The sequence below is a fragment of the Ascidiella aspersa genome, chromosome 3 (genome assembly GCF_963924565.1).
Source record: "Ascidiella aspersa chromosome 3, kaAscAspe10.2, whole genome shotgun sequence".
Lineage (NCBI taxonomy): Eukaryota > Metazoa > Chordata > Ascidiacea > Phlebobranchia > Ascidiidae > Ascidiella > Ascidiella aspersa.
This window is the reverse complement of record NC_139449.1, coordinates 30,302,842-30,357,129: the sequence shown is the minus strand read 5'-3', so window position 1 is coordinate 30,357,129 and position 54,288 is coordinate 30,302,842. Positions and strand designations below refer to the sequence as shown.

The window sequence follows — 54,288 nt, the reverse complement described above, 5'->3', positions numbered from 1 at the left end:
ATAGTAGCTTTATCCATATTTCCTGGTTAATTACTCTTTTTCAAAACAGTTTTTCCTGGTAATATTTCCTTAATACTTGAATTGGATACGATCTCAAGAAAGGCCTTTATCTAAAATCTTCTGAATATCCGACAAATTCTGTTGTTTACAAACTATATTTGTTTTACAAAAGATCATTCAAAGTCACACTAAACTGACCCAATACCTGCAATAATAAACAGACATCTAAATCGCGTTTATCTAACAAACCAGTTCGATTTCGAAACGTAGTTTTCTCTATAGATGAAAGTTGGTATGTCAACTGCCGCCAGGAAGCAAAAAAGCCGCCGCTGCATCTTGGGACAGCAGAATGCGGACGACGCCCCGATTAAATCCCCTAATCCCGATCGTAAACCTGGCAGTCGGCCATTGTCCGTCGCGCTGTTTTTACGCGCCAACCGCCACGTAAAAATGTCACACAACGACAATAAACAACAAGGCTGGCTGCAGCACCTTGCTAGTTGCTGAGTACGCTGTACGTCTTGTGCTTCGCCCAGGCAATCAATCAAGACCAATCGGCGCGTGTGTGGGCGTGTGATTATCGTGTTGTCTTTTCTGGTGTTTTTGCTAATTGATCGAGTGAATTGCAAGTGGTTCGATTGTTTACCCTTTGTTATATCGGCCACGTTTAAATGAGCAGTTTCTAATTGCAAACGTTTTGCAATACGAACGTTGCGGATGTTACTCAAAAACATTTTTTTGGGGAAGAAGATAATTTTCTCGAAAATTTAGATACCGCAAAATTTAAACTACAAAAACGAAAAATTTTACTCGTGGCACGAGAGAATTTTTTTTTATTTGAAACCATGGATCTTGTAGATACAGCGCAATTTTTTAAATTGAATAAATGTGTCAACATACTAAAAAACGACTTATACCACTTATATTGCTCTGAAAAAACTGTATAGATGGTTAGTTATGAGAATAAGAAAACGAGAGATAAGACAACACCCGTTAGCAAGACAACGCGAAAAGGAAGTTTCAAATTCGTTATTTGTTAAATTTTGTTTTCATTTCCTTATTGGCTAGTTTTATTACATTTTCTTTTTCACAACTCTAAGCTTCATGTTTGATCTATCGCATATGTCCTGGACCCTTAACCAACATGCGCGCAACAAGAAGACGATTCGTCCAGTCCGAACAAAAAAGATTAGGATAAATATACAAACGAAGATGCCCCGAAAAATAAACACACTCAGTGCCGTGAAATCGTATCGCACGTCGCCCGTCAGCCAAGATGCGCATCTTTGCACACCGGTGTTACTCGCAAGCCCTGTGTATACCTACAAGAGATGGTCCGCGATAAACAGTCACCTCTAAAGCTGAAAGTAAATGTCGTGCGCATTGGGGATTTTTGTTTGTTTGCAGATTGTGTCTTAACACGTCTCAAAAGTCGAATTGCCTTGCCCGGCGCGCTGCCGCAACGAATCCCGACAAAAGTCTATCACGCAATAAGGCAGTGTTTCTTAACCTTTTTTCGAGGCGATGCAAATACTAGGCGTAAATATAACTGCGAAGCTTTGGCGACCCAATGTCATCTCCCGATATTTTTATAAAGTATAGTAAAACATGAGACAAATAACATAGGCGAATTCGAATTTTATTAATTCAGGTCATTTATTTCGTATTTCTCCCAAAGTTCTCCCAAAATTTGAGTGAATTGTGCTCTGGACCGATTCCAATGAATCCAACTATATAAATACTGCAGTCATCGACCAACCAAATTAAACGACGAGCTAATTTTTTTTCATTATTATATAGCATACAATATCTGTCATTTCTAGGCTTGGCGGTCATCCATCCGAGTTCTCTAACCAATCTCGAGGCATTGTTTAACTCTCGAAATCGGACGAAATCAGTGCACTCAGCCCGGTATGGCCAGAGTCGCGACCAATAAGTTGAGAAACAATGCAATAAGTTATCGAAAATGTCGCAGATTTGATTAATGAGTCTACGTGTTGTGGAATTGGCAACACAGCCCTAACAATCAATACCAGTGGTTCCCAAACTTTTTTTGGCTCGCGGCACACTAAAAAAATCTTAACTAATTCACGGCACACTTTAAACAGAACAACAATAAAATAATTTTACAATCGCCTTAACACACGACAAACTCAATGTAAATGTCTCAAAATTATTCATTTGTATTGAATAGTGCAAATTTAGGTTTAAAACACTTGCGTGCTTGCTCATTGGTTATACAAATACTCCCTTTTCCAAAATTACAAAAAGTTTCGCGGCACACTTGAAAATCTCTTGAGGCACACAGTTTGGGGATCACTGATCTATACCGTGATTTTAGTCGACATTTTTATTCTCTGGTTTTCAGTCAATACTGTTACTTATAGTTAGCTGCAGCCGTACAACTACGCCTATGTCTATAGCTTGCCAGACAATTATTGGTAAATAACGTGCGTTGCCATTTGTAGTTCCGGTAGGTTGACCTTTTAGATATATGACAATATGCATAGATTTAAAAGTTAAAACGTTATAAACTTTTCGAGAAATGTTAACTTACGCGAACTTAATAGCTTCGCACGAGTTAACATTTAAGGCTGTAATATGCAGATCTAGGAAACGTATACCTTTGTTTTAATTGATTCCAGTCAATTTTGAGTCAATTATATTGGTAATTCGCTTTATATGAACGCTGAAACTGCTTGAAACACATGTTTCCTGATACGAAAACGTTTATTTTTTACCTAAATTGTTATTATTTTTGTCCTATTGATTGATGTAAAACCAATCACCTGTTAAACAACAATTAAGACTGTTCTGCACAAAAAAAGTAAAAAAAACGCTATTTTCTTATACCGTACTTTGACAGAAAACCTCTATATTTGTTTGTGCCAATTGGCCTAACTTAAACCTCGAGGGGTGACCGGCGAGCAACTTGTTATCCAATTTAGCTTCGTGCTAATTTCAAGAAACGTTTGGCACGCCCGCCGCTATCATAGGGGCGTTAGCCACTGGAATACCGGCTCTAACTAGTTTAAGTTAAGGTCATTGGGATGGAGTGCGCTGATAAGATCACCAAAGTCGGACCTGGCGTATATTTTACATCTTTTGAAATCTTGGCACCACGAAGTTGGATATCAATTTCATTAACTCGCCGAAATATAATCGCGTTTAGTTGCAGCTGCTGAATCGGGTCCACGTCAAATGTCAGTTATTTTGTTGCATTTATGGCGTTAAAATCTGTACTTCCTCCTTTGGTATTTTATATATTTAGAGCTACAAAAACCAAACCAAGTCTTAAGTGTTTTTTGACGACCAACTTTTACCTCATTTATCATCAGAAACACATGGAACGTGATATGCTGGGAAATACTTTATTTCTGCCAAAAACACGGGTAATTGGCCTTTCAAATTGAAAATTGAATGGTTGGAAAAATAGTTAAGGCACGCGATTGTTTTGTGTTTAATTATCACTACCATAAATCTACCGAAAATAATCGCTTTTAGGTATTCAGGAATATTTTTGAAATGTATATGCGGGACAAATTGTGATACACATTTCGGAAACCTTTAAAGATAAAGTTTAGATGGGCTCCAAGGCATAGCCTACTTGGCAATGTTTGATTTATAATTAGGCTAAATAACAATAAACACTTACACAAGTTAACAAAACGTCAAGGATGCTAACAAAAAAAAAAAAAAGAGTGTGATCCAGGACTACTACAAACATTATATCCATACGTTGTTCGGTCGGTTTTATGATGGTAACAAAGGTCGCACCGGGTTCTTAGAAAAAGGTTATCATCATCAGAAAAGTTGTGAGGTGATCTGATATAGCATGAAGGCAAGAGCCGCTTAATCACTTACATCGTGGATCGGGTTCAGGTGAAAACGTTCGCGTCATTTCGTTTCAAGGGTCGAATTACCCTGAAGACGGTCATTTCAATTACTGGTGGCGATAAATGCATTGTCGTGTCAAATTGCGTTCATGAACGGAAAGAAACGTGTCGTTTGATGGCGTCATTTATATTACAGTAAATTTTGAAAAAAATTAAAGTCTTGCGGTCAAACCACGAAGACGAACGTTCGGTACTTCAGGCCTTAACACATTGAATAACAATAAAAGGTTAATAGTTAGATGTTTTTGAATTAAAAATTTTTGAAATACAAATCTTTTTTTAAACTTCTAAGTAAACATAATTGTTTGTAATGGAGTGAAATACCCCTTTAAAATATTTCATTTACATTGTTATAATTTAAATAAAAAATTTCGGGTATTCTTGTGCAATTAAATTTGGTGTAATAACTATTGCTAAAAAATATAGAACCATTTGTACTACTTCAAAAAATAAACAAATAAAAAGTTCGGTACCGGTATTGATATGTCGATTTTAATAAAAAGTGTTACCAACGACCTAAAATTTATTAGGATTTTTTCAATAAAAATAATCCAAATGAAAACTCGTCCACGCTCAATCCACATATGAGAAGTTTATTTGCCATTTGTACAGTGACCGGGAAAAAGCGGAGAAGTTTGTCGAGAAAGAAAAACGCAAATTTCCAACGTATAGCACGTGGACATTTATCCCGCCTTTCAACGAAAAAGGAAAAAAAATTACACACACTCGATCACAATCGGTTAGAACTGCACTTGGGGCGGATAATAGGGGCAATTGCTTTGACAATTTCGACGTCACAGAATAATGCGGAATGACGTCACTCAATGGGAGAGACGTCGTTCGAACGAACGGAAACGGAAAAGTAAAACGAAGGAACGCAAATTACGACAAAAAACGAAAAAATTATAACACAAGATCGACTTTTTCGACACAGTTAGTTAAGGATAGGCGATCAAGTTATAAAATACGGGAAAAGAACGATTGGGCACGATTCTTAATGGCGATACAAGAAATTATAAGGTCTATGAGTATGTATAGGAACATAGGAAATAGAATTAGCGAAAGAAAAACAAAAAAACAAAGACACAACGATCCAAATCGCATACTGAATATCAGTTAATTTGGGCTTTTGGACGGTAGCACTCATACTAAAGTGAGCATACTTGAGATGTCTATGGAACAGTAACTGATGAGAAAAGGGGCCGAAATGTTCGGTACAACATGTTCGCAAGGCCAATAAAGGGTGGAGATACGACGTTGGTTCGTGTGTCTCCATAGATTCGAGGTCTTTGGCGAAGAAATAACAGAATCTTGCATTTCAATGATATAAACAAAAGTAGAAAAAATTGTCTCGAATGAGTTGTGAGCGGATGACTACATTGGACGGTTATCGTGAGATTGCTAAGCAAATATTTTAAAATATCCGCGGCACCTGAAAGTTGGAAATAACTTGATGATGGTTTACTATACTTGTCAGTGATTTCTAACAGAAGCAAGTTGCTAGCTTTTAACCCAAACAGTGGAATGTTGCGTTTAAACGCCAGCGGCAGTTTTTTCACACAATGTTTCAGTGGGAAATTAGGTCGAGCGCCAGAGGAAAAAGTGAAGAAATATAGAGTCCTCTAATCCAGAGCTTACTAAACTAGGGTTGCGTATTTACTTCAACAAATGCCAAAGCGGACAACGAGTTTGTCCTGTTTATCACTGGCAAACTTAGAGGGTCGCGGAAAATTTCAAATTAAAGAGGTCACAGACCAAAATGTTTGGATACGAAAACCGATAAACATCGTGGTCCGAAAATCGCATGCCACACTCAGTCATGTAAAGGTCTGATGCATACTGGCGAAAATCACTTGATATCGGGGTTTGGTTGGCGAGCTGCTAAAAGAAAATCACTTGCGCATCCCAGAAGGTAGGACAGGCGCGGGATATTAAAGATCAATTATTATACGAAATAGGCCTTTTTTGGCGTTTATAGATATCCTTAGGTCAGCTTCATTGGATTGCTTCGCGATACAAGCGGAAATAAATAGGGTGGGCCATAGGTCTATAGCAGGGGTTCTTAAACTGGCGTCCATGGATCCCTTCGAGTCCATGAACTAGTTTTAGGGGGTCCATGAATACCTAATTGAAATATTAGCGTATATATATAAAAGTAGCCTTTTTTTCAAAGAAAACAGTTTAATAATTAAAAATATAACAGTTTTGCACACTGTATTCAGACTTCATTCTACAATTACATTTTTCAGGGCGAAATCAACAGATTTATGAAGTCTATTTGTATTGTGTTGACGTCATTTTGTGAAATTTCCTTGCCTACCGTGGTCCACGCGAAGCAAAAAAAAATTAGGGGTCGGCGATAAAAAAAGTTTAACAACCCCTGGTCTATAGTGTGTAGAATTGGCGAGGCGGTTACCTGCGATGTCGTTATTGCACTGCGTTCAATCGCATAACGTGGAAACAACAAGGGACGAACGAATCATTGGAGTCCTAATATAGGTCAGTGGTCCTTCACCTGTGGGTCATTTAACTCAAAAAGAGTAATTTGCGATTTTAAGGAAAACTATTTTTGCCCAACACTTAAAACTCTATTTAAAAGCACTGAACAGTGCTGTGTACCCATTAATTGTTTGGAGGTCATTACTTTGCATTTAAAAATAGGTTATTATAGTCCATCGAAATGGTGTTACAGATGGAACTTCCCAACGTTCATAAAAAAAACAAATAACAGAAAGAAGGCTGCTCCGCTTATATTAATAGATGACAATTTATTTAGAGGGCAATATTGAAAATAGCATGCTATTTATATATTTCATTGCGTAACAGCAGGGCGGAATATCAGCTTGAAACTGTATTTTAATATACATCAAAATGGAAATTATAAGGGTATGATGCACGTCAGAACTGTATAAAAAGCTTATTGAAATACTATAAAACGGCTTATTGAAATAAGTTCTCTTTACAAGTTACGACCTTAGAAATGTAAAGGACCACTGAACTAAGGTCTATAAACGCTCACAAAAAAAACAAAAAACGAACTTTTATCGGTTCGACTGGAACGAATTAAGGCCTTATATAATGGGAAGAACAAAAAAATTATCAAACGAAAAGTAGCACACAATATGGTAAAAACTACAGCGGTCTCCCCTCCTACAAAGGGGGCATATATTATGACGTAGGTGGTCTCGTGTGACGTAGTAAGGGCACCTGCGCTGGAATGCTGAAGTCGGCTCTGATTGGCTGCCGCAGGGGTCAAGGGGCATGCGCTAGCGGGGACCGTTGAACTGACGGTTGTGGGTGTTCTTGAATTGCTGGATTTTCCTGTAACGACAATTATCTGTTTAAACTTCTTAAAAAGGTTTCTTCCATTTTCCCCTGTGTTTGTCGCCTTGGTTTGCAAGGTTATTCGAATTCCTTGCGATTAAATGGAATATTACAGTTTAATTGAATTACAAAAAATACTTGAACAAAAAAATGTTACATTTACATTACAACATCCTGTCAAATGACAGTGACTGCATTCGACCTTTTATCGGACCATTGGTTGGGAACAACTGCACTAAATCATCCAACTTTTATCCAGAACCTAAAACCCGCCGATCAACTTAAATTCTAACCAAGCCGAAAAACACATAACCTAGTACCCCTAACCAGCCCAATGCTAGACCTAAACACATGACATTTCCGGAAGTCTTATACTAGAAATGTCAAATGATTATTGTTTTTCGAATTTTAACTTGTCGTACTTACCTCTCATCGCGTTGTTCCTTCTGCATGAAATAAACCTTCTGCGTCTCGCACAACTGCTGGTGGTAAGCCATCATCTCATGCGGGCTCAGGTTAGGCGAGCCGATCTTGATCTGCAAGTCCTTCGTCTGATCCTTAAGCAACTGGATCGAGTCGTACAGGCCTTCGTCCTCCTCCTAGCGGACAAACCAGAAAAAGAAAAACGTTAGGTGACGCGATGACAGAATTATGTTGAATCGCCTCTGGCCGAACTTGTGGACTTGGTGTTATTTTTATATGTTTAGATGCAAACTTATAAACAGTTTACCGATACTTAAGAACCTTATAAATATTATATTGTATACTACTTTAAAATGTCAGAGTATGTTGCATGCAAACGAACACGTATTGAAATTAAGATATGTCAGTCGAACATACCTTTTTATCAAGTTACAAAAATGTGAAAACTATTTTCCAGGCTGGTATCCCGCATACTTTTTATGGCTCGTTACCACCCATTTATGGTTTTAACTCCTGTAATTTTCTGTTGATGCTTTAGAAAAATGCGTTACGAGACCCAGGGGAAGGGCAAAACTTAAGAACGCTGCCCTACATGCTATCTTATCTAAAACCAAAGAGTTATACAATATACCAAAGCTACATAACATATACCTTTGCGCTCCTGACATCCAAGTGCACCAGAAGGGCGGCGAGTGGTATTTCTTCACTGTATTGGTTCTTCAAAGGAACGGATCGAAGACCTGGGTAGAGAGAAAATTGCGTTAACACAATAAATATATGATATGAATGATTTACGCTATATATGCTGCGCAATGTTTTATCATTAGAGATCGCCAATGTAACGAAAATTCTGTTATCGTCTGGTGATTTTTTTTCTGGCATTTATTACTTGCCGCGAATGCGTTCGACAGCAATGCCGACAATAAAGCAAGGGCCAAATGTAATACGTTGCAAATATTACAAAACACCAGGTTAAAATTAGATTTATTTTTTTTTCACTAAAAAGATGTGTCCTAAAACCTAAAAGACTTTCTTAAAATTTGGGGTTACTTTTGCTTAATGTATGAGGTTCAAACTTACAAACCCTATATGTTTGCAAGTGCAATAATACGCCACCACTCAAAACCCTTTGAAATCGCTAGTTTTAAATTGTATTAGTGAAGAAACATAGCATTAACAGTGGGGAATAAAAGCACAGAAAACATAGCGTAAAAGAAACACCCCCTACCCTACCTGGTTTGACGCAGTTGACCGGAATGGTGGCTTGCGCGATCTCGCTCGGTTCGCCAAACATGTCCTGGTCGTAAACGCTGAAGCGAAGGAAGGCTGTGTGCGGGCAATGCACGTCGAAGTCGAACGAACTGTTCGAACTGTTGTTGTTCTCCCACACAGGGTTCAGGCCGTTGTCGTCTGCGAGCAAAAAAGTAAAAAAAATAAGAATAGCGGACAATTCGGGGGTATGGTATAGGAAAAACTCTCTTTGGTGGCGACATTAGGTTAAGGGTAGGGAATGTTTGGTCAAAGCGGTTAGGAAAATGTTAGAAGCAAATTGTTTGTTCTGCTTGGTATTGTCTCCAATTTTTAATCTCTATTTCACAGCTGCATCGAATGACTATAATCAAATAGTCGTACACCTAACTGAAGTCAAGAATGCTATCCATATTTAATTTATTGCTTGTAAAATAAATCACATTGGTTCGGGGTGTAAACGCAACCAGTTGCAAAACAGTGTAATGCGTACAATATTGATGGAAACCGTCGTTTTACCAGACGAAGTATAAAGCAATGTTATCAGGTTTGCGTTCTTAATACCCAACTGTCAGAGAAACAAGTTTTACAAGTTTTCTATCAAAACATGTAGTTAATCAACTAAACTGCGACTTTCCTATAGGGCCATGAACATTATAAAACCGAAAATAAAACACTGACGCAGAGCAAATAAATTTTACCTAAAAGTTACCTTTCTTTGCGGTCTTGACCTTGTCATCGTCGTACTCGCATCCGATGATTTCGACCTCAATAAACGGGCAAGTGAGACCTCGGCCTGTCTTGGGAAGGTGCCGAGCCCCTAGCACCTGTGGGTTGGAAAGTATACAACGGTCAGGTCGAGATACGGTTAATGCATATAGACTCTGTGTTTTTTAACCTTTTTTTGAGCCACGGAACACTTAACCCAGCGGTTCTCAACCAGTGGGCCATGGCTCACTGGTGGGCCATAAGAACATTGAGGTGAGCCACAGACCAATTTAAAAAGCTAGATTTAGTTTCATTTGTGTCATTATATTCAATTTTACAGGAATAATGGCTTGGGGAGGAATTAAAAAGGAATGTAATTTTATTGTTCAGCCGCAAGTATCTTACTAATGCACGGTGGAATAAATAATCTGTTTTAAAATATGTTCTGCTGTGTTTTGTGCTAAACCTATTTTAAAGTTTTTTCTTTCATAAAAATTCTATTGGGCCACTGAATTTTTTTCCAACGTAAATGGGCCACGAAAGAAAACTTCTGTATGGGATTTGATGTGTATTTTATTTCTCATTCATGTTTTTAGCAAACATTTCATACAGTCACCTGGATGTTCATGATGAGTGGGTCGGTGTCGTGCTTGGTGAGCTTGTTGTAGGGATGGTAGATGCTGCCCTCTCTCATACACTGCGGCTGCAGCACGTAACCGCACCTGTTGTACATCTCGAAGCGAGACTCGTTCAGCTGCATCGGGCGATCTAAAAATCGTATTCGTTAGTTTTTTGAGGCACAAATAGATAACTGTTTGGTTTAACCCAGTGCTTCCCAACCAGTGGGTCGCAATAAATTTATAAAGCATTTTAAATGGTACAGTTTTTTTATTAGATCGAGAAATTATTGCATTATGATTAGGTAACATTTATGTAACAAATACGTAACAATTAGATGTGTTTTGTCGCATTAACTATTTCAGTACGTTCGCCAGTAGTAAAGATGCAGGCTTATGTAACTGATAATCTTATTTACAATTAGTTGCATTTTAAATTTTTGCTGAACAATTTGGTCATATCTCATTGTGGGTCGCACAATAAAACTTGAATTAAAAGTGGGAAGCACTGGTTTAACTGACCCTTGTGCTTTTCGTTAATACGATAAAGACAAAGCGACTGTGCTATTTTAGCTAAATTTGAAAGCGTATATATATATTATATAATTTTAATGAATTTTCCAAATGACATCATAAAACTGTAGAAACATGCATGCTGGTTTTTGAAACATTTATGAACTGACCGAATAGTACATAATTGTCTGGTTGGAGGTCGAGAATTTAAGGGGCGCCGGTAACCTTTGGGAAATGACTTAGCTTTTAATAATTACGTGCAATGAAACTACTAGAAACGACTCGCCTGGGTATAACTAGAACCTATATACGAACTTAGAATGACTATTATTTTAGAATGACTATTTTTTATTCAACCATTGTAAATGTACAAAAGTAATCTTTTGTTTGGTGAAAATTTGCGCATTTATTGTCAAGTCTGTCTCTGGGCAGCTCACACACAGCAGACAACACATACACGTACAGATATGGTTTGGCAACGCATTTCCCGAGAATCTTGTACAGATTAAGTAAACTGACGAACAGACACGTACCACCGGTCTGAAAGTTGATGGACACAAGCTGGCTGCCGCAGTTCCAGAATGGCATCGGATTGTAGTTTGAAGAATCGACGCGAGATCCCTGGAAGCGCATGAATATGTTTATTAGTCGTCAAAGCAATAATAAAATACGGTGGGTAGAGTCAATAACAATTGACAGGGAATCGCACGCTTACCAAATAACTGGATTTTAATACCAAATTTCGCACAGTTAGTGTATCACTTAAAGAAAAACATTTAGCGTGCCACTCAAAGCGATCTATTTATTCGGATATCCATTTCAAATTTAATTTCATCGTATATTGATTTATAATCGTATATATTTACATACATTTTTTTTCAAGTTCGAAACCAAAATGTCGTCAAACTATTCGAATATTACCACCGGATAGTCTTTGAAGCATAATGGTTGTTGGTTACAGTAATACGTAATAAGAATATCAAAGCCCATACAGAAGTAGGTATAATTTTGGACGTTTCGAATAACTCTTTATTCATCAAAATGAACGTTCAAAATGATACCTAACTTCTGTTTGGGCTTTGAAGTTTTTTTACGTTTCGCCGAAAAAGGTGCACGTTTTCGTTTATTGAAAATAGTCGAAACGTTATTTATTACAAATAACACAGCTAAACTACTTAAGCTTCAAATACATTTTCTTTATTAACTGAGAAGGCCTGTGAAACGTATTTTCCTGTTATAGCCTGTCATGTTATAGCCTGTTTCACCTTGGGATAGATCCTGGAGAAGCGCTTGTTGTTATAGGTGAGAAACATCTTGGCCTTATCTCGGCAAGCGAAACGCTCCGCCTTTTGCTCGTTGAACGACGACATGTTGAAGATGTGACTCTCTGGAAGAATATTAAGAACGCGCGTTAAGTCATCATTGCTTATCACGTAGGGCGATTAGTTTTTGGCTTGTCAAAAAAGTCAAAATTTACACGTTAAATTATTTTTTTGAAGTCAAAATCGATTAAAAAGGCACATAAATCGTTGACAAAATTTTAAAAGTCACAATTTTTTTGAAATTGTCGTTCAGTTAGTTATGAATTAAAAATGTAATCAGCGTCTTGATTTTCTTCGGTATTTTCATATAGTATAAGCGTTGCATAAAACCGAAAAAAAAACTCATTGTGTTCAACAGGTAGTCAGTAAAAAATAGAAAAAAGCGTGCTTGACGACGCCAAGACATTAATGCAGCAGTTCAAACAGCAATATGTTGCCTAAACCAATGTATCTCTATAGGTAAAAACACCTTTCTTTTTTTTCAAAAAAATTTTCAGTAAAAATCTTGTTTTTTCAAAAAAAAATTTTTCAATTTATTTTTCACTCGGTCGGTGTTTTAGTAAATAACGAAGTATTGCCAAAAAGTTGTCTTGTTTTGCGATGTTTGGAAACAATATAAAGTACATCAAAATTATGACGAAAACAGACTTAATCCCTGTATTCTGGTAGTCGAACGAACGTTAGGATTGAGATAATTTTCGGTAAAACTTGTTTTGTAAGAGAATGCCACTTTGCTGTAGATCAAAGGTCGGGAACCTTTTGAGCTAAGGGAGACATAAAAGCTGAATACTGTGAGTGCCATATAATATTGTTCAGCATCTAGTTTAGATTGGTACAAATAGTGATTTGAATATTTTATTTCTACATATTAGCCGCGAAAAAATGCATTGGAAAATATTGCAAAACTTCAATTATGGTCTGCCATGATACGAATAGGGCCTTTTAAACAATAAGAGATTCCGGCAAACGGACGAACAGGCACGTAAAGACAAAAACGCGGAAAAAAAGCTACAAAAAAGTTTTTTCAACTAAGTAAAAAACAAAGTTTGAAAGGGGTCATGGTAGGCTACCGTGCAGTTTTATTCAAATCATGCTAGAATGACAGTTTAGATATATCTGGGAACAAGATTCCTTCATCAAAAGAATCATTATGGCGTCACCAAAAAAGCCATGGCGTTCCCAAAAGAGCCAGGTATCCGACCACTGCTGTAGTTTGTTAAAGCAATGTCCACTGTCACACAATAGGCACGGCGTACAAATATCGTCCACTTTATTAAACGCAAAATAAAAAAAGTTAATAGGTTTGAAGGTCCAGATAAAACACCAGCTTTCCAAATTGGCATTTTAACAATTTTCAAAATGGTTGGGAAAGACTCGCACCAGGAGAACAATATTTCAAGTTTATACAAGAAAGAGACTCACTGTGACAGTGTTCCTCAGAGAAGGCGACGGGTCGACAATAGACCACCAGATCGGAGAGTTCCACAGCTATCCGCTTCTGACCTTTAGCGTTCTCTTTGGCTTTGGCAAGGTCTCGCGACCTTTGGGCCTGCGAGCAATAAAATGGGGATTGATTAATAGAAAAGGCGAGATATCCGAGTGCGATCCGTGTAACAACAGTTTCAAGTAAATGCAAAGTTACATCACGTTTGATTAGATCAAAACCTGGGTTTGTACATATGTGTGTATTTTTCCTTAGTTTAAGACGGCTGAGCAAGTTTTGTCCGCTTAAAAATCTACTAGCTAGAAGAACGCATTTTAATTATCACGGTTGCTGCTGCATATTTGATTTTTCAATTAAAATGATATCCGATATCGTGGGCCAGATTTTATTTAAATAAGAAACTTCATTTTAAAATATACACGGGTTAATATATTCGGGTTAAAGAAAAGCATAATTACACTTTCGTAAAATGCAATGCGTGATGCAGTTACTACTGCACTATAGGACCAGGACAACTTTATGCAGTTTTGTAAAAAAAGGCTTCCACGTTATCAGATCTACCAAATACAAATAATTATTTGCCTTACTTTAAATTCATCTACCCCTAAAATATAACCACCAAATATGAAGTATAAACGTAGCCTAAGTTTACATTGGGTGGCGCAAACAGTCCATAAAAGAAGAAAATGTAAGTACGGCGGATAAATAGAGACTTCCATACAACAGGTCAAACCACGCTCAATCAACGCATTTCAAAAAAATCAAAGCGCAATCAAGCGTAACGCGATGACGTCACCTCGTTGTCGAGCTTGGCTTTAGATCCCTGCAGTTGTTGGAGCCAGTCAACCAGCTCTTCGCGCGACTCGCAGCCCAAGTGAACGACGTCACCACTGGCCATGCGGATGCGGAAGGTGTGCTGGTGCTCTTTGTCCTGTTCCGCCAGTTCTGTGCGAGAAGTGTTCATGTCATTGCAACGCCATTGCTAGGCCGACCCATGATTTGCATTAGACAGGCTATTAAAACTGACACATTGCCCTTGAAATCTGTATATTGAGGGATAGCTGTTCGACTAAGGCAGTGGTTCTCAAACTGGGTGCCGCGGCACTCTACGGTGCCATTTTTAACATTCAAGGGTGCCGAGAAATATCTCAAATTCGTTAGGATTCCAATTTTTGCTCTCTTTGTGGGCTTCTTGATACAAATTTTTGTAAACGATAAAAGTGCCAAACATTAAAAAAAAAATTTCTATCTTGTTGCACAGTTAATGTGCTGTTTTAATTTAGTTTTAATTTAGAACGTTACAGTTAAGCACTAGTTATAATCTTGTACGGTGCCGCAAGCGAAAAAAGGTTGCGAAACACTGAACTTAACTTTGCCGAGCTTTAAAAGTCCGACGTGGCAAATTTTGCGGAATATTCCATTATCCTACTACATAATCTAAAAGTGATAAATTCTTTAACCGGGCAACTAAAAATACTTGAACTAGTGAGTTTGCTGATTTAAGTAATAGGACTTCAATGGTCATAATTGGCGCGGTCAGGGTAACGAATACTTCGAGCTCCATGAATGGCCAAATAAAGTGCTGGTTCTTTGTCAAAGTTAATTAACAAACTAAGAAATTTATGCTTACTAATACACGTTTTTTTTCAAGAAAAGTTTAATGTCAAAAAGGTCGAGTAGATCGACATTATCTCATTTAAGACGTTTCGATAAGAGCTTGTATCATCTCAAGTTAACGCAAGTTGCTCGTATCGAAAACGTCCTAATCGAGATGACGTCGATCTACTTGACGTTTTTGGCTTTGCAATTCATTATTATCAAGCTAGAGCAGGGGTTCTTAACCAGGGGTACGTGTAACCCCTGGTGGTACGAAGCACCAAAGCAGGGGGTACGACATGCAGATGAAATTATGAGCTTTTCAGGCATATTTGTAAAGAATGCGTAAATTACGAAAAGCAACAACAAAAACGCCGTTAGTAAACTGACTGATTATTTGTGCGTTGTAAATATTGTTGAACTTACAAGACAGTTTTTAATGCATGCATTCAACACGTAAGTTATAAATACAATGAGTTTTATTCGTATTATTACAATTGTATTTACTCCTGTCGGCCATTGTATCAAAGGGTACGAGTGCTAAAAAGGTTAAGAAACACTGAGCTAGAGATACGTGCATAGTGTACGAAAGTTCAATGTATTTACGTTAACACCCTTAATAAGCTAAAGTAATCCAAGGTTTAAGTAAGTCGACACGCGAACATTTCCCAAAATTAAAAAATACCACTATCGAACCCAACCTCAATATTTACAGACAATTGCTCACCTATTGAACTGTTGGTGAGGTCGATCACACCCTTTTGCATCTCTCCAAGTAGGTTGGCCTGCATCAGATGACAACCGTTTTAAAGATCTACTATTTTAATACTTCCCTGCGTTGCAGAAAAGGTAAAAATTAGGTCTGGCGGTATTAGCTACATTCTATAAATTACCTAACTAACTCACATCACTTCAAACAAGTTCACCAACACCACAGTTTAATTATTATCGAACACCGCACGATTTGTGATTTAGGGTGGCCAACATGTGAGAAAGGAAGAAAGCTGTCAAATTTTACTAATCCAAAAAAAAACGAATATAAGTTGCTAATTTAAGTGGAAAATAGAAATTTCACCAAATTTATTCCGAAAATGATTTTCACTAAAAATACGGCGATTATTTCACTAAACCAGTGCTCCGCTACTATTTTTCACTTGCGGCATACCAACAGACCTAAAATGATTCGGCGGTACAACTAGAAAATATTTGTCAATCAAAAAAGACATCACCAGCACATATCCTAGGCAGCCAAGAGAAAAAGGAGCGATTTATGAAAAGCGTCGAAACGCTTTTAAAGTTTTCAAGATGATGGAAAGTTCATAAGATTACACCTGGATGATTCCATAAGGTCAAAATGCCTGACTTGATGAGATATACGTTTTCGCGTTAATTGGACTGATTATTAAAAATTTCCCTTTAAACACAAGTAATACACCTCGAGATCGTCGCGGCACACCGGTTGCAAAGCACTGAACTAAACCATGCGGCGATTTTCACTAAAAATGCGGAGATTATATAACTAAAGTATCGGTCACTTACGTTTTCGTCAACGGGTGCTACTCCATTCGTGTCAGGGTTCTCTATTTCTTCCACGTAGTTGCTGGGAAACCAGAGTCCCTGCTTTCCACCGTAATCGCCCCGGTACCTAAAAGAAGACGAAGGTAATGTTGTTTTGAGGCATGAAAACTGTTAAATGAAAAAAATAGAAAGAAAAATACATTCCCACTTCAAAGGTAGTTGGCTCTCCCTCTAATGGATCCTATCCGATACTGAAGTCTTTATCAGTGTACAGGATTTATTAATAACAAGGCTTACACAAGTTGATTCACATTTTATTCAAATAGAATACAAAACAACGTTTCACAATATGAGCTCCTACCACGACACGGTAGTAACACCAACTTCCGTAAGGACAACTACAATGTAAAGTCATCATGTGCTCAGTGACCTTTGACCGTACGAACGCAAGTAATAGAATGCTAACACAATTAAATAGGTCATAAAGCACTTTTGACTAATTTTTGCTCAAATTACCGAATACATTTTTACTCAGCGTTTCAACTACATTACAGGTTGAAGTTCAGTCTTCTTAAATGAGATAAGCAATCAACCACTGAACCCTCTTACCATCCGCCGTCCTGTCTCGACACGTTGTGTATAATTGCGTGCTTGCAGAATGACAGTTCGTCCTCCCGTGTGGCGCGGTAGTCGTAGAGAGCCTTCACCGTCACCGCGATCTTGTTGGCGTCCACGTACATCGGTGCGTTGTTGGAAGCGCCCAGGTCCGGGTCTTGCTGCAACAGCAAATGAAGAAAACGCGTTTTGAATTTTGCGCGATCCTTAAATGCTTGTTAATGTAACTGTTTAGTTAGGATAAACCAGATAAGCGTTACAAGCGAACACTCGAACAGTGTTGTACTCGGCTGTGAATGACTTGACTTAAGAGAACCTAAGTCACTATTTTTAAATTACTTGACTTGACTTAAGTCGTTATGGTGAAATTGCCTGACTTTAGTGTTTTAGGACGAAACAAATCCTTATACAAACTTCAAAAATAGCGTGCGTGCTTCTTACACTACTATTCTTATTTAAAAAAAGGCGCCCACAAAGTCAAAACACGTTGTTGCAAATATCCAAAAACAGACAATGTTTCTCAACCTGGGTTATAACTCTAAGCCCTAAGGTTACGCAAAAATTCTCAATACATTCCGCGGTATGAAGAATCATTAACGATAATATCCATTTTCTATAGCTATATCGATGTGTGAATTTTTCCACGAACAACTTAATCAAAAATATATAGTTCCGAAGGTAAAATAATGGGAAAAAAAATAATTAAGAAGACAAAACGATAAAAAAAAGATTTATTTCAAAAGACAAAACGATGAAAGTTTGGTGTAGCATTTGCTTTTTGTACTTAATTTACACAAGATATTCAATTGACTTTTCTAGAAAAAAAAATTATCTTCTTCGAGGGACATTTCACACAACCTTATTTTTTCTAAGGGTGATTCGTAACACTAATGGTGGGGCATCTACCTGCTCGATGGAGGCGACCAGTTCGTTGGTTGCCGGGTATCGCAGCTTGTGCTTTCGGTAGAGAGGTTGGGTCTCATAGAAACTCACAACTCCGCAGAGTGTCTCGAACGTCGCGTTACCGATCACGAAAAGGCGTCCCTCCTGCTTGATGCGACAGTGCTTGATCTTCCCCTCCGCCCTGCAATGAAGAGAGTGGTTAATAAACAGGGAGTTGAGGTGGTGTTGTAGTCATTTTGAAACTACCCCAAGTCTCAGTCAAGTCATTCGTAAAATAACTTCAGTCCAAGTCAAGTATTTTTGAAAAAATAACAAGTCGATAGGCATCAGTTGTCCAAGTCACGCCATTATTACAGCGAGTGAACTGCAACTCAAGTCACTAATATAAAATATAACGATCTTTCAAATAGGTATAAACTCGTGCGATCACATGAGCAATAATTCATTCAAAAAATAACATTTTCCAATCTAATTTTTCACGGGCAAAAATTGAGATAAATAGCTCATTTTTAGTATTGAAGGTTAAATGAAAACACTTAACTTCAACCCAAATCATTTGACTGAAAGACTCCAGTCAGGATAAGTCATTTCACCAAAATAACATCAAGTCAAGTAATTTAAAAAACAGTCACTTAAGGGCACTTAAGTCAAGTCATTGAAAATTGCTTCAAACACCAAACAGTTTATAATCTAACATTTCTTTGATAGCAAAACAGTATTTTCTAGTTTTTTTGAGATGCTTGAGATGCTTACTATTAAAATCCAAAACCACCAAGAAATATACAAGACTTAAGGCAAACAATTACGACGTTTATACTTCGTTCAACAAATGTTTAAAACCCCAACTTAAGTTAAAATTGTTAAATTTGCAAGGCAAGACAAACCTGAATGATATTGCGTAGCTGGTAGCATTAGGGTCGTCGGTTTTGCTCTGGCGGACCAGGAAGGCGCCATCTCGTGGAATTCGCATGAGGACGTTTTCCGCTTCTTGACGAGTCATGTTCTTGTGGAACCAGCTGGTGAAAAAATAGTCACGGGGATGAAAAGGGGTAAACAATTTTTTTGTCGTTTAATGTACACACAAATGGAAAAATAAATTTAATAGGAATCAATATGGTCAAACTTTGAATGAAACTAAAGATAAAGGTGTTTGTTTCGACATAGTTTTATACGCAAGAATGGTTGACACAGCCATTAGGAAAATAATCATGGTGACCTAAGATATGTTTAAAACACAGCACAACAAATAATGGAGATTATTAGTTTAAACTTATAATTTTTTCTTTGATCAACTTTTTTTACTCGCCAGCGTTTGCCCTTAAGGAAAATAATTTCTTCTCGCTTTTTCATGTTTTTTTAACCAAACCAAAATCCTATTGGTCGGGAAGCGCAAATCGCACAAAAAAATTTGTCCTAATTTGTACTTCTTTGCTTTCACCATTACGACCGTATCCGCAAACAGCAAAACATTAAATACGGAAATTCCGTGCCATAACACAGAAAAAAATTACTCTTTTTGTCGCAAATGGCGCAAAAAACAGAAACCTACTCTGTGTATCCGTGGGCACGAATGTTTTATTAACACAAGTAAATCTCCGTTGGAATTGGTAAATGGAAAGCAGGGTTTACGTGTAAAAGAAAATAATCATGTACGACACACAATAAAGTCCTCACGTACGACCCTGTGACAAATAAGGAAATCGTGTATATGGGATGAAAACACATTCTGTTGGTTTATTTCGAAAATCTATACACATATCCCGTGCAGTGTAACCGACACCCCAGAAAAAAATAAGCAAATTACTAACGCTTTGGCCTCCTGTGCGTCGGGAAGCTTTCACGTCACAAAGTTAAAAGTTCGATTTTTTCACTGTTACCTCCATGGCTGCTTTCGCCTTTATTGGAAATGCTCTATATTCACCTTAACAGTTGTAAGATGTTTCGTTAAAGGCTGATGTATTAGTGTCTCTAAATCTTGATTGCAATTATGTCATCAACCCCAAAAGTAGAAACAAGTTTTAGGGCGTATCACTTACTCTTTGCTCTCGTGAGCGTTCGGATGCGGCACAGCGTCGGTGAGCAGCAGCTCGAAACCGATGTTTCGGTTGCGGAGGGGATACCTCTGGTAGTGCCAGATCAGGCTGTACAGGCTGTCGAAGAGCAGCGCGTTGACCAGGTAGTAGTAGGTGACACCGTGCTTCTGCTGCGAGTGGATGCGGCAGTGGTTCACGCGGCCTTGGTACCTGCGTTTTAATAAGGTAGAAAGTATTAATAGGTATGATTTTGTGAAGTTGCTTCTAGTATTGAAAAAAAACTTCTAGTATAAAAAAAAAGTATAACACATGTGGTGTTTAAAGTGGGTTCGTATAAAGTATTTTCAGGGTGTCTGCGAAATTTGTTTGTCTTGTAGAAATTTTAACCAACAATTAATGAACAAATTAAAGAGTAGCAAGTGCAACCATCCGACCAAATTATGTTTTACATTTTATTTGTAATATTTACACCTTCTTCTTAAAATTTGGGTCTGGTTCATCATAAAAATAAAAAAACGGTCTAGTATGCAAATACTATAAGCAATATAAGCATAGTTTCAACAACACCGGAATAAATGGTTAAAAAAGAAAGAAAATTTAAATCGACATTGTCACGGAAACTGAATGTTAACCAAAAAAATCACGTCGTCAGCAAAGAATTGGCGACAATGACAATGAGAGCATTAAGTCATCAGACTGTTTTAAAACTCTGACCGAACTTGTAGCGTGTTGAATGGAAAGTTCCTCGCAACAAATTTAATGTGCTCTTTGTTGTCGGCTCATTTGTTTGTTCAGTCCAGCGCATAAATGGATTCTGATCAAGAAGTTTTTTTAAGCGACTAGGTACAGTGCGGCAACAGTAGGGCAATTAAAAAACTCCATTGAAAAGCATGTAAACCGCGGTATTGTTGTGTCAGAGGGTTGCATTTAAGTGGCGCTCAAATTTGCCGAAATTTTTTTTAGGGTTGCCACAAAGTTTTATGAAAATTCAAAGCTATTCAAAGAGTTTTCAAAGAAAATTTATAGCTTTACAAAAACCTAAAATTGGGTAGCTTGCTGTTTTTTAAAAAAAACCGACACTGTAAATACAATAGTCAAAACAAAAACAAATTGGTTTTGCAACAGCACCATTCAATCAGGCTGCAAATAAATAAGACTAATACTTAAATACTTCTGGAAAAACAAAAGTTTTTTCTTTGACATTTTTGAAAGCAAGTCAATTTAAAGATTTTTAAAGATTCAAAGACTGTGTAGCAACCCTATTTGTACTAAACCTATTAGAAACAGCAGCCTGGTAACTTACTTGTACAGTTTTTGTGGAAACTGGTGAAAAAATCCAATTTATATTAAGTACTGTTTAATATGGATATATCCGCTGTTTTTAACCTATGAAGGTAAATATAAAAAAGCCGGTATCGTATCAAAATAAAGGGCAAACTGTCGGGCACGTGCAACCTACATGAAGGACAAGGTGTAATCGCCGACAAACACGTTGCTGTAGCGGACCAGGAAGCTCCCGTCTTGGCCGTTGTACGACTTAAGTAGCGCCTCTGCCTCTTCGCGAGCCTTCTGCCCGTGGTACCACTTCTCCGAGTAGTGCAGCTCCGTCGTGTCGCCGTTCGCCTGACGACCAATCACAACACACCGAGTTATTCGTTACGTCACAATCGGGGAGGTTTTAAAAGATGCAGTCGCAAGAAAAAAGCCGTTTTAGTTTTCTGGTAGCCCCTTGGCCAGCATTTGCGACTGTTTGGCGTACACAGAAACCGGTAGTGGCCCGTAAATTCGTAAAAGGAAGATGTAAACTAATAAAAGTCATATGGATATTTTTTGTATGAATGAATGATGCACCACTTGGTTACAGCAGTCACTTTAGCTATGCAATTTTTAACGTTCAGCAGCGGAAAGACCTTTAGTAGCGAAAACAAACATACAGCAATAAAGAAAAATGAAAGGCAGATACCAGTTTTTTTTATTTATTTTTTATTTATTTTATGCTTATTGCTACCAGTAGCATAGTACAGTAATAGTTACAAACTTTTTGTTTTCGTACTCTGCATGGTAATTAGAATACTAGAATATGGGTGGCACTCTTTTCTAGCAAATTGTTTTCCCAAAAGAGACTTAGATCACAAACATTGGTAACTGTAATTTGTACCAATCACTAAATGCACCCTTCTGCTGGTTTAAAGAGCGACATATTTTCGAAATCAAAGGAGCTTGGTTTGTTCAGCCTCTCACCTTTTTATTGCAGGCCTTTATAGCGAAACGGAAGTTAAATCATTCAAGTATTCGCTAAGCTAAACACCCTTAATTACAAAAGCTAGCGACAAAACGAGCCAAACTCTATTGATATTGAAATCGAACATCAGTCCTCCTACTCACCGCGTCCCCGGAGTTCGAGTTGTCGTCTCCCGACTCTGAGTCCTCGTTCTCCTCCTCCTTGCGTCCGAGCTGCCTCTCCTCCGTGTAGACGAGCCGGTTGTCCTCCGTCAGCACGAAATAGTGGAGGTGCCACTCCTGGATTAAAGAAGCAATTGGATGTTAAGAGCGCTCGCGTGCAGTTGCTACCAGGCACTTTTCAATTGAAAAATGGTTCTTCCAGAAAAATTAAGTAACAGACCACCAGGTATGGGTACTTCAATATAATTTTTCCGGAAGAACAATTTTACAAAAGATTTTAGCATATTAACAGCGAGGTATCAAACAAACAATTGACTTGTGAACACAAAAACTTTAAATATTTAACTTTTGTCAAAACCGTAATTAACTGTTAAAAAGTATAGAGATGCCAATAATGAAACAATGGCCATTCGAAGTAAGATATTTACGAAAAATGTCGCGTTGATATAGAACGCAGTTTCAGATCAATTTCGTTATTTGATATACAAGGTTTGAATAGATCAGTTTATGTACAGGGACTAAAATTATATATTACTTACGCGTGATTACATACAACATTGGGCGTGTTTTACTCTAATCGGCAGTCATCCTGATATGAAGTCGCTTATCATTTTTTGGGGTGGCCGGTTAAACAAAAATGCGAGTTCAATGAAACTCATATATGGTTCTTCGAAGTATACCTGCTACCGGACGGCCGGATATTTTTATTAAAACCCTTTTGGTTTGGGCAACGTCTAAACAGCATCCCACCTTGAGTACAGTGTCCTCCAAGAACAACATCCCGTTCTTGATCGAGTTGGAGATGTCGTCGGTTGCCACGTCTGAGAGCACAACAAATAAAAATGCGTCATTGCGTTTGTACTGCTTTAAATACAGACGCGGAGTTTATGTGGCTTTTTCACAGCTTCTTGGCTTATTTGCTGCAGAATTTGTACACTTTTGGCAATTTTACAAAATAACCTATATTCGGATAACAAATAGTACGCTAAGTCCTGAATAACTAATAACATCATAGTATCTACCAATTACTTTGCGGTGCATTAATGGTGAATATCAATTTAAAATCTTATTGTTTTATAAAACGTATGTCGAGTTTTTTTTCTTTTTCTTTAAAAGTTTGAGAACGACTGGAATAAAACCCCGATGTAATAACTTAGCTCAGTAGAACGGTAGCAAATTTCCAACAGTGTTTATCGCCGTTAAGTGAATAACTGCATTTAAGGTAATTTAGAAAAATATGGTAAACAACATAACTTGCCTTTTCCCGCTGCATGAGTGTAGTAGGCGTGTGATTAAAATAAAGTCGTTTAGAAAGGTTTATTTAGGCAATATTAGGCCAAATGTACAACAAAGCAAGCTTACCGGCAGTTGTCGATTCGGTGAAAACTTCGGTGGAACGGTTTGCTTCGCTTAGTTTCTTGTGCTGCAAAAAAACACAAAATAATGTTTAATCAGGGGCGTATAAATCCAAAAAGGGGGGGTTCCGAATTTTCAACTTGGGGAATTCCCTGTTTTTCCGACTGACGGATATGACGTCATAAAATGGTGACGGATAAAAATAGGGACGGATATGACGTCATAAGTAATAAAAAAATTATCAAAAACAGCGAATTAACGTCCAGCAAAAGCGAACCTTTAGACGCAAAGCGAACACGTGCGTCGTCAACAATCCTGCCAGGCGCCAGCTGCGAAACCGCTTAGTGTGCAATCGTTAACTTCAGGAGAAAAACGAAAACACGATTGCGAAATATATGTGATTGATTTTGGTAGATCCATGTACAGGACTACGCTTAATTACAAGCACGTCTGTCGCCACATTGTTTAAATAAGACAAACAATTCGTGGACGAAACGATATTATTCTGAATAGGTCTGTAAAAAAAAGAAGTAAAAAACAGAATCTAGTTTGGCAAGCGTCAACTCTTTTTTCAGAAAATATTCTGTAAAATCGAAACTGACTGCACAGAATTGGCGGAGAACGATTGTTTGCATAAAATGTTCGAAAACCCGCAGGCTCTACTGGCAAACCTAAATCATTGATGAAATCAATTCATTTTAAAATGACAAGTCCCGGTAAAGTCTTTTGTAAAATAACTCAAGTGCAAGTCAAAGGATTTTGAATCAATAACAAGTTAAGCCCCAGTCATAGTCATCAGTTGCCCAAGAAATGTCATTATTAAAGTAAGTCAAATGAAAACACTCAACTTTAACCCAAGTTATTTGACTTAAAGACGTATGTCCAAGTCAAGTATATTTGCCGAAACGATTTAAGTCGAGTCAGGTTATTTGAAAACGGAAACTTAAGTTCAAATCGACTCAATTCAACACTGACTTAAAATCACATTAACGGAAACCAAAACTTGTTTGGTATATAACAGGGGTAGCCAACACGTCGGTCGCCACATTTTAACTGGTTGATCGCGTCGAATATGTACTACGTCATTACTTGTTGTCTGGACAAGCCTAATAAAGCGTTCTTTGACGTAATTAATTAACCTTCATCGCTGGCTTGGAATGCAATTAGCGCCAAAAATTGTTAATATAAGTGGTATTGCGACTTTTTTACAGAACCAGTCGATCGCGAGTCTCTAAAAAATATTTCAGTCAATCGCAATCAAATATAAGTCAGCTACATCTGGTATAGACTATAGATGATGATTATTATCGTTGATCTAAATATGCACGCATTGGATGGAATACTTACTTTGATGATGATCTTGCCACGCAGTTGGTTGGGCGAGGGAAGTTGACGATCGTCAGACGACACTTGCTGGCGACACAAAGAATCTACAACAACACAGAAATAGTTCAGACAACATTATTTGAGCGTGTGCCTCGACAGTTTTCCGGGTGCCACAAGCGTATAATATCTTAAGCATTTATTAGTTTAGCTAGAATTTATGTCATTGCGACTTCTTGGACCTTCCTTTTTGACGTAAAATGAAGCACTTTTTCCGAAACTTAAGCAAGCGGGGTTCACAGCGTGTTAAAGGCCAATGGAAGGGGGCTTACGCATGTACGACTCATAGGAGTTGAGAACCATTGGTTTAAAATCTTACTTGAGTCAACGAGTCCCACGATAGCTGCATAAGCGGGGGAATGTAGAGCAAACATTTTGTTGTCGATAGACGATAATACTGAGTGATATTCCAAACAAATAAGTCTGTGTTCTAGTTGAGAAGATTTGGTACAGAATGTGGAGCTTTATATTTTGTGTTTGGTAGTACTGAAATGCCAGTCATCCAAGGATCCCACAGCTTGAAAATTGCGGTTGGATCACGATATATCATAATTTGCGCTATATGGAGTCGCACACTTGCTTATTGAGCTTGATGAGACCGGCTCGTTTTTTCGGTTTCAGTAGTTAAGTCTAATTTCCGCCATTAGGCCTCTCTTGGGATTTGCTTTCGATTTATGAATATGAGTAATATTCTGTTTGGCCTGTTTACATTTATTGTAAGTTTAAATTTATTGCAGACGTTTTTTTGTTTCTCATCAATGGTTTTAGTTTGCAACTGACAAGAAGGCGTCTGGGTGAGAATAAAAGTTAATCGTGTCAAATAATTTATGTAAAAAGTTTATTTTATAAGGGTTTAGGAATAATTTATGCCAGTTTAGTCTTTCAACCACTCGCATAAAGTTTTTATATTACAAAGTGTCGAAAATTCCGTTGAACATGGCAAAGCACATAGCAGGCTTGTTTCTTACCTTTGAAAATATCAACGAACATTGTGGCCATGTGCCGCTGCTGCTGCACTTTGCAGTGGTTCTCGATCGACAAAATGACGGGTAGGCTGGAAAGAACATTAAACGTAAATCGACTGAATCGCAGTAATTTACCAGTCAATTTTTCACGGAGTAGAGTAAAGCAAACGAAAATGTGTTCCCTACGTCCCTTGGTTTCGTGACCCTGTATACTGTTTTTGGCCAGAAACGTGGTAGGCCTTTTACCGTTACAAAATGTCTCCTGTCATTGCGAACACAAGCATAGGCGTAGCCAGGGGGGGGCCTGAGGGGCCATGCTACTTTCAGACAGTTTTGCTCATTGACTGTTTTTTGAGTATTGCGTTTAACACTCAGTCAGTTGCTGCTCGAAACGGTTTGCTGGCATTGTTACTTGTGTTCGTTACGGCAGTTGATACAATGCTAAGAGCTAAACAAAACATTCCAACTTTTTGGCCCCCCCAAAATTTTCGGCTGGCTACGCCACTGAACACAAGTAAAATAAGTTAAAAAATGGGAGAAGGCGTCTAACAATAAGAAACGGGTGATGTTGACTTCCCTTATTTTTTTCACTTAAAATTTGTCTTTTTTCAATACTTCAGAATACCGAACAGTTAAACAGCCGTTACTTTTATAAAAGTCGAGTCCCAAACTCAATAACACGTGTTGCGGGAAAGAAGTACCATGTTGTTACAGAAGGAGGACATGCCTGCGTACAGCTTACGCCGTTTCCTACGGCGGTAACAACCCGGCAGGCGAGAAACGCTCGATAACAAACAAAAGTGTACATAAAGAAAGGCTGCAAATGTTTCCATATCCTGTTTACGCCTGACATGCGGCTGACGGTTTGCTAGAAAGGCTAGCGGCGCGCGAGCAAGAAAAAAAACTACGCAGAAGTCAAAAGCCCACGCGGATGAGGCTTCGATTGACGCAAAACAATCCGCTGCACAACGGACAGTTGGTTAATGCGTGGACAGTGTGCACTATACACCACACTGAACCGAACTGAACTGAACTGCCTGTCCTTTAATATGTAGAGTTTATGCGAAAAAGTGGAAAACCTTTTGAACCAGGAACATTCGACTTTCGTTGTAGATTTGTGGATTTTTAGGTTGCAGGATTTTATTTTTTTAGGTTACAGGATTTTATAACGATTTGAAATCATTCCGTTTTGGTTAACCCCTATTACACCACATATAAGTGCCTCGTTGTAAAAAATCAATCTCAGGGTTCGATTGAAATCTCATTCTAGTGAGTTAAAAGTTAAATCCGTTATTTGTTTAAAATACTTTAAATACCATGATTAATTAAAAAAATACTTCAAAATGATTAATTTTAAACAATCTAAAATATATACGGTTAACCCCTCTCCTTTATCAATATACCGCAGTAGAATTATTGAAACCTGGCCGGTACATAGCAATAAATGTTTGCAAGACATTCATCTAAATGGGGAATTTTTAAACAAACAAATAAATTATAGGTAACAACTTGATGGCCTTTAAAATTAACAAGTGACCTATTTTTAAACAATAAACGTCCATAGGGTCGCCACCCATAGTTTGAGAAGCTCTGATCTAAATTACTGAAGTGTTTAAGGCTTTTCGGACATCATATTTCCATAAATGTTTTAACTTGGCTTTGCTATACGTTACTAAAACCAGCGACATTTCAAGATTTTTTATATAACAAAACATTTGGAAAAAGGTTTGCTAATCTAAATCACAAAAAGGGCGCATAGGCAGCACTAAAAGTTTTTTTAATATTTGTGAGAAAGGGATGGGCATAATTAAGTTGGAAGTAGGTAAAACAAAGAAGAAAAGGCTTACTCGGAAACGACGAAGGCGTGGTCCCTAATCGTCTTGAGCACGTCGAGGAACTTGATCTTGGAGGTGAGGGTGTGTCCGTGGTAAATGTGCGGGTTCCCGTCCGGCCCGTCCCAGCAGTCGACTGGAAATTATGCAAAAGGTCGAAATGATCAACGCTCGATTACGCCACTGTTTGTTTATTATGAAAAGGGTTGGGTGGGGCGTTAGCTCGGTCGCTTTTTCCGTCTGATCGTTTTACATAATTTCGAGCTTTTTTTGGTAAAAAGCTGATGCAATAATTAAAAATTTCCTATAGGATTTGCCAAAATTAACTAAAGTTTTTCTTGCATGTATGTATGACGACATATAAATAGCGATGGTGATTTTTTTAAGGTTAGTGAACATGTATTTTTTCCGTTTCGATGCCGGAATTACAGCAGACAACAAATAGCCTTATTTAGCGTTCTATAACAAAAAATCATGTGTTTAAACTATTTTTAATAAAAAAGGATTGCTCAAAATCACGAAAGAACTGTGCTTATTTATAAAACGAGATAAAAATGCGCATTTAAAATTCAAAAATTGCAGTCTACATCTCTAAAGGTTTCCATTATAAAACCCCAAGCCGCAATGCAACGTATAAAACCAAAGTAAACATAGGATTGCGGACTGCGGTTTTTGCTTACGTTCGATACACCTGCATCCCATCCTGAGAGCGCGTGCGTAGGCTTCACAAGACGAGTCGCTGCTAATCTGGTCGCCGGTCAGGTACCTGAAGCCGAAAACAGGGGCACGTGAGAGACTGCTGCGAGACTTAAAAGTTAGTGTCGTCTGCTGGTTTCGTATTCAAATGTTATATTAAGAGATCAATGTTATATTAGGAGCCCAATTGAAACAAGGATTTTTAAACTAAGGTCCGTAGTCTCCTTGGGATGCGTATTTTTAAGGGGTTCATCAAGACCTAATTAAAATCTTGGTGTATAATTTGAAAAACAGATGAATTTTTCAAAAGAAAAGAGTTTAATTGAAAAAACGCTTTGGCGCCTAGTACTACGTACTACGAGTATTCGGTGTCATTCTCCCTGACGAAGGCGATTTGCATAGGTTGCCAAAACGTTGGTTAAGAATAACAATTATCAGATAGGCTGCCTTTGGTTCTGGTAGGAACAGTTTATATATAAAAGAATTTAAACAAACTATCCCGTTATAACCTTCACGAAAGTAATAAATACTATTTTATGAGTTTTCAATCCTAACCGTTTCGTAAAACGAATTTTATGTCAACAACAGCGACACAGTTCAATCTGAGGTTAAAACTTGAATTTTTTTAGATCGTTTAAACCTAAATGCGAACAACAATACCCCGGGCACAATAAGAAACGGCCTCGTAAAGAATTAAAACCCCGTCCCGCGCCGGGCCGTCCATTAGCAGCTGTACAGGGCTTTCCAAAAACCAACTCAAAGCGCCGATTTAAGCAAACGCCCCGGTCGACATGAATAATGAATCCGGATGTCACAAACGGCCACTGGCCGGTTTTAAGTGGCCGTTTCTTTCGGCGTTTTGCTCTGTGTTCGGGCTGTTTTACCAGACAAATGTTGCACTGAATATGCGATATTGGAAATTACCTTGACCCTTGTAAGATAAATGTGGACCAGGATCCTTGATCAGTAACACCAGAATACTCTAGCAAAGCTACGAATTCAGATCAGACACTATTAAACGATCTTAAAATATATTTATATTTCGCCAGTAAAGGCAAAGTCACTGTCGATATCGGCCGATATCAATTTTTTTAACTGATACCCCATACCGATACCGATTTTTCTTATAGATCTTGGATTTGTTCAAAACTTGAATTTAATGAAAACAAAATCCAAATAACGTTTAGAATAAATACTTTTATTAATTAATAAACTATTCTTTTGCATATTAGCTTGGTGTGATGCTAAAACCCAAATTTTTTGAATCAAAAATTGGGTAAGTTGTTTGTTGTACAGGAAAAAATATATCATATTTTCGCACTAAAATATCGGCGAAAGTACCGACCTACATTTACCGATACCGATATATCGCTAAAAGCTAAATATCGTCCGATATTATTGGTCTATCTCTAATCGTCAATATATCTTAATTCAAATAAATGAGTATTCTGCTGTTCACGAGATAAAGTAGGAATTTGTAGGAAAGGTACTAACTGTTTGATCATAGCGTGTAGGTGCGAAAACGGCAGAAGCGGCACTATTAAGCGGTTTTGATAAAGGGAGCCGGCCATTTTAAGGGGTTATGCGAGCCCGCCTATTAATGTCATGGGGTCGTATAGCTGTCAGTTCAATTATTCACGAGAGGATGTAGGGACGGTTTACTTGGCCGTTTCTCAAGCCCTTCCTCCATATCGTCAACAATTTAACATTTGGGTACGATATGCACAGATCTATAATGTAGCTTGATATAATGAATTGCAAAGACAAAAAGGTCGAGTAGATCGACATCATCTTGAATAGGACGTTTCGATACGAGCTTGTATCATCTTCAGTTAATGTGACTGAGAAGTAAATCAAAGTATCACTTATATATGGTGGGACGCAATATCAGTTTGAATTTCTATAACAATTTCGTCCCACCTTTTTTATAATTGGTGTGTGAATTTATTCTTAGTCACATTAGTGAACATGATACAAGCTCGTTTCGAAACGTCTTATTCAACATGAAGTCGATTTACTCGACTTTTTTGGCTTTGCAATTCATATTATTAAACCAAATTTCACATTTGTGTCCCGAAAGTATAGGCACAATAAAAGTTCGCCTGCTTTCGTAAAGGGCGGTGTAAACTGTCAAAAGGGTGAATCACGATTGAAAAACGGGGTCTTGGTGCCAAAACTGGCTTTATCTTTAAAGGGTTCGCCAGACGACAACAATAAAGGTTTCTTCCGTCAATAAAGGTTTCTTCCGTCTATTCTTCGCCGGTCGCGTCTCAACCGCATTGTTTTTGCTTTGATGACACAGGAAACGCGTTTCCGCCGCTTTTGCTTTCTTTATCTTCTTATGACTTGGTCACAACTCGCGGTCTGGACCGAGGCACTCTTTTGTTGACTTGGAATGCGCTTTTATTAAGTTAGCTTGGCGACCGATAGGACTAGCATATTGATTTTTTTAAGTGGTTAAGCACAACTGGTTGAAAAAAAACGTCCATTTTTCTTGAGGACCGTTTACGATTCTTATCCTGAGTGGTCTATCATTTTTTTACTTGTTTATCCTTTTAAGTCTGACAGGTTGGCGACAACTAAAAGCCCAATAATGGGAACGTGTCCGACATTTCCTTATTTTGCTTGTTTTTATAATTTTTAAAATACCGATTAAAATATCGCGTATACAAATTGATGTCATTATCCCAAATGAATCACCAAATCTGAAACGTGTAAAACCTTGAATACCGAGAAAAGTGATTATATCGGCCGAAACATAACAATCATTACTGCGAAATGTGTATTTTTTAAACATTGATGCCTTTGTGTGAAGTTTTTACTAAGCGGATTATTGTAAAACGTTTCATAAAAGATGGTAATTTGCGCTTGGAATATACGCCCTCTTGGTGGAATATGAAGGAGTACAAGTATTTTCAGTAAACTGTTCACTTATCGAATGTCATTGTTTCATTCGAAAGGTTATCCTCTTGCCGGCACCGCCACCAATACAGTTCCGCTTATTTCGGAAACGACCGGCCAAAAGTTAGTATCAGTTTCGGTTGTTCATGAATCTAATGTTGTGAGTCATTACAAGCCCGTCGTATAATAGCAAGGGGACATATGCCAAAAAATACTGTTTCTTTTCACAAGGCGTTTAAGTCAGCAACCACATAAATAGATTTAAAACAGTAATACACATGTTTGAGTTATATATGCGTGGCCAAATGTCCAAACCGTTATCTGAAAAAACTCTTTTTGCTCCTTTTCATTAACCAGGCGACTAAGTTCGCGTCAAGGACAAATCTTGGTAAACATATAAAAATAACACCGTCGCCTTTTGTAGCGCGTTCGTACCACCAACCATAGAGTAGGTTCAAATCATATCGTTTAAACACATTTTTGAGTTAAGTGCGTGTGGCCAAATATCCAAACCGTTATGTCTGTAAAACCTTTATTTCCCTTTTTTATTTGATTTCGGGTTGACAAATTTACCAGAAAAGCACTCAACATTCCAAAATTAATTTAAAATAAATAAATTTTAGTCAAGAAGCCTCTAACAATCCAGATTTTACAGGTTTTCGTTCATTTCCAACCCTTTTATACAGAGAGCAGATATGCTAGAAGCAGGAAGTCGGACGCGGGACTCGATTAAGACCACGTAAAATTACCCGAGTCCCGAGTCCGACGTGAGCATGCGCAGTAGCATATTTTGAACATAATATGGCCTTTAACTGTTAATTGTAAAGGCTATAAGTGGATTGCTGAATGTAGACGTTATTTGAGTCACTTAATTAGCGGAAATACAGGCTGTAGAGTCAGGGCCGGACTCGGGACTCGACAAAATCGCACGTTCACGTTCGACAGGAATCGAACTCGGGACTCGGGAGTCGGACGGTTTATTTTTTGGCCGGAGTCGTACTCTGGTTATTCTTAACCGACTATACAGCCCTGCTTAGAAGACAGAATAAAGTTGGTGCAACAAAATTCGCGACAAGTATACTCAGCGTAAATGCTAAAAATCGCAAAATTCTGCCAAATTTAGGAATTGGAGGACTTACGTGTTGTGAGACGAGGAGATCCAGTAGTGCGAGAGCGGATGATCGAACATGGATCGGTCCTCCGGCTCTCTGGTCTTGTCGTGATCCCAGAGAGAGTTCTCCTTCGAAAAGAGGTAAGCCACCATCTGCGGGAAGAGGGAGGAGTGGTCAGTGAAGACACGAGTGGAATAATGTACGGGTTTGATGGGATGCGAAAACAATTGGGCTCAAAGCTTTTATGTTGGTTTTCACGTCGATGCGGTAAAGTTTGCGAATAAACTATGTATTTTGATATTAAATTGCAAAGCCAAAGAGGTCGAGTAGATCAACATCATCTTGATTAAGACATTGGTAAAATCGTCTGATTATGAGCAATAACTCTTAAACCAACACATGGCAAGCTAATACCAATATCTAGTGTTGTAAACATGTCATGACCCGTGTCCCAGTCAACTCATTTGTAGAAGTCCAAATCAAGTCAAGTCATTTGAAAAGAGCAATTTAAGTCATTACAACATTGCATAGCTTTAAGGCAGTTGGAGCAATATTTATACCGCTGTTGCGCTTTTCAGCAACGCTTTCGGTTCTCCTAATTAGTTTTAGAGATTTAGATAAACTTTTGGATAAAGATTTGGATAAACAAATCGCCCAAATAAAACAGGCTGGTGTAACCAAACGGTTACTCGACAAAAACATACTTTACAGTTTGTAGCAAATGTTCCGGGGCAATCGATTAGGCATGGATATTTTTAGGCGTTTTAAAAGCGTGTTGTTGTAAAAGGATTTTTCTCGCAATGTATGTAACCAAAAAACGACGACTGAAAAAAAGAATTGGCTGAGCTCAAGCATTAAAACCCGGCCGCAGTTTCAGCGGGTACGGCCGCGAAATCATCGAACCGAAGCAAGTTCGCGAGCGCGAAACCGAACTCGGCCTTGTTCGGGTCAGAAAAGATATCGGAAATTGGCGGCGACGATGGCGATAATTTGCGTCACGAAGGCTGCTTTTCACACCAAAAAACAGCTCGCCTCGCGTGCGGCGCCTATAAGCGACGACCAGTCGATTTCCTTTAGCCCCTGAAAGCCGCCGCTAAATAGGGACAAAGGCGAAAATTGCCTCGTAACCTTTTAGGCTTCGGCGGCCGGAGTACCGATATAGAACAAGAGGGGATTGTTACTTCTAAAAGGTCGCGGCATTTATGTTGAGTTTCCAGGCTCGTCTGGCGCGTCTACCAGCGAAAATCTCGCCACATACCCGTGTGAATTTTGTTCAATAAACGTAAGCCGTCCCAACGGAAATTGTTCAACACTATCGCAACGTAGAACCGCCGAAATCAAATTTTAACTATTACATATATTTGTGAAATTTTACAAATTAACACTTTAAGTTAATTTTCAACCAGTTTTCATTTCAGCTGTTTATTCGTATGATTTACTCTGTAGCTGAGCAGCCCGGATCTGGGAAAATCTGTTTTTTCGTACAAATTTTTTTCGTTCTTATAAAACCCAGTACACCAAAGATCTAAGGCATTTTAGTACAGAAAAGCAGTAATAACAACGCGTAACACATTTGGTCGTATACTTTCGGAGGACGGAGCTGGTATTAAAGTAGTTGACAAAAACTTTGGCGAAAAAAACTTACACTTCCTTTTTCCCCTCGCTTTTTTACCGCCGAAATTATGGGCGTCAGCTTTGCAACCCACACGCACACGCGCACAAACACACACACACACACACACACACACACACACACACACACACACACACACACACACACATACATACACACACAGAAAGCACGTCGCCGCTGTCGACAGCGTGGTTCTGTCGAATTGTTAAACATTGACGAGACTATACGATGTGCCCAGTGCTTAACCCGGCAGCCGTTAGGCCAATAAAATGTGGCTTATTTCAAACGCACTAAACCCCCATTTGATCATGTGTTTTGTGATTACTTCCCATTACACATGAATCGCTTGAGAAAATCGGTCATCTGCTTCTCATAATGATTAATTTTAAAACGTTAATAAATGAAACTAGCAGCCAACGGATAGCTGGAAACACGATTTACTGCAAACAAGTTGTCAAGAGACTATACGATATGCCCAGTGCTCGAGCAGTCGTTAAAAAATGTGGCTTATTTTAAACGTACTAAAAACACCCATTCGAATCATGTGTTTTCTAATTACTTCCGATTTCACACGAATACGAAAGCGGATTTTTTTACGCGTTTAAGTGCCCGTTTTTACGTGTAGGTAAAGCGCAGGACCTCGCAGTCATTAAGGTAATAACCATAGTGTTGAAATTCAAAAAACCACATAGCCCCTTTTTAGTTCAAAAATCACGCAGCCTCTCGCGTGCTTCCAATCCTAACCACCGTTTTTCAACACAGCCAACAAAATCCGAATTTTTATGCTGTTTCGGTGCGATTTTTTCAAACGAATAGGCTCCGGGCGTAAAAAGCAGAGCAAACAGGCCATCAGTTGCCGGGAGCGGCGGTCGTCTTTGACGCGGGCTCGTGCTTCTCGAGTTTGTTTGCACTTAATTCCCTCCGGAAAGGCAAGCAACCGCGAACCCGCTGTACAAGAGAAATCGAAGCGAAATATGTCGGCTCGATAACACGCCTCTCGCCACCACCACCGAATCAGCTGCGTGTTCCGGACGCGAGATTAGGCTCCGAAGATCAGACGGCGGGTCACGAAAAGGACTACCCTATAGTCTACGTCTACGAGATAAGGGGAAACTGCGCTTTGACAAAATCGAGCCGGGTGAGCGATTAATGTCGGACGAAATGCTGAAGAATAAAGAAAACTGTTACTATATTTGTTTTGACAATTGAGTGTATCTTTATAGAATCCAAAACCATCGGCGGCAGGTTTTAGCCAGTCGATCACTGCTCCGCTGACGCATATATTAACGTAAAAACTCAAAAAAACAAACTCTAAAGTAAAACTTATAGTTAAAAACATGAGGTAAAACAGAATCAGATGTTTTGTTTAAAAGAAAAATATATTTCGCCAAGTGGCATCATCAGTTCCTTATTCAAATAGAATTAATGTTTTCAACTATGAGTTTTACTTGTTTATATTGTTTTGAGGATGATTGTTTTGTATTTTTGTTAGACGTTAAATGAATTAATGGTTTATTTATTTATTTGCAACATTTTAATAGGTTATATATCAAAGGGTGGAATAGATTTAAACGCCCGTCAAAAAAGTTCACATTTCAATATACTAACTAAGGCATACAAAGGCAGTATTCAACATATTCAAAACCAAATCAAACTTAAAAAATAAATATTAAGCTATTTGAAACATTCCCTCAATGTTACCTTCCGAATTGGATTCGATTACGATACCTGAACGCGATAAACATTATTTCAAATAACACCGCCGGTATCAGTTGGCTAATCTCGGGCTAATCTCCAATGCCACCGGAACAGCTTACGCCCAGACAAATGATAACAATCGATCGCGACAAGCGATTCCGAGCCTCATGACACCCATAATCCCCGATGCGTTAAGCGCTTAAACATTGCAGCATGTCAGTAGCCGAATGGCCTGGGACGGGGATTTTACTTTAACGTCGCGTTATCGTCTAAAACAGGGCGTGGGACTTTGGCGGGCCGCATTCCGATCGATTAAGGTTGCGCAGAAGGCAAACAAACTTTTTGTTTCGCTCAAACGTTCTGCTGGTGTTGTGTAAGGCTCGAAATTTCCGGACTACGGAAGCGGGAAAGTGTGTTAGGCGCGGCCTTGGATCATTTTTGAACCTGAAAGTAATTTAGCTTGACACATATTTTGAGCTGTCTCTCCGAGTTACATAACGTTTACAAGCTGAAACACTTTAAATACAAATCAACTTATAGTTTCAAGCAAAACAGTTAAGTTTGTTGCAAGGTGAACGAATATCTGAACTTTTTGACGAAATTTACGTGACGGACGTCGTGCGATCTTTTCAAAAATTGCGGTCCGTTCCAATATAAATTAATTTAAAAAATTTAAAAAAGTTAAAGACCGATGTAATTGAAAAAAACGTAGTTCAAGTAACTAATGTATTGTGGTTTATAGATATAGGTTTACTTGCTTCTCTTCATTTCATTTACCTGTTTTGTGTCTAACTTAGGAATACAAACCCATTATTCGCGGATCCACCAAACAGCTTTACGGACCGCATTTTGGGAACTATCGATCTAATCAATTTAGCAGCATATGCAAGATTGTGTTATAAAACCCTTCTTATTTATTGCTTAGTTCCAAAACGCATGGGTGTACGGATTTGCGTACATGATCTATTTGCATTCACGTAAAGTAACATATATGATTCTTTAAAAGTCGAACTAAAGCTAAACGTTTAACGGCGTGTTTTCCTTTTAAGCATCCTACCACTTTGTGGCGTTACTTAATTGATCTAGGGATCGAAAATCAAAGCCGATCAGTCAGCTTCCGTTTTGTTAGTCTTGCCTTTGATGAAAGCGGTTTCGCAACTTCGGCATATCATACAGCAAACTTTGGCCTGATAATTGTGGCGCGTTTCGAAACTATACAATAGTGACGCGCACGATTGTAATGCGACGATCAATTATGCGGTGGTTTTCGCTAAGGAAGGCAAGCTGTCAGGAGAAGCGCTTAGATAAGCGATCCTACGCTCTACGGCAGGGTGATTTACAGTTGTTAGAACAATAGAGTTGTTAGAACAACTGTAAATCAGGCGGGTCTCGAGTCTTTTTTGCACTTAAAAACGTTTTTAATTACAAGGAGGCAGTAAGTGTTGACGCAAAACGCATAAAAAAGCGTTTGTTTGGTTTGAAATTCGTGTTCACACGTCGTCATCCATGCTACTAATGAAAAGTATAATAAAACTACTTTGAGGGAACGCCATAACATTTAAAGTTAATCTTGCTTAGTGTTTATATAACAGAGTGTTGCTCTTCCAGCAGAATATATAATAAATCGACGTGCTATACAGAACGTCTTCATCAGGATACTGACGTTACATGCTGGAAGAGCAACACTCTGTTATATATTATGCCTGGCAACAATAGCTTAATTGCTTAGTGTTTGTTAAAGTTTTGAAGCGAGGGCACACTTCGCGAGAGAAGCGAGCGCGATTTTATTTTGGTGTAGCGGCATTTCTTTTAAAATTCTTGCAAGTTTTCATTACATTGCCGAAAATAAAAAAAATATATATTAAAGAATATTTGTGAATATGTATTCCGTTTGTCCGCGTCGCACTTAGTAGCCTTCCACGACGCAAGGGTTAGGAAGCGCGAAATCTAGTTGAAAAGACAGCATCAAAACGTAAACAAACCGGATGTAGGATGATCATTCGCGCGAAGCGCGAAAATTTTTGAACTTGAGTAGTTAAAATGTATGTGAAATTGATTTGTGTCCAATTTGTCAAAGAGGCGGCGGGCCGGATGAATTCCATCGGCGGGCCGGAGGTTGCCGACCCCTGCTCTACGGGGTAATAAACTACAGAATGGCTTCGACGACGGTTTTGTTTGACAGTATAAGCGCGCTTCGTTTTAACATTAGAACCAAAATTGATAAGGCTTAACATATTTTGTAACTTCAAGTTTTACAAAGTGCATTGGTCACGCGCGTTTATTGTTGCGGTTTTGGCCAAGATGTGTTGTGTTTAATAACCTTTTGTGGCTTGGAATGTTTTTTAAACCTTTTTTGTAAAAACTATACGACAGAAAAACTTCAAGTTAAACAGCTTTTGTTCTTTAGTTTAAGCTTGTGCTGTAATGAAAATGAAGAGAATATTTTTTTTCGAATTTTTTTTCGACTTTTTTGAGGGGGAGAACTGACCGAGTCATGCAGACACGCCGCGGAAAGTTCCATGTGTTTACTTGTCAGTTTGTCGTTTATCTTGTTCGAAATTACTCGCTCAAAATTCGAGTATCCAGTAATTGTGCTTGTAGATCTCTGGCCACGCCAGGGTATTCGATGCCGCTCTTATTTTTCACCGAGAGCCCAGCGGCCTACGTCAGTCCTCCAAAGGAAATCGCAGCTAGAACTAAGTGCCTTTGCATCGATCTCGGCTTTTCGCCGACTTATAGCGACCGCCAACCACCTTGACACATGTCACCCACCTCCTTCTTGTCCAAGTAGACGTCCTTTTCTCGCTTGTTGTCGCGCAGATAGTTGTTCATGTACTTCTTCACGGCACCGAGGTCGTGCGCCCAGTTCTCCTGCAAGTACGCGAGCGTTTCGTTGAATTTTAACCAAAAAGAGGCAATATGTATGGCCAGTTATGACACGCAACTATTTCGGAAGTATTCTATCGAAGTTGCAACGGATTTCAGAATTGTTTTTTTTTATCAGCGGCTTGTTTATTTTTACAAAATCACACAGTTTCATAGGCGCCACAAGATGTGAATATGTAAATAAGATGTTTTAAGTGAGTTTAAATATAAATATATAAGAAGAAAATATACATTACCCCGGGGTGTACAACATATACCATTACACACGATCCCCTAATCGGGATTTTCATCCAAGCAAGGCCAGGTCAGAAAAGTAACTATAGCCTACGGTGAGGTTCGAACTCAGGATCTCCGGCAAAACATATAACTTATGACGAATTGTTTGATAAACTATGGCTACAAGAAGAAAACAATCCAGGTAACTTGCTCTTGTTAATTTTCCTGTTTAACCCATCCAATTTAAAAAGGAATTTTAAATATAATTATATACAAGATTTTTTTAAAGTTTGTGATCAAACCATCCCATTTAAAATGGTAAATTAGAACGAAAACCCGCCCTCGTTACTAACACCCACAATTATAAATAAATCGTTCGCATACTAGGCGCGCTATAAGCACATAGAAATGAAAGCCGTGCCGTGTGCCCGTATTTTTGCAACCCGACAAAGAATTTTAGTTATTCCCGCATTGGCCACAGAGTCGTTTTCCGTAAACAGAAGCGCAGAGTGAAGGAAGCAGCGTACACCTACCTTCTGCTCATCCGCCAAGAAGCGCTGGAAGTCGTGGGCGTTGAAGCGTAACCTGCACAGAAACAGAATGACGTCAGTAAGTTGGTTGGCCAGCGAGGAAGCCACTACGCCAGTGATACTCAAACTGTGTGCATCGAGAGATTATTAATAGGGATTCGGTAAATAACCTATAATTAAAGCAAAAATTGAAATCCAAAATAACTTAAATATTTTTCGATCTCAACACCCTTGAGCTTTAGAAACGGCACCCAGCTGAAAATTGGAATAGTGTGCTTGCTTTTTAAAAAAAAAAAATTTTAAACTTTTATTCGCCATTATTTTTAACTTTATAAAATCCATTAGTTAAAAGAAAGCGAAGATTATTCAGCCGAGCCCGAAACCGTGTATAAACTGAGAAGGTCCTTAATTTTATGTTGCAAAACTGTCATGGGACTCCTTACAAATGACGCTAAGTTCAACGTATAAAAACACCACTTCGGGTCCCAAAGCGTGTAAAGTGTAAAATTTGATGGACAAGGCTCTCTCTATTGAACTACAACTTGGTATGCCTTACTTATATTAAAGTGGGTCGTAGGGGGGTTTAAGACGCTGTATGGAAGTGCCCGTGGTACTAAACAGAAAACTAATTAGATGTGCTTTCCCAATTTGGACAAAAAAACATGCTATGAACAGCATCCTATATAATTGAGTTCGCTTTAATGTGAAAGGCAAGTATAGCGTTCCAACACTTATTGCGCTGCGTAATGCTCGTTTACAATTGCTTTATCTTTTCGCGTATTACAGTAAAACTCAATAGAAGTGAAATTCTTTCTTCGCAACAAAATTCTACCAGCCGTTAATAGAAGCAGTATCTATTTCCAACAAAAAAATCAATCAATGTTGTAAGGTAAACGCTGAAAAAGAAACGATTATCTGCCAGTATTTTTCTAACGAAACCGAAGGAAACTACGGTTTCGGGTGATTGATTTTTTATCGTTTCACAGAACGGGCAGCTTTTTGTGGCTTTGGGTCGATTTACAGATATTATCACAATAGAGGATGTCGCGGTGTTGTCAGCCCTGTCATGTTGGGAATTCCCAGGGCATTAGGTCGCCAAAGAGATTCAAAACAACAAATATATTCGCAAAATTTGAAAGAAATTTAAGAAAAAAACCAATGCTGTTAAGTGGTTCTTAAAATTTTTTCACCTTGTGGACCCATTTTTTCTCGCTTGAAAATCAGAAACAATGGAGGACCCTATCTAGTTTTAAAACAGGAAAAAATATCACGATCGAATAATTATTCAAAACCCAAAAAGTAGTCAAACCCAAATCAAATATTATCATTACACACTTCATTGGCGAATTCAATGAATTAAAAATAAGTTGCATATAACCCTAAACTTCCTGCTTTTAAGGGTCAAAGATAGCATTTAATCTCATTGTCAAGATTACCCTCACAATACTGCCAAGTTACTTCTTTAGGGGTTATTTATTGCCCACGGGTTCTCTAATCTAAAAGGAACATTTTCACATCATTGGTAAATATAACACACCCACTGTTGTAAAACAGAGATTCTCAATCGTTTTGGTGTTTTTAACTAATATAATGGGTTCATGTTAGGAATGTCCGGTTCCGATACCGATACCCGATATTTTGGACAAAAAGTATCGCGATCCGATCCAATCCCAAACGACGTCATTATTACGCAAAATTACCCCCACAAAACTGCTAAGATATACCTTAGGGGGTATTTATAATCCAACAGTTTAAGAACCCCTAATTTAAAGGGAGCATTCAACTTCTTTTGGCAATGCTCGAATATTAAAAATACCACTGCTGTAGCGCTTTTGTCATCTTAATACAGGCAAGTGTACTGCTCAAGGACGCACCGGGGACACGGTGCTAAGTGACGCCTCTTTATAGCAGCAATACGAGACGGACAATTTGCATTCAACTACCTAAGCGAGCTCTGTTGTCGACAAACTGTATAGTGTATAGGCTGTAGGGCAGTAGACTTAACAAACGAAAATGTTGTTGATAACAAAGGGGAACACTAACGACGTAATGCCCGTTATTAAGTCGCAGATATACCGTTGTTTTGACAAATAATTTAAAAGTGTCTTACTTACTTTTATAAGTGATAATATTCGGTAAGAAAGGCGCTAAAAATAAACGCAGATAATGCCAAAAAGGGTAATTTTTTTTGAAAAATATGGCGCGAATTTGATTAAATTGCCTGGGTTCGTCCCGCTGGTCTTATTTTGCCAAGATCAGCTTTAAAATAACATCGCAGGTTCGAGCTTCTATGTTTTACGCAGTAATATGTGCGACAAGCATCAGTTCAATGGATGCTGACAGGTAGCCGAGGTAAGGAGAAATACTCCTTACATGCGTGTCGTTTATTGTGAAGGACCTGTCGCGTTAATTGGCCATTAATAATAAATCGTCCCAGAGCTTGTTGTGTGTGTGTGACATGACATAGTCGCCGGGCAGAGCGGAAAGCTATTTTCGGTGTCGGGAAGAAAATACTTAACTGCTGCAAATTGGTTTTAAAGCGGCAAGGCAAGTCGTGTTGGATTCCGGCCACTATTCGCTAAAAGTGTAGGAACTTTTGACCGAAAGTGTCGCCATTTAGATTCTGACAGGCAGGTTCACCCTTTTCTCCAATTCTATACAATAATCTGTGCTTTTAGACTTTGGGCATTTTCAGCAATCAAAAAACGGGAAATATTGCGACAAACAACAAAATTAGTCTTTGCGGAACTTCAAAAAAACTGACGCCTTTTCACGCCGTCTGACTGAAAGTTTGCAAAAGGTCGCGCGCGTGGGCGAGACAAGAGACACGCGACAGACCGAATGTTTACTCCTCGAACTGAATATTTCGCGTTCCGCATTTCTGACGCAACCATTGTGATATTACACAGCGCGATACAGTCAAAAAATGAAACAAACCACTTGATTTTCACACTGATGATGGCATGAGTTATTGCTGAAACGTCTGTAAATTGCGAAATGTCGCTTTTATCAAATATTATGGCTTTTATATTTTTATTGAAACAAACCAACTGCTAGAAAAGACACTTCCGAGTAACGTACATCATACACTACATATAAGCATTACGGATTAATTTCAAATCAAAATATCTTAGAGAAAATTGTAAGCCTAAAAGGTTGCGAAGCGTATTTTGAGCAATATCGGTGTTTGGCACTGAAATTAGTTATCAAAAATTTCTATAATTTTGCCAAATTGCAAAGTCCTAACTCGCCTATTTCCCTAGATTCATAGTATAAGGAAGCAAAGGTAACACACGACAAACAGCTTCCTTGAACAACTTAAACATCAGCCGACAGTAGTAAGCTTTGGTCTGAAACCGGTCGAACCGTCGCGACTGGTGAGTGGTGACCGCATCCGCTGACGAATCAGGCGTTCGATTTGGACCGGACGGGCATCCCGAGACACACTTGTACATTTGTACACGACTATACGCGAACAACCAAATGGGTCTGCCTCGGCGATTAGCCAAGTATAGTTACCAGTCAGACACCGGCGCATTTGGAAAGGGTGGGCCTGTAACGCGAAATTTGGTCCGGGGCCAAAACTGATCCGGTAGGATCAATTTTGGCGTTGGAATGGCCGCTAAAACGGGTCCGACTAGGCCAAAACTGGTCCGGCCTTCAAAACCGCTTATTTATCCGTAAAACCCTAACCCTAAGGTCCGACCGGACCAGTTTTGGCGCTTGATTACGATCAAAAGCCGGACCAACTTTGGCGTGACAGGCCTCGATTTTACAGCATTTTTTATCGAATGCAAACTTTGGGGAAGAAGTCACAGCCTAAATTTCATCCAAACTTTTTATATCCCTACAAGCCATTCCAGTAACTGTACTGTTTGGTAGTGTAAATGAGAATGGTTTGCTAAACTGTTTCATGATTTGTGCTCGCTTCATGATTTATCGATGTAAATACGCCAAAACTTTGCTTTTCCTAATGATGTTTCAGAACACGGTAAAAACAACGAAAAAATCTCTCGTTTGTGTTTTTCTTTCGCCATGACTTATTATCGCGTAATAAAAACAAAATTTGTGGCCGGTCAGTTCCCTTACGCCGCGGTCGAATCGGCACCGCTTCGGGCCTTTTACTTGTGTATTGCGGAAAGGCTGGGCATACAATTGTGGTCGAATCTCAAGCGGCGCTTTCCCTTAAGGAAATATTTCGAGTTTAGGACCGTTGGTGGTGATAGCCACGTGTTTATTGCGCGGCCCAGTTTTATCGTGTGTGTTTTTTCTCGTGTTTTGCATTCTAGCTTATCAAAAGAAAAGGCCCTCCTTCTTATATGTATTTAGACTTTTTCAAGTAGACAGAAAACAACAGGTTTCCTAAGTCTACTTGTTTTATGATGTCATTTTACGACCGACCCTGGACCAACAGAAACAAGATAACTTGTAGGAGATTCGTGTTAAAAAGGTTCAAGAACCACTGAAGTAACGTTGGATTTTGGTCACGCATTGGTTAAATTTTTAATTTTACATAAATATTACGTTAGGAAAAACTATTTTTTTATACTGCATTTTAGGTTGCATTTTAAATCACCAAACAGCAAAGATGGCTATTTTGGTCAAATGCGGGACAACTGACATAAATGGGACTAGAAAATACCGTCGTGTATGACCCTTAACCTAGTATCTGCCGCCATTCAACCCATTTAACGTCAGCTTTGCTTATATATAAGCCAGAGGAAAAGTGTTACGCGGCCGCGCGGACAAGGCCATACACATTATTGGGGTTTTAAAGAGAAATGAACTTTTAGCTGCGTTTTTTCGCGCACCTTTCAATCAGTGGCTTCGTGCATTAGGGCCAGGCTTTCACTGTAAACAAAAAGACGAAAAGTGCAATGCGGTAGGGATGGGATCGCGACCGCAACCCAGCACCCTACTGAAAGGCTTTGAGGTTTACGTTACAAGCACAGGACGCGAATGGGCAACATCATTCAGTACGCAATTCGACGCGCCTGTTCCACGTTTCCCGGATATTACCTCAAATTAAAGGTTCGGGTTTATGAGTTTTGCGAACATAAGCGGCGCAATAAGCTGAGGGAATCAAGCGACAATTTAAGCTTGGCTTTGCCTTAAAAGAAGATCATGAGCATCGCTTATGAGTCCCCAAGTGTGCCTTTAAGATAAACTCAAGGTTCAATGCTAAAGCAGTAAAGTTATAAAACAAGCGTGCCAAAAGTTTTCTTTTTTGTGAAGATGCATTGGGTAGCTCGGGCACGAGAGAAGTGAATTTACCACCTAAAATGCGAAAAGTTCTCGATTTATAAGTAACAGTTGTTCAACAATATAAATCGGCGCCAGCATACTTCTTACTTTCAATAAAATGAGTTGTAATAAGTGGCATTTTAGCGATGAGATTAACAACCAAAACAATTCCATCATGACAAAACAACATATGAAAATATATGTGACCCTAGACGTCAAATTACTAAACCAACAATAGTATGCTTTCATCAATTTATGCCCGGTGATTTTCGTCTGGTGAGTGGTGATCTAAATCAATTATGTAACACGTGGTATTAAATTAGAATCTAATATGGTGTGGTCACAATATTGCTTTATAGAGTACATAAAGTCAAAAAATATTCATTGCGTGAATGCGTGACTCTACGCTTTCTACAACCTGTCAGGTTACATTAGTGGCGTAACATAAAGATACGGAGACTTTTGTGTGTTAAACAAACTTTATGGTAAGATTAAAAACATAAGCCGGCCACCGAATATTTTCGCTTGGAGCATAAAGCGCTGACCGACGGGTTAGATATCAGACTTGAGCACATAAGATCAAGCACAAATTTTAAACAACTCGTTTCGACAGTAGGTTACTCATGTTACCCTGACGGAATTATTTCAAGACACGCGTTTCGTATTTTTATTACCGTTTTAACGGCAAATGTTTCGAGACTTTTAACGATCAAGTTTGAAACAAGTCGTTGACTGCGGCATCGTAATTTTGTGGTTATTATCGAGTCTAGTGGTGAAATTGTAATGATTAATTTTGCGGTCACGTCATCAAATTTATACAAATAAAATACAGTTCATAGTTCGAAATGCCAACTGGAACGGCTAAACCGCTTAAGATTCAAAAGCTCGCTGGACAAAACCAAAAAAGCCTATTTCTGGGTCATTGTCCATAATTCGAAATGATATTACATTAAGTTTTGTTCTTCAACTTGAAAAAAGAAATTGCGACGCACGTTCTGTTACAAGTACCGTAACTACATAAGAAGGTAATATGTAATCAGAAGGATATGGTGGTTCTCAACCTTTTCTCACCCTGTGGCCCCATTTATCCGCTATTTTAAACTCAAAACAAAAATAGTACAGGTCTGTGAATTTGTCAATATACAAACAAAAAGAATATATAGCCTTTGAAGGTTTTTTTGTAGTTGACTCTGCTCATAACTTGCTTCCTCCTATAAATCAAAAATTCGCCCCAAGGGGGAATATCCCACCCGGTTGAGAACCTCTGCAGTAATATATAACTAAATCAGTCATCTCACGGCAAGCCAAATCTCGTAAAGCTTGCCTTTGAGTCTATAAATACGAATAGTCTACTTTTCCCAATTAGAAATTTTCTTTTTTATCAATCTTCTGAGGTACATCCGAATGAAATATCTGTATTTGATGAATCACTTACTTGTCGGAGGAGTAATGCTCGACGAAGGCGTACACCGACTTCTGGCACTGGAACATCAGGTTGTAGTAGAACTGGATGAATTGCTCGAATCCGATTTCGCCCTTCCGTCGCGAGTCCACTTCCTGAAAAGGCCAGGCCAAAAATCGGGTCACTTTTTGTCGCGTCACGACCGCGCGTGGCGAAATCCCAAATTTTCGAAATTTTGCTGACTCATGACGACGCGTGGTTAACTTTGTTGCAGGAATTTTACTATTAAGGCCAGTTTAGGAGGCCATAACGATTTTTTTTCTCTTAAAAATAATTTTTAAGAAAACGAAAAATTTTTTAAGGAAAATGAAAATTTTTAATAAGGAAACGAAGCTGGCTGCAAGGGAAATACATTTACAAAGACATACTTAAAAAAACAGTTTCAACATACCAACCAACAGGGTTTATTCGTAAATAAACTCGAAATTGCGTTTGATATTTGTCCAGGGCGCGAAATACCTATAGGTTCTAAGCAAGTGTCTAGACGTTTAAAAACACTAATTTATTTCGGGTCTTCGGTTAAATTGGACGCAAAACGAGATCTATTATAGCAATCATGTACAGTACGTAGTAGTGATGTTATGGTTTGTTTACGCACACATTCAAGATTAGAAATGGGCGGAAGGTCTTTTCAGTTTGTACAAATGTTTCTTGTTTTCGGTGGCAAAATATGCGGAAGTAGAGTGTTGCGCGAAAAGCGACCTTCGGAACTAGCACTCCGGTACAACTTCCTATCTGAGCGCATTACATCGCCTATTAATTATTATAATATTGTAAACCTCGTAATCAAACAATACCGTTTGCGGAAGCCCGACACTTACCCCACCGGACACATATAACCGTCATATTCAGACCTTACCAAGACTAGACGAAACAAAAATGCCATATACGGAACGCTGTTACTATTTCTTGTTTTAACAAGTCTCGGGTGATTTAAACGAATATAGCAATATTTATTACTCGGCTGAGTATTTGTGAAGGTTAAGTCCAAAGCAGATTACGGTATGTAAAAAACACCTCTATGCTCTGTCTAGCAACCGACTACTTGCGAGTCTGTATATTGTTTTATCGGAAGAGTGGAGTTGCTCAAGAAATTTCGAAATCCTAGTAAATAGCATAAAATCCACGTCACCTGAAATATTTCCTTCAGCTGAGCCGTTGGCAAGGTTTTCGAGTTGACGTTGGGAAGCCAAGCTTTTGCCGTGCGTAGGTTTATCCTTTAAAACAACGACGTAGTTTTAAAACAAAATCGTCAGGATTAAAAATATGCCATGCTTTTAAAGTTTAAGACAAGCTTTGTATATTTGACAATCTGGCTCAAACTATATCTGGGCCCGAAAACAGAGTTGCTACTAACGCGTAGTATAGAAAGTTGAATAGGAATTTGAAAATTTATTTTTACCCCTATCGCCAGGATATTAAACGCAAATAATTGGAAACGTTATGTATTCGTACCCAAAAGAAACTGCGTTTTATAACTACGTGCCCAGTTTTGTATGGTCAGAGTACAAGCGTGGAACTCAGCAAACAAACACGGCTGTCAAATACAGCAAGTAAACATAACTAAATTGGCATTTGGACATTTAGATTTTCCTGGGATTTAGATTGCGTTCAAAAGCCATTGTACTTAACCCAATAATGTGAAACACGGCATCCATCGATTTTATTGCTATGCAGTAAACTGTAAAAATGGCAAAAATGGTAGACTTGAAAAAACCTTATAAAATACAAAAAAAAGAGTGCGTGTTAATAGTAAGTTGCAAAGTAGTGAGATTTTGCAACATTCGCGCAACCAAGCCATGCAATTTATTCACAGTCTCACAGTGAACACAACATCATGTTATAAAACCTTAAATGACAAAAAACAACAAAAAGTTCACTTCTGTACATCAAAAATATTGCTGCTTAAACCCCCTTTTCATTTATCTATTGTCTCATAAAGGAAGGTCGTATTCATTAAGCAGAATTAAAAAATTTTGTTGGAATAAAAGAAAAAGGATTAAATTGACAGTGGTTTGGCTAGTACTTTTAAACAAAAAAAATAGTCATATGTAGAGCTATAATAGTATGAATATTTATTTACATACATGTGGTGCATACATGTAAGCAACACAATTACGGGCAGGATAGCAATAGGAATGAATCATGACAGCCAGAAGCCAGGATGTACAACTTCGCTGCTCAATATGCAATGTGTGACAAAACACACAACACTGGCAAATCGCAATAACAACAAAACTGATTATTGGTTCACCCTACTAAAATGTGTAATGAAGATTTGTGGGGTTCACACAATTTCTTTGAAGTAGCTGGTTAATGATAAAGTTAAGAGACAAAAGGTTCTTAGATTAAACAAACACCTGATTTTGATAAAAAAAAATTGATGTAAGTCTCTAAAGTTAATATTTATGGCTAATAGCAACGAAAAGTAAAAAAAAAGGGAAAATGTGTTTCAGAAAACAAAAACAGAATAACAAATTGTTCTCTACATACTATTTATGGAGTTTTTTAAACTGAAAATTGCCTAGCAAATCCAGTTTTCTTGTTGAAATTTGAGCATCAGTAGCTTTATGAATAAAATGCTAAAGCCTGTTAACTAATGACACAGACAAGGTACAGAGTAAGAGCAAACAAATAAGGCCCAACCATTAAACGAAGGCAAACATAAATAGAATTTGTGACCGATGCACAATGCACAAATCTGAGCATGCAAGTTTAAACAAAAAAAAAACTTAACATCTCATAACCATGAATGTGAATCAATGTAGATGACAGTAATTTACCTAGGTTAAGAATACTAGCTCATGTAGATAGGGCAAATTTATAGTTCATGGCATACGTCTAATAGCGATGTAGCACCATTTGTTCTAAAGTTGTACCGTTCTGTGACACACATCGTTTTGCTAATACAGCAATCTTTAGCATCATTTGCATATTAGAATTTGGCCAAGATACAGGCGTTCAACTTGCCTTGCAATTTATTTCCTTCACAAGGCAATGTACACTTTACAGGTAAGCATATTTTTTTGCGATTTATAAAATACATAAATTCCAGACAGATATTTTTTGGGTATACATTTGTGTTGTAGTTAGCAACGAAAAGCATACCAGACGTACGAATATTGTTTGATGACACTTGGTTCACATACCTGGGTTCGTCGGTTTCACTTGCGCGCCTCCTATAAGAATTGATGCAAGATATGGTAAAACGGCATGCATGATTTGTGCTTAAAGAAACGTTATGGCTCCACACAAACTTCAAGGAACAAAAACACTGTCACACTTATAGAGAAAAAAATATCTTTAAAATACTACCATTTTTTTTTTGAGTTAACAATTTCTGTAATGTAAAGTATAAACAGATATTTTGCTCCTTGCACTAAATAAAAATAAGAAAATTATAACACTATTGAACTAAGAGAGAGTAAACACACAACAGTCTAAGAAAGATGTAAATCTATTATACACAAACTGTTTTATGTGAGTATGCAAGTTAAAAACTCGGCATTTTAGATGCGAAGCTTTTAAAACAGAAGGTGTGTTGTAAGATTTTATTGATGTGCAATAAAATCACATGGAATGTTAATGGCTGCATTGTGAAAGATATCAGTAGGGTTTTTGCAGCAGTGTTTAGATCGCTAAGCGCTGCGTAGATAAAAATTAGGTTCTAAAACTTACACATTTTTCCTGGATATAATCTGAGAAAATTCCTTTCTTAAAAACCTAAAATAAAAAACAATAATTTATTTACCGTTCTGATAAAAAGAGAACAAGGGTGAAATTATTAACAAAATAAAAAATCATATATTAGGAAATATTTCGCATTAGAAACGGTAAAATAAATAAATCATTTGAAAATGTAGGATACCGGCCTAAAAATTACATCTTAGTTCATATAACTAAATCTAAAAAAGATTGACAAACTTTTAAAAGCTACTATGCCTACATTTGAATTTGCAGAGGATAGGGTGACCGGATGGTGTCGATTACAAGGTAGGATAACCCTCGCAGCCAAACACTCCTTTCTTCTGGTTTAGGTGCTGTAAATTTAAATCTAAATATTGAGCCCTCAAGCTAATACCAATTTGCCTAAAGTTCATGTTTTTTATGAAAGAATAAAAAAAGTTTACCACATTCAAACAACTAAGTGACAATAAATATATTAGAGATAGACCGATATATCGGTTTACCGATAATATCGGCCGATATTTGGCTTTTACCGATATATCTGTATCGGTAAATGTAGGCCGATACTTTTGCCGATATTTTAGTACCAAAATATGATATCGTTTTTCCTATACAACAAACAACTTATCAATATTTTTATCAAAAAAAATTGGTTTTAGCATCAGGTCAAGTTAATATGCAAAATAATAATTTAATAATTAATAAAGGTATATAAACTAAAATATTATTAGTAATTTTTTTAGTTAATTGAAGTTTTGAACATTTCTAAGGTATATAAAAAAAATCGGTATTGGTATCGGCTATCGGTTGAAAAATGTAAAAAATCGGGTATCGGTCCAAAAAAATGGATATCGGCCAACCTCTAAAATAAATGGTGTTACACTATAAGTTAAAATTGGAAAAAAAAATAAAACAATTTTTCTCAGGTAATCCCCTGCTAATACTTAGGGAAAAATAGCCTACCAAACAGTGTGCATTTTAAGAAAGAATAAAATATTGTGGTTGAAGCCTAAAAAAGAATTTTAGTTGAAACCTAAAAATTATTTACATATATATGGGTACATGCATGAGAATACAGATAAAAACTGATATCTATAGAAAAATACGTTACCTGCTATTGATAACAATTTCAGGTTAAACTCATTGCCATAAAAGATTGTGAAACATGCCATGGAATCCATTTTCCTTGCTTCTTCCAGATTTCTATCAAAGTCTTTTGATGTCTTGCCTGGTCGTATTTCCTTAATCTCAGCAATGTTTACTGCGAATTTGATTTGTAGAGGCATTACTTCACAAATGATGTATATTCACACAAGTCATCTTCTGTTACTTACATGATCCCTCAATCTGAAACTGACGAGACCACACAACCTGCCGTGTCTCCATTTTCACCTAATAGTCAAAAGTAGAACTTCAGGGTTTTCACCTATCTATGCTAAGTATACGGTACTTCAGGTTACATTTCCCATTCTACAGTCCAATTACTTAACGCAATCAATTTAATGATGATACTTTTAAAGCAAATCAAATTTAAGTGTGCTCATTATTACTAACTAATAAGGGGTTAGTTACATAACTTATGTGTATATACAGATTTAAAAATTAAATTAAATAAAACAAACAATGTTTGTATTGAAATATCTGCACAAACTTTAAAATATGGGATATTACAAGTTGAGCATGAAATTGGATAATCTAGCAAAAATAATAAAAAAATATTACAACTAGAATTTGTTAGAACAAAAGGTAGTTTAACTCCAGTAATACAAACCTGGAAGGTTCTCTGTTCCGGTTTTCCTTTCTTGATGTTTGTGAACTTGGTCATCAGGTTACCCATGGTTATCTTTCGCAGAATATCCATTTTTTCATTCTCAGATTGGAATGTGGGCTCTGCAATCCCGCGAATGGGGATGTGCATGCCCCTGAGATAATCCGGTACTGCCATGTTGCTAATCACAGTTCAGATTGTAAGAAGCACCATATATCATTATCAGCAGTTTATTAAGAAGACACTTATTGATTAAACAACAGCAAAACTTCACCTAAGCTTTGGTCTAAAATTAGTAGGAAATATTTTTAAATAAAAGTTAGACACAACTGATTTATATATTTATCTTTCTATACTGATATTTCAATCATGGGCTTAATTCCTTATGCTAAAATTGGTAGAGGTGTGCCACTGTTGATAAAATAGCAATTAAGCTTGCAAATTTTGTTTGTCAAAAGATTAAACCTGCATATAAAAAAAAACGAGGAACAACAATTCCAGCTGCACACCCGCATTTCCAAAAATCCATTATGTACTTTGCTTTTCCCATACTTATTGCCCTATGGTGCAAAAGTTTAAAAAAAAATTCAGCTATGCACCTCTACTCCTCTAGTTTTCTTGAGATCTACAGACAGGGAGGTGGATAAATTTATCTTCGTTTTTAGTTTTAGGATTATGAGAGCAATTAAACAAATTAAATTTTTAGCAATTACATACCTTTCTGGTGCACTTCTACTCTGCTTTCTGCAAAAGCATGTACATAGTCTTAAAGCAATATTTTGTTTATTGACTTGGCTTATTAAAAAATAGTGAAAAAGGGCAAACGGCCATTTCTATTTACCACATAAAAAGTTTTATTTTTGCTGCTTTGAAAAAAAAAAAATTCTGATTGGTAGAATACACTAAAATTTCTAATAGATCAGTTGACCAGGTCTTGTAATGTGACTTAAAAGTAATTATTAAAGTGTTTAAAAATCAAATATTATTGAAAATTAATGAAACATCTTACTAATTAGTGTCACTGCACGTCCAACAATAAATCTAATGTGAAGAGTAAATCAATCTAATATAAGTAGCTTATTTTATTATTTACATGCAGCATTAGTACCTAGAGTTTGTAAAACTATTACCACGGCGCTTTACGGTGCAAAAGCTCAAAGTACTAAAAATAAAGGCACTTTGCTGTTGTTAGCAGACGGCAAAGCTCTAAAATGCCAAGACGGGTCACCAGGGTCAAAGTCACTGCACAGAAACATCGTGCCCTTTTAATAGTTTAAGCGAAAACCATACGTAATACAAGTGCTCTTAACCTTGCAAGGACAGCAACCTATCCACCAGCAGACTGTCTCACTCACCTACCAAACGAATCTGAACATTAAGTCATTTGTCCCGGCTTAACTACACAAAAGCGGCGCTGCAATCTGGCCCGAGATATTTCTATTGCTTCCGCGTTCACACCACGAACTGTGAAGCGTCATTCGCGCCCAGTCAAGCATGTCCGAATGTTGCTACTGAACTATCTTGAATTTCGCCCCGGTCGGGCGTTTTTCTTTTCTATTCTATGCTGATTTCAATTCCAAAGAACGTTACCTTGCGTATCGTTTTTTGGCAAAAGAGCCTCGGTCGCGTAGTTACATTCAATATTAAAGTGTTGTACGCGTCGTCAAACGTTTGTCAACACTTATTAGCAGACGAACTAGTCTTAAACGCCATGTTTGCTTTAGCAACAGATAGTAATGAAAGAACTGCCGTGCTTTTTTCTCTAAATAAACAGTTGTAACCACTAATTCTTTAACATTTTTGAATTAACATCTACTTTCAGAATTCAAAACTATTGACTTGATAAAGATTTGGTATGTCTTTATTACACGCATGAGTGGTTTGGCATGCTTAATACAGGCCTACTAAAATAATTGTAGGCTATATTGTTTTTATTTGTGGTAGCATCAGAGCATTTTTTGATATGTTGTGTTTAAAAGTTATACCAATATATTTAGTTTTATGTAGATGCAATGTAAATACCCGATCTAAATACTTCAATGATGTTCTGTTGAGACCTGTTTCACTTTCACGCCAGTAAGTCGTTCAACCTGCAGTAAATCTACATACCGGTATATAAATGATAGTAATTACTACAGGACGGAGTTTATCCAGCTCAGTCAATTACGTTGATTTTTGGTTAAATAATTGCAAATTTAAGTGGTGCGCCATCAACGTCCTGTAACAGTTTTCTAAAATATAATCGAACAAAATTTCAGACTGCATTTAAATGGTGTTATATTTTGTGGTTTAGCAATTAGGCAGTCAATACAGGCCGAGGAAATGTCGCGCTATGGAGATATACTTACGTGGTGTC

General features: G+C 37.9%; 1 protein-coding gene across 1 annotated transcript; it reads right to left on the bottom strand.

The window, feature by feature from the left end:
* Nucleotides 1–5,864: 5,864 nt before the first annotated feature.
* LOC146161523 (1-phosphatidylinositol 4,5-bisphosphate phosphodiesterase gamma-1-like) lies at nucleotides 5,865–52,211 on the bottom strand. Its single transcript, XM_083384771.1, has 35 exons — nucleotides 51,936–52,211; nucleotides 51,499–51,556; nucleotides 51,276–51,425; nucleotides 50,424–50,517; nucleotides 50,156–50,200; nucleotides 49,627–49,656; nucleotides 47,610–47,694; nucleotides 46,451–46,572; nucleotides 39,775–39,826; nucleotides 38,912–39,010; nucleotides 32,836–32,960; nucleotides 28,780–28,865; nucleotides 28,115–28,235; nucleotides 26,271–26,356; nucleotides 25,267–25,349; nucleotides 23,926–23,986; nucleotides 23,314–23,384; nucleotides 22,546–22,680; nucleotides 21,620–21,783; nucleotides 20,164–20,370; nucleotides 19,012–19,143; nucleotides 18,131–18,308; nucleotides 17,219–17,385; nucleotides 16,631–16,736; nucleotides 15,819–15,876; nucleotides 14,292–14,440; nucleotides 13,474–13,600; nucleotides 11,995–12,116; nucleotides 11,263–11,350; nucleotides 10,216–10,367; nucleotides 9,604–9,718; nucleotides 8,877–9,053; nucleotides 8,295–8,383; nucleotides 7,647–7,819; nucleotides 5,865–7,217 (listed from the first exon to the last, which is right to left on the bottom strand). Exons 1-35 carry the CDS (start codon nucleotides 52,107–52,109, stop codon nucleotides 7,163–7,165), a joined length of 3,936 nt encoding a protein of 1,311 aa, XP_083240897.1. The 5' UTR covers nucleotides 52,110–52,211; the 3' UTR covers nucleotides 5,865–7,162.
* Between the last annotated feature and the right edge of the window lie 2,077 nt (nucleotides 52,212–54,288).

Bases quoted from the DNA above. Each gene is read 5' to 3' on its own strand.
- LOC146161523 (XM_083384771.1), bottom strand. From the start codon at position 52,109: ATGGCAGTACCGGATTATCTCAGGGGCATGCACATCCCCATTCGCGGG. The intron at 47,695-49,626 runs GTATGTGAACCA...GTTGTTTTAAAG, and splicing joins AGTGAAACCGACGAACCCAG to GATAAACCTACGCACGGCAA. The intron at 9,719-10,215 runs GTGACTGTATGA...TCCAACCCACAG, and splicing joins CACTCATCATGAACATCCAG to GTGCTAGGGGCTCGGCACCT.